At 42.5% G+C, this 72,089-nt stretch overlaps 3 protein-coding genes and 1 long non-coding RNA gene across 10 annotated transcripts in view; all 4 read right to left on the bottom strand.

Moving 5' to 3' along the window:
* LOC110508420 (methyl-CpG-binding domain protein 3) overlaps window positions 1–273 on the bottom strand; it is a 5,566-nt gene extending 5,293 nt beyond the window's left edge. Inside the window, exon 1 of the mRNA XM_021588936.2 lies at window positions 83–273. Within this exon, the coding sequence (XP_021444611.1) occupies window positions 83–96 (14 nt within the window). The 5' untranslated portion in view covers window positions 97–273. The remainder of the gene's footprint in view (window positions 1–82) is intronic.
* A 1,428-nt stretch (window positions 274–1,701) lies between these two features.
* Window positions 1,702–4,195, bottom strand: LOC110508419. The gene is made up of 2 exons (XR_002471310.2): window positions 2,280–4,195; window positions 1,702–1,854 (listed from the first exon to the last, which is right to left on the bottom strand). It is a non-coding gene; the product is annotated as an uncharacterized LOC110508419 (long non-coding RNA).
* Window positions 4,196–17,705: 13,510 nt separating this feature from the next.
* LOC110508414 (transcription factor E2-alpha) lies at window positions 17,706–59,480 on the bottom strand. Of its 6 annotated transcripts, none has more exons than XM_021588930.2 (21): window positions 58,934–59,480; window positions 54,986–55,078; window positions 53,971–54,043; window positions 48,323–48,396; window positions 39,923–39,998; window positions 39,299–39,339; window positions 38,903–39,032; window positions 36,869–36,918; window positions 32,791–32,893; window positions 32,187–32,326; window positions 31,910–32,048; window positions 31,679–31,731; window positions 28,953–29,031; window positions 28,313–28,389; window positions 27,948–28,127; window positions 27,688–27,775; window positions 27,415–27,547; window positions 27,032–27,085; window positions 23,498–23,748; window positions 22,507–22,653; window positions 17,706–22,401 (listed from the first exon to the last, which is right to left on the bottom strand). In XM_021588930.2, exons 2-20 carry the CDS (start codon window positions 55,037–55,039, stop codon window positions 22,514–22,516), a joined length of 1,935 nt encoding a protein of 644 aa, XP_021444605.2. In that variant the 5' UTR covers window positions 55,040–55,078; window positions 58,934–59,480; the 3' UTR covers window positions 17,706–22,401; window positions 22,507–22,513. The 6 variants fall into 6 exon arrangements, with proteins under 6 accessions (XP_021444605.2, XP_036822843.1, XP_021444606.2 ...); XM_036966948.1 differs by having other exon boundaries at window positions 23,498–23,745; XM_021588931.2 differs by lacking the exon at window positions 23,498–23,748 and adding an exon at window positions 26,104–26,345 and having other exon boundaries at window positions 58,934–59,477.
* A 5,409-nt stretch (window positions 59,481–64,889) lies between these two features.
* LOC110508416 (dual specificity mitogen-activated protein kinase kinase 2) overlaps window positions 64,890–72,089 on the bottom strand; it is an 18,330-nt gene continuing 11,130 nt past the window's right edge. Inside the window, exons 3-13 of one of the 2 annotated variants that reach the window (XM_036966846.1) lie at window positions 71,416–71,587; window positions 70,491–70,547; window positions 70,241–70,330; window positions 69,966–70,043; window positions 69,794–69,845; window positions 69,561–69,685; window positions 69,260–69,473; window positions 69,127–69,179; window positions 68,915–68,976; window positions 67,697–67,742; window positions 64,890–67,583 (exon numbers count right to left, since the gene is read on the bottom strand). In XM_036966846.1, the coding sequence (XP_036822741.1) occupies window positions 67,473–67,583; window positions 67,697–67,742; window positions 68,915–68,976; window positions 69,127–69,179; window positions 69,260–69,473; window positions 69,561–69,685; window positions 69,794–69,845; window positions 69,966–70,043; window positions 70,241–70,330; window positions 70,491–70,547; window positions 71,416–71,587 (1,060 nt within the window). In that variant the 3' untranslated portion in view covers window positions 64,890–67,472. Of the gene's footprint in view, window positions 67,584–67,696; window positions 67,743–68,914; window positions 68,977–69,126; window positions 69,180–69,259; window positions 69,474–69,560; window positions 69,686–69,793; window positions 69,846–69,965; window positions 70,044–70,240; window positions 70,331–70,490; window positions 70,548–71,376; window positions 71,588–72,089 lie in introns of both variants that reach the window. The other variant, XM_036966845.1, reaches the window with a different exon arrangement.

The following is a 72,089-nucleotide window of genomic DNA, read 5'->3' as shown; positions in this document are numbered from 1 at the left end:
CAGCTAACATTAGCTAGCTACCGTCTTTTACTTAGCTACTTGTCCTTCTTACAACTCATTCGAGCAAGTCGTACAACCCCACCTTTTCCTCTCCATGCTTCTTGCAGGTTATGATTGCTCGATTTATGTTGATTCGGGAATCTGCATGGGGTTTTAAATATTTGACTATATTTTTTTTGATGTGGATCTGCTTTCCTTTTCGATGTCAGCTGTCCTCCCTGCTTTCTCTTGTCAAGACACTCAGAAGATCACTCCGCAACGCTAGACCACTGTTACATAAAGTGGACAGCAAGTCATCCGCTGGTCCACAAACTAGTCCCAACTGAAGTCCTGTCTTTGTTGGGATCAGTTGAGTGTTTTAATGTTGTTTAATCTAGCTACATTTGCTAGTCTTTTTCTCATCAGTTTAGCTGTATGTTTGTACAAAATTATTTAGATTTCACACTAAACACTTTAAAACTTGCATTTATTCAGGATAGCCCAATTGAGACCAGGGTCGCATTCCCAATGGTGCCCTTAGTACAAACATTGTCTCACAACAGGAAGAACACTTTACGTTACAATTAAAACAATAATAAAATACAAAAATCAACCAAGCTGGATGAAATAACCCAATACCAACTTTTTCCAGAAAACAACTATCCATCATGTCAGGTTTGCCAGAAGATACCGACCCTACCTTTGCGATTGTTGACACTTTCGTCTGAACGCAATCATGGTTACAATATGACACTGTGGAGCCGGTGCGACACATGGGTCGGAAAACATACCTCAATGCAGGGATGCTATATGCCACTGTCCTCCAAATTGTACCTTTATCTACACTGCTCCGTCAAGAAGATTGAAATATTGCTTGTTTCTAGGGATGCATATCGAAACAGACGATATTAGCTATAAAAAAAAAAACACCTGCATCGGCCCAACAGTGACAGTGCGCACCGAGGAAGCGACCACAGACAGACAGAGCTGAAACTTCACTGCTTGACATGTATGATGAAATCCTGGTTGAGAATGAAACAACTGAACAACGAAACAGCACAGCAAGTGAAATAAATATGTTTTGATTATGTTTTACTGGTAATGGGGACATACGTAAATGCCAACAAAATAACTTTTTGGTCAGTGTGGTGTGTGGCCTTTCTTTAAACTAGGCAAGTCAGTTAAGAACAAATTCTTATTTACAATGACGCCCTATGGGACTCCCAATCACAGCAGGATGTGATACAGCCTGGATTCGAACCAGGGACTGTAGTGACACCTCATGCATTGAGATGCAGTGCCTTAGAATGCTGCGTCCATGTGTGTGTGTTAACTATACTAGAAAGCTTAAAAGATAGCTAAAATGTCAAATTTCGGTATCGGATTCCTTCTGGAAAGGAAAATATCAGATATCGGCCAAAAATGTCATATCGGTGCATCCCTACTAACTTCCCCAGAAAACTGACGTTTTCGTCCTCATGTTAACTAGCAGTAGTCACAGCAGCCATTATTGAAAACGGACCATGAAAAGCCGACATTTTTTACTTTAAAAATAACATAAATCAGACTTCAAACTAACAAAGGAATAACAATGGTATATAAGAGAAATGTTAACTTCTCATGCCTGCATCTCCCATTCCTCCACCTGATTCCTTGGCTGAGCAATTCCCTCCCAAAATACATAAAATGCACAACAGTTATTCAAAAAAAATATGTCAAAGATCAGGATGAAAAGTCCAGTTAAGTTTATTGAAAAAGGTGAAAGCATGTTGTTTCTCTTGTCATTGCCCTGGTGTGGAGTTGTCTGATGACATCTGCAGCTCTGGTCACACTGTCCCCATTTCTCTTGGCCTGTCTCTGACAGCACAGACTGACCTACAGGCAAACATAATTGATTTCAGGGGGTGAAGGGGAGTCCAAGGTGAGAATTTATATTTGAGAAGCTCAGTTCTGCTGACATTTTAAAAATGATATTCTACTCCAAAATGAATGGAAATACAATTCTAAAATGTCATTTCCACCAACTGAAATGAGCCCAATAACATACATATTTTAACATTTTGGACAATGCATATAGCCTATGCATGGTCCATATTATCAGGTATGCTATTAGCAAGATGCATTATCACCTGTAGCCCAACTGATGATGCAGCAGAATAGTGCATGGGGTTGCTCATCTGCATTTACCCTATTGGGCCAATCATTAGCTAAAAGTGATATTTTAACTTGTTAGCATCCTATTGATATATTTTATGTCCCAAAAAACTTTCATAAACACAGTGAATATAAATTTGGCCTACCTGTTAGGGTAACTTGGTAGTATGCCGCCAGCCAGGGTAACATGTAAACGGACCATGGTTTCTCACAGAAACCACAATTCTTCCAAACACTTTCCCTGGTTGCCACTACTCTTGCTCAACTAAAATGTAATCAGTCTCACCATTTTTTAAGTCCCCCAGAAATATTTTGTAGGTAGGGTGGCGTTTTACCCCAAGGTACTGTGTTTACATTTAGCCCCACTCTCCTTAACCATGACACTGTTAAACACTTTAAAATGGTGCAGATCCCCATCTTTTTAACAAAGGCTATTAAAAAACTGCTGTTTTCTCGAGATTGCATTAAGAATTGTTGTGCATTGACTGCTTGGATGTTTCTGCAACATGAATATTTCTCATAACCAACACACAAGCCGGATAGGTAAATAGATAAACTACTCTACTATGGGGTTGTCGGATTATTCTATTCATTAGTAAATGTGAACTGTTATAGCATCTTCAAAGTGCGTTTCGGCAGAAATATTATTCCAGGGTCCATGTTTTTAGGGCCTGGCGGCAATAATTGTTGCAAGGCTAAATGACTGCAGCGGAAACACTGGTCCCCAAATCGACCCCTAAACCCAATATATTGTGAAGATCTGAGAACTTACTGTGGCGATTTCACATTGTATAAAGTATACCGAGATAATACCGCATATCCGGGTATGAAATCAGGAAGGTATAAAAGTGAAAGATTTGGGATACCACCTAGTCGCGATGCACAGATGCTATCCCTCTTGGACATTATCAGCGCACAGACATCCTTTGCCGAAAACCTTCCAGCTAGCTTCACGTGCACTGTGTTTCACGAATGTTGAATACAAGTACATTTGAATTTCAGCATGAAACACACTGATAATCTCACTAACGATAGACTGCTGCTTGATACTTATCACAGTGTGAGGCCGTTTTGTCATTGCTAGAACAAATGCTGTACCTGCTACGTGTAGACACCATAGCGACGATCCTGTCTTATCTACTTGTCAGAATCTCAATGCTCGTCAGTGGACAATGACTTGACTTTGAGCCAACCAGAGAGCATGAACCCCCACGTGGGGAGCCAACAGGAGTGACAACAAAATTGAAAAAATGACATTCTCCATACATACATGGTTAAATGTCATGAGCCAGTCACACTTCATATGCAATATGGGATAGTAAGTAGCTAAGTGCACAGACGCAATGCACACTAAATACTTCCAAGGAAGCTAACCACTGTAGCTAGTAATGACATAATTAAATCACAATGGATTGCTTTCCATGAAACAGCTGCCGAGTTGGTGCATCTTTTAAATTGTACCTTTATTTAATTAGGCAAGTCAGTTAACAACAAATTCTTATTTACAATGACGCCCTACACCGGCCAAAACCGGGCGACGCTAGGCCAATTGTGCGCCGCCCTTTTGGAACTTCCAATCACGGCTAGTTGTGATACAGCCTGGATTCGAACGTAGTGACGCCTCTAGCACTGAGACGAGTGCCTGCGCCACTCGGGAGCATTGTCCTTAGCCAACTAGCTATGTTGTGCTAGCTAGCGAATATGCTAATGTTAGCTAGCTAGCGATGGGCTGGTAGTGAAATTATGGAGATCGAATTAAAGTGCTTCTTCGTCATCTTGCTATGTAGTTATCTAGCTGTGGCCATCTGGATAGTATCAACAACGGCTTTCTACAAAATAACAACAACAGCGGAGCTAGCTAACATTGGAATCTAGACCATGAACTAAACAACACACAGACATGCATTGCCGTACAACGCTACTGACACCTTCTGGTTTGGAGTATTTTAACATGGCTACGTGTCTGACGACCTCAAGGTCTGTTCAAATCAAATTGTATTGGTCACATACACATATTTTGCAGATGTTTTTACGGGTGTAGCGAAATGTTTGTGTTCCTAGCTCCAAGGGTGCAGTACCATCTAACAATTCACAACAATACACAAATCTAAAAGTAAAATAATGGAATTAATGTATAAACATTAGGACGAGCAATGTCGGAGTGGCATTGACTAAGTACAGTGGAATAGAATACAGTATATACATATGAGATTATTAAAGCAGTATGTAAACATTTTTAAAGTGACTAATGTTCCATTATTAAACTGTTGTGTGAAAACAAAAGAGACTGACTGCCGACACTATTCAGTGTCGGAGATATTACTCTGCCGATTGTTAGGGAGTTTGTTTCTTATACCGCTCGGGAATTTGTAACAAAATATCAAAAGGAACATATTATTAAACAGACTTTCCAAATTCGTCAAAATAAAAGTTATCACTTGCTTCTGTACATATGCCACATGTGCAGGACTTATTTTGACATAAGGTAAAGCAGAGAACAAGTGATACCTGCAGCAGACCCACGTTTTTAAAGTCCGTTTTAATAACACATTCCTTTGGATATTTTGTCTCTAATTCCCAGAGGTATACGGAACACGCCATTTGAGACAGGCAGGGAACGTATGTGGTTTCGTCAATACAAATGAACACAACAATGTTTTCCAAGGGACGTCAGAACTTAGCACCCAACCCTGCTGTGGTGCTGCGTCAGCGATGTTTTCTCTCGGTAGCTGTCCATGGTCCTGAAATCAAATCATCTGAGTTTGCTAAAACACCAGACAGATCTCCAGCTCCTTCCACCTCTGGAAACTATCTAGGTGGTCATGTGACTTCTCATGCGAGCTGAGGAGGTGACACTGATTCTTCCAGTCCCTGGTTCCATCCCTGACCAGCGCAGATTTACACTGTGAAAAAAGTTTGCAGCAGAAACAGAAGGCTGCATCGTTTTTGCTTGGAATAGACAAGCCTTGGTCTCTCCACTCTCTCCCCGTTCGCCATCCTCCTATTGTAGTGGGCCACCGAAAACTTTCGTTGCCCCTCATCTCTTGTGAAATTCCCCTCCTTATCCTGATGTGGCCCAGCCTGCACTAACATATCCCGTGAAGATCCATTCATATATTTTGGCCACTCACCGGGATCTTTTATGTTTTTTGTCTGGGAGTCGGATTTAGCAGCAGCACCACGACTGTCATCCGGGACGGGCAACGACGAATCTGAGTCTGGGTTCAAGATAGTAGGGTCTTCGCTGGCATTGTTTGGAGGTGTTGCTAGGCCTGGTGTGACCACCTGTTCTTGTCAGGCCAGAGAGCTGTCATCATCGGTGGAAGTGCATGGCTCTGACTCCTCCGGTTTGCCCTCTTCGCTGCTAGAATCAGCGAACAGGGGCTCGTCGTTCTCGGCGAATGAATGGCCTGCCAACGTAGGCTTGTCATTCTCCACACCGGCTGATGGACATTGCTGCACACTTATACATTTCACCCCGAATTTCTTTGGTTTAAAGATTGTGACTACTTTCTCATTGTTTTTTTGTTTTTTTAAATATTCGCTTCCTGATAGTTCCTGATAGTTTTAGTCTCTTAGACATGGTAGCAAATTGTTTCAAATCTCTATAGATGACTTTTAGCTAAAATTATATCCACTAGTAGTAGCTAACTAACGTTAACAGGCTAGGTTAAACTCGTACATCGCCATGGTCCGTACAATTGCCCTCATTTTAGTGCCCCAAAAACGGAACACAAAATGAACACATTTATGAAGATTTTACACTATTGTGGAGAGATGTACTGTTTGGATTCTTTACATACAATAGAAATAAGCAGAAACATTTTTATGTAATTAATTTCATTATTCTTTTGGCCAAATTTCATATACACAAATGTACATTTACAAACAGAAAACCACATTTTCGTACCCTACAAAAAGAAATTGAACTGTATTTTAAGACGGTTAAATGCTCTACTAACAAAAAAGCTGTTAGAATTGTAAGTATATGCATGTCCCTTAAGGTCCTTGTGTAATTGTAATGTGATATTGTACCCCCTAGCTCGATTGTCTATTGTTTGTAGTCTATGTATGCTTGTGTTCCCTCATGTGCTTTATGTATTGATTTGTTGTTAATAAAAAATAAAAAAAATAACGTTTTATTTGTAGCCTCGTTTGAATGTTGCTGTTTTACGTTACTGCCTTAATCACTAATCATCGTCGTAACTCACAAACGTAAAAATAAAAAAAAAGACAATAATTTATTTGGCAGATTCATTTTGATTAATGTTTCACAATTGGATAACCCCATATAAACACACACATCACCATAGCTACCAAGGACAGTGGGAGTGAACTTCGGGAGAAGCGGGAATGGGGTGGGGGCGGGAACTGTAGCAAAGCTATGGCTGGGGTGCCACCAGTAGCGGATCAGGAGCGCTAGAGGGCGGCAGCCAATTGTCAAAATGCAGCCTCAAATTCATGTGCCGCCATAGGTGACCTATTCTTGCCGAAAGGGAGGGCCGGACCTGTGCACATGGCTAGTCGAACTCTGCATTGTGACAATGCTGAAACATTAATCCATTTGTAAATCTGTGCCACATATTAATTTTTACCGAAATCAAAACTTGAAAAAAAGTTTACGGCGCGAAATATGCTTTACAAGTGCCACCTTTATTTTATTACTTATCGTTAATGCCGTCTTTGGTGTGCTTATCAATGCATGCGCACATTTCCCCCCCCACTTCTATCGATACAATTATTATTCTGATAATCATGTTATTTGTCATACAAACATTCTACTGTGTGTGAAGTTTGAACTGCATTCTGTCATTACATGATGTGATAGGTACTATAAATTGAACTTTTTTTTTTACACAAAAAAAACATTGATTAATAAAATATTTATCAGTCTTCCTCAAATGAATGGAATTAATCTGATGTTATTGGTCCTCAACTGGCAGCTCAGACACTAATAAGTGATAGGCATTCCGGCTCTTTTCTTTCTTTTTTTTGAATTGTACCCCTTTTTCTCCCCAATTTCGTGGTATCCAATTGTTGTAGTAGCTACTATCTTGTCTCATCGCTACAACTCCCGTACGGGCTCGGGAGAGACGAAGGTTGAAAGTCATGCGTCCTCCGATACACAACCCAAGCAAGCCGCACTGCTTCTTAACACAGCGCACATCCAACCCGGAAGCCAGCCACACCAATGCGCCGGAGGAAACACCGTGCACCTGGCCACCTTGGTTAGCGTACACTGCGCCCAGCCCGCCACAGGAGTCGCTGGTGCGCGATGAGACAAGGACACCCCTACCGACCAAGCCCTCCCTAACCCGGGCGACGCTAGGCCAATTGTGCGTCGCCCCACGGACCTCCCGGTCGCGCTCTTTTCATTGAGTTCGGTTCAGCTCACCAAAAAGAGCCGTCTCTTTTGGCTCCCAAACGGCAAAAATATGTTTTGTAATTTTTCAAGTCAAACAGTTAGCGATAGTTTGACTATGATTGATGTTACAACAATTCAAAACAAACTATTAAATGAAATCATACTCCACCTTAACCACAATGTATTTAAAAATGCATTGGTTTGTAATGAAAAATGCTATTAAACATGTGGATTTAAAGTATAACTTTTTATTGTATATAAAACAAAGTGCATATAAATCTAACCATACAAAACGAATACAATCTGAACAGCATAATAGAATATTGCACCATATCAAAGAAAAATAAATAATTTGCAAAACTGCAGCATCCTACAAATGGAAATAAATGTAAAAAAATGAGGATGCTATTACACATGTGCATTTAAAGTATAACTTTAATGTATATAAACAAAATGCATATAAATGTAACAAATCAAAATGAATACAATCTGAACAGCATAATAGAATATTGCACCATTTTCAAAGAAAAATAAATAACAATGTGCAAAACTGCAGCATCCCACTTAAAACATTTACATTTGCTTCTCTCTGGCGGCTGGCTGTGATTCGCTGCAGACCCTTACACAGGAGTAGCATTTTTGAGGCTGTCACAGAGCTGAAAAGAAAGAAACGCAACTTATTAGTTCAGGTTCATGTTGTCTACTGATACTACATTCTCATCTACATATATAATACTAGATTAAATAATGATGTAGTAATAACTGCTTACTGTACCTCTCTCCGCTGACCTGCTCAAAGGGTTCCAGGACTCTGCACACCTCCTCCACCACCTCCCATTTCTCTTGGGTCAGAACATCAGCATGTGCATTGACAATGGCCAGGGTAGAGATGATGGCATCCTTTGACTCAAGAAACCGCTTCAACATATAAAATGTTTAATTCCACCTTATAGTGCAGTCTTGTTTTAGGCCTCAGCTCAGGCATCCCCTTCTGGTGTTGTGTAGACTTGAGTTTTTTAGCACCTACTGTGCTCCTGTGGAAGTATTCCACAGCTGCTTTCACTTTGTCCACAGTGGGCTTCATCACTTTCAGAGCAGGTTGATTGTGTGGGCAAGACATGGATGATGGGTCCATTTGAAGTTTTTGGGGGCTTTTGTTATGTTAGCTGCATTATCGCTAACACAACATACCACTTTTCCATCTACTTGCCATTCTCTGACCACTCTCAACAGTTCCTCTGCCAAGTTCTCGGAGGTGTGTCTGTCGCTGAACTCACAGTTCACATATGCCGGTGTAGGTTGTGTATAGAACCGGCTTTATGAGATTTTTGGCAAATTCTACAATGTTCACTAACAGTCTACATTATTAAAATGCATTCAAATGCTACTGTGCTTCTGACTCATTTTCCAGCTGTTGTTTTCACAGCTGTCCTTCCTCTCTCTCCTCGGCTGCTAAGTGTGTGACTGTGAGTGAGTTGGCTCGGCCCTCCCTCACGCATCTTTGGTTCATTGGTTGACACTGGGTGTCTGATTGATAGGAACAGGTGAGGCTGTTAGTCTGAGCAGACAGTCAGAACGAAAGTGTGTGCTTGAGCATTTAGGCCTATATTATTTTATTTCTTTTTTTTACGTTCTTTGAATTAGTTAATTCTATTCATTTCAATCTTTTGATTATTCATATCTTAATTTTTTTTTAAATTATAAATAGATTTGGCTCTTCTGATATGCGAGCCGGCTCCCAACGTTCACCTACAAGCCGACTCGTTCGCGAACGACCCATCACTATTAGACACGTCATTCAGGATAAATGGAGTTAGCCTTCCCCGGAGCAGGTTAGCTCTGAAGGATTCGTTGCCATAAAAATTGACCTGACTTAAAAAGGTGAGCCACATTCACATGACTGAACTCAGAGTTGACCAAAGTTACCTCACCAACTCCTCAAAGTTGATTCCTAGGATACCAGGCTGTCCTCTAACGAGTGATGGAAACAATATTTATGGTTTCCATGTGTTTTTTGAGTTGTTAGCTTCAACAGCACATACAGTCGTGGGCAAAAGTTTTGAGAATGACACAAATATTAATTTCCAAAGTTTGCTGCTTCAGTGTCTTTAGATATTTTTGTCAGATGTTACTATGGAATACTGGAGTATAATTACAAGCATTTCATAAGTGTCAAAGGCTTTTATTGACAATTACATGAAGTTGATGCAAAGAGTCAATATTTGCAGTGTTGACCCTTCTTTTTCAAGACCTCTGCAATCCGCTCTGGCATGCTGTCAATTAACTTCTGGGCCACATCCTGACTGATGGCAGCTCATTCTTGCTTGGAGTTTGTCAGAATTTGTGTTTTTTTTTTTTGTCCACCCGCCTCTTGAGGATTGACCACAAGTTCTCAATGGGATTAAGGTCTTGGAGGTTTCCTGGCCATGGACCCAAAATATCGATGTTTTGTTCCCCGAGCCACTTAGTTATCACTTTTGCCTTATGGCAAGGTGCTTCATCATGCTGGAAAAGGCATTGTTAGTCATCAAACTGTTCCTGAATGGTTGGGAGAAGTTGCTCCCGGAGGATGTGTTGGTACCATTTTTTATTCATGGCTGGTGTTCATAGGCAAAATTGTGAGTGAGCCCACTCCCTTGGCTGAGAAGCAACCCCACACATGAATGGTCTCAGGATGCTTTACTGTTGGCATGACAGGACTGATGGTAGCGCTCACCTTGTCTTCTCCGGACAAGCTTTTTTCCGGAGGCCCCAAATAATCAGAAAAGGGATTCATCAGAGAAAATGACTTTACCCCAGTCCTCAGCAGTCTAATCCCTTACCTTTTGCAGAATATCAGTCTGTCCCTGATGTTTTTCCTGGAGAGACATGGATTCTTTGCTGCCCTTCTTGACACCAGGCCATCCTCCAAAAGTCTTTGCCTCACTGTGCATGCAGATGCCATTCATGAGCAAGCTCTGTCTGTACTGGTGGTGCCCCGATCCCGCAGATGAATCAACTTTAGGAGACGGTTCTGGCACTTGCTGGACTTTCTTGGGCGCCCTGAAGCCTTCTTCACAACGATTAAACCACTCTCCTTGAAGTTCTTGACGATCCGATAAATGATTGATTTAGGTGCAATCTTACTGGCAGCAATATCCTTGCCTGTGAAGCCCTTTTTGTGCAAAGCAATGATGATAGCACGTGTTTCCTTGCAGGTAACCATGATTGACAGAGGAAGAACAATGATTCCAAGCACCACCCTCCTTTTGAAGCTTCCAGTCTGTTATTCGAACTCAATCAGCATGACAGTGTGATCTCCAGCCTTGTCCTCATCAATACTCACACCTGTGTTAACGAGAAAATCACTGACATGATGTTAGCTTGTCCTTTTGTGGCAGGACTGAAATGCAGTGGAAATGATTTTGGGGGATTTAGTTCCTTTGCATGGCAAGGAGGGACTTTGCAATTAATTGCAATTCATCTGATCACTCTTCATAACATTCTGGAGTATATGCAAATTACCATCATACAAACTGAGGCAGCAGACGTTGTGAAAATGAATATTTGTCACTCTCAAAACTTTTGGCCACGACTGTACAACCTGATTTCAAACGATCACTTAAATAGCAGCCAACCGTTGTCGCTGTTGATATCCTATGGTGTCATGATTCGTTGATTTCCATGATGGCAGCCTCCTGAAATCAACATCTGCCATTCCAAAATATAGAGATAGAAGCCTTCTACTAATTCTCATCTAACCAACTATGTATAGCAGGGTTCCCCAACAGGTGACCCTGCGGGCCAAATTCTGTGATTTTATTTGGGCCCCCCCAACAGTGTAGCGTTTTTCTTTTGACGACCCCCGTATCAAAATCCAACACTGAAATGTAGTTGACTGTCTTCTGCAAGTTGTCCTCTAACCAGGTGAGGTAAAAAATATCTCCCTTTTCCCATGTTTTTTTTGTTATGTTAAATTCGACAGCATGTACAACCAGATTCAATTTATGTTTTGGGAATATAAATAACTTTCAACATTTATTTCCAATGTTATTGTACTTAATCGGGTTAAAAAAAAGACTGCTGAATGAGTCCAAAAACGTGCTGCCATTGATTTTGATGATATACCAGAAATCCTAAAATCGGGTTTGCCCTGCCTACACAGACATCCTGCAAAACAGGGCAAGCAGGCCTCTTGGCAGAGAGCATATTCACTTACTGATTGGCAGCATGCACAATAATACTCACCTTCAACTACACAAAAAATACCTCTAGTATAATACCTCTAATACCTCTAGTCCTTGAATTTGCTGCTGACATATGGTACATAATCCAAGATCAGTGTACCAATGCCACCCCTCCAACTGAACCTCACACCGCCAACGTTGGAACCCTGCATTTGGGCGGAAGATTGAAGTCAATTTACAATCTTTACAATCTTAACCAGAATCTGGGTTTAAAAGAGACCTGCAAAATATATTTCCAGACAGGCCTTTTTTTTCAGTTGCATGTACCATACAAGGCAGTGATGCAACCAGTCAGTGTACCAATGCTCTCGATGGTGCAGCTGTAGAACCTTTTGAGGATCTGAGGACCCATGCCAAATTTTCAGTCTCCTGAGGGGGAATAGGCTTCGTCATGCCCTCTTCATGACCGTCTTGGTGTGCTTCGACCATGTTAGTTTGTTGGTGATGTGGACACCAAGGAACTTGAATCTCTCAACCTGCTCCACTACAGCCCTGTCAATGAGAATGAGGGCGTGCTCGGCTCTCCTTTTCCTGTAGTCCACAATCATCTCCTTTGTCTTGATCACGTTGAGGGAGAGGTTGTTGTCCTGGCACCACACAGCCAGGTCTCTGACATCCTCCTTATAGGCAGTCTCGTCATTGATTGGCAAATTTAATGGTGTTGGAGACGTGCCTGGCCATACAGTGAACAGGGAGTACAGGAGGGGACTGAGCACGCACCCCTGAGGGGCCCTCCTGTTGAGGATCAGCGTGGCGGATGTGTCGCTACCTACCCTTACCACCTGGGGGTGGGCCGTATGGAAGCCCAGGATCCAGTTGAAGAGGGAGGTGTTTAGTCCCAGGGTCCTTAGCTTAGTGATGAGCTTTGGGGGCAGTATGGTGTTGAATGCTGAGCTGTAGTCAATGAATAGCATTCTCACATCAGTGTTCCTTTTGTCCAGGTGGGAAAGGGCAGTGTGGAGTGCAATAGAGATTGCATCATCTGTGGATCTGTTGGTGCGGTATGCAAATTGGAGTAGGTCTAGGGTTTCTGGGATAATGGTATCGATGTGAGCCATGACCAGCCTTTCAAAGCATTTCATGGCTACAGACTTGAGTGCTACGGGTCGGTAATAATTTAGGCAGGTTACCTTAGTGTTCTTGGACACAGGGACTATGGTGGTCTGCTTGAAACATGTTGGTATTACATACTCAGTCAGGGAGAGGTTGAAAATGTCAGTGACGACTCTTGCCAGTTGGTCAGCACGTGCTCGGAGTACACGTCCTGGTAATCCGTCTGGCCCAGCAGCCTTGTGAATGTTGACCTGTTTAAAGGTCTTACTCACATTGGCTGCAGTCGTCTGGAACAGCTGATGCTCTCATGCACGTTTCAGTGTTACTTGCTTTGAAGCGAGCATAGAAGTTATTTAGCTCGTCTGTTAGGCTCGTGTCACTGGGCAGCTCTCGGCTGTGCTTCCCATAGTGGTCTGTAATAGTTTGCAAGCCCTGCCACATCCGACGAGCTTCGGAGCCGGTGTAGTACGATTCGATCTTAGTCCTGTATTGATGCTTTGCCTGTTTGATGGTTCATCGGAGGGCATAGCGAGATTTCTTATAAGCTTCTGGGTTAGAGTCCCGCTCCTTGTAAGCGGCAGCTCTACCCTTTAGCTCAATGCCAATGTTGCCTGTAATCCATGGCTTCTGGTTGGGGTATGTACAGTTGAAGTCAGAAGTTTACATACACTTAGGTTGAAGTCATTAAAACTTGTTTTTCAACCACTCCACACATTTCTTGTTGACAAACTATAGTTTTGGCAAGTCAGTTAGTTCATCTACTTTGTTCATTTTTTCCAACAATTGTTGACAGATTATTTCACTTATAATTCACTGTATCACAATTCCAGTGGGCCAGAAGTTTACATGCACTAAGTTGACTGTGCCTTTAAACAGCTTGGAAAATTATGTCACTGCTTTAGAAGCTTCTGATAGGGTAATTGACATAATTTGAGTCAATTGGAGGTTTACCTGTGGGTGTATTTCAAGGCCTACATTCAAAGGCAGTGCCTCTTTGCTTGACATCATGGGAAAATCAAAAGAAATCAGCCAAGACCTCAGAAAAAAAAATGTAGACCTCAATAAGTCTGGTTCACCCTTGGGAGCAATTTCCAAACGCCTGAAGGTACCATTTTCATCTGTACAAACAATAGCACGCAAGTATAAACACCATGGGACCACACAGCCGTCATACCGCTCAGGAAGGAGACGCGTTCTGTCTCCTAGAGATGAACGTACTTTGGTGCGAAAAGTGCATATGAATCCCAGAACAACAGCAAAAGACCTTGTGAAGATGCTGGAGGAAACAGGTACAAAAGTATCTATATCCACAGTAAAACGAGTCCTATATCGACATAACCTAAAAGGCCGCTCAGGAAGGAAGAAGCCTCTGCTCCAAAACGGCCATAAAAAGCCAGACTACGGTTTGCAACTGCACATGGGGACAAAGATCATACTTTTTGGAGAAATGTACTCTGGTCTGATGAAATAAAAATAACACTGTTTGGCCATAATGACCATTGTTATGTTTGGAGGGAAAGGGTTGGAGACTTGCAAGCCAAAGAACACTATCCCAACCATGAAGCACGGGGGTGACAGCATCATGTTGTGGGGGTGCTTTGCTGCAGGAGGGACTGGTACACCTCACAAAATAGATGGCTTCATGAGGGAGGAAAATTTGGTGGATATATTGAAGCAACATCTCAAGACATCAGTTAAAGCTTGGTCGCAAATGGGTCTTCCAAATGGACCATGACCCCAAACATACTTCCAAAGTTGTGGCAAATTGGCTTAAGGACAACAAAGTCAAGGTATTGGAGTGGCCATCACAAAGCCCTGACATCAATCCCATAGAAAATTTGTGGGAGGATCTGAAAAAGTGTGTGCGAGCAAGGAGGCCAACAAACCCGACTCAGTTACACCAGCTCTGTCAGGAGGAATGGGCCAAAATTCACCCAACTTATTGTGGGAAGCTTGTGGAAGGCTACCCGAAACGTTTGACCCAAGTTTAAATTGTTTAAGGCAACGCTAGAAAATACTAATTGAGTGTATGTAAGCTGAAATAAGTCACTCTACTTTTATTCCTACATTTTACATTATTAAAATAACGTGGTGATCCTAACTGAACTAAGACAGGTAATGTTTACTACGATTAAATGTCAGAAATTGTGAAAATCTGAGGTTAAATGTATTTGGCTAAGGTGTATGTAAACTTACGACTTCAACTGTATGTGCAGTCACTGTGGGGACGACGTCCTCGATGCACTTATTGATAATGCCAGTATCTGATGGGGTGTACTCCTCAATGCCATCGGAAGAATCCCGGAACATATTCCAGTCTGTGATAGCAAAACAGTCCTGTAAGTTTAGCATCTGCTTCATCTGGTCACTTTTTAATAGACCGTGCTTCCTGCTTTAATTTTCGCTTGTAAGCAGGAATCAGGAGGATAGAGTTATGGTCAGATTTGCTATATGGAGGGCAAGGGAGAGCTTTGCGCACGTCTCTGGGTGTGAAGTAAAGGTGGTCTAGAATTTTTCCCCCTCTTGTTGCACATTTAACATGCTGATAGAAATTAGGTAAATCTGATTTAGAGCTCTACAGGGAAACTTGAGACAGAATTTTGTCGAAGCATAGATCTGGGGAAGGGTACTAAAAAATGTCTGAAACATTGAAGGTCCCCAAGAACACAGTGGCCTCCATCATTCTAAAATGTAAGCGGTTTGGAATCCCCAAGGCTCTTCCTAGAGCTGGCAGCCCGGCCAAACTGAGCAATCGGGGGAGAAGGGCCTTGGTCAGGGAGGTGACCATGAACCCGATGGTCCCTCTGACAGAACTCGAGTTGCTCTGTGGAGATGAAAAAAACTTCCAGAAGGACAACCATCTCTGCACCACTCCACCAATCAGGCATTTATGGCAGAGTGACCAGACGGAAGCCACTCCTCACTAGAAGTTACATGACAGCCCGCTTGAAGTTTGCCAAAAGGCACCTAAAGACTCTCAGGTCTGATGAAACCAAGATTGAACTCGTTGGCCTGAATGCCAAGTGTCACGTCTGGAGGAAACCAGGCACCATGCCTACGGTGAAGCATGGTGGTGACAGCATTATGCAGTCAGGATGAGATGTTCGACAAGCAGGTGTCCACATACTTACATTTTGGAAGCTAATAGATTGCATTTAGTTAAATTAGACAATTGTAATAAGATACTATTTACATGTAAATATTGGTATCCAAAAAAATATCAGAATAACCGCAGATTCAATAATGTTATTGAAACGCTATGAAGCTATTTTAGCCTACAGATCACATATTGCAAACAAATAATCTGAACCACACATTTTGGATTTCTGTGCATCTTTCACAATAGCAAATCAATATCCCAAAACAGTACACACGTTTTTTTCCCCCCGAACCTGCACATCGTCTCTCTTTTGCGGCACCAATGTGAGTACTTATGTTACTGGCAGGGGAAACAGTGTTGCAGTAGTCTTATGTGTAGTGAGTGAATAATAACAAGCAAACCAAACTCCGACCACCTCTCCAGATGGTCTCAGTTCGCTTCAGGGCCTCTTTTGAATAGTCTGATTTCCTTTGGAGCGAATCTCACGGAGTTCAAAGATTGGCTGAAAGGGAAAACTCCCTAAACCAGCGTATTGGCTGTGGATTGACTGCATTGTTTGAATGGAATGATAATGGAATGATGATACATTCAAATGTATTATTGTACATAACATCTTATCATAGCACTTGCACACCATGGTCGACCAACTCCCTGACCTTTATCCCATCATAAGAAGGTTCATGTCCATTCTATTATTCTAATTCCTAACAGTATGGTCGTCACTATCTGGTCAAGTTAGGAAGTTATAAACCCCACCTATTTCTATAATTTGTTCTTAATATGCCTGATGACTTAATAATTAAGCAATAAGGCCCAAGGGGGTGTGGTATATGGCCAATATACCACCGCTAAGAGCTGTTCTTTAGGCACAATGCAACCCGGAGTGCTATATACCCAGCCCTTAGCCGTGGTATATTGGCCATATATTACAAAATCCAGAGGTGCATTATTGCTATTATAAACGGGTTACCAACGTAATTAGAACAGTAAAAACAAATGTCATACCCTGGCATACGGTCTGATATACCGCGGCTGTCAGCCAATCAGCATTCAGGGCTCGAACCACCCAGTTTATAATTATTAATAACACCTAATAGGTGTGTTTAACACGGAAATAGTTTGCGAATGTTGGCTAACATTCCATTTGCTTTGTTTGTGTTAGCCTCAACCATTTGCTAAAACGTTAGCAAACAGTCTGAAGGCAGTGTGCAGCGAGCATGTGTCCGTTTCCAGTCTAAACTGCCGCTGTTGACTGTAAGTAAGTATTTAGCCACATTTTTCCTTCATTGAGTCTCTCCCTCTCATAGCTCTAGAATCATTGGAAATTGAATAATCAAACTGACATTGTATGGGGTCATTACTCAAAAAAATGCAAAGGACTGGAGAATATCATAATTAGCCTGTAAATGGGAGTATACTTCCAGTAGCCTTCTTTCAGATCTGTCTTTAGTTGCAATGGAGTACATACAGGTATACACTTATAGCCATATAGAATAGCCATATTCCCATCCAGCACTTTGTAATTATTCAAAAACATAAAACGCTTGGGGCATTCTCAGCCGCTTCTTTCAGGCTACCTGCAGCACACACCTTCACAAAATATTACGAGGCCTGAGGACTGAAAGGAAAAAATGGTTGTATTGATGCTAGGCCAGGCGGCAATTCAACTATATTTCTTAATTCTACCTATTCCTTCTAAACCCATGAAGAGGGCGTGAGCATGCGCATCAGGGAGAAGGGTGGAATCGCACTGTAGTAGACCTTCGCAGAGAGATAATCATGTTTTCAATACACAGTAGCCTACAAACATAAAAGCAAATAATCTAAGTATGTTTTCAACCCTTTATTACAATGTTTTTTTTTCTCATTTAGGTATACAAGCTCAAAAAGACAGACATTGAAAAAATGTATATTTCTCTTATTAAAAATGGCACATTTATTGCTACATTACTGTTATATACACGACAGTTCTCAATATCTACTTTATATATAAAAAATAGGAAACTGGAGGCACTTTGAGGACAAATGGATTCTGTCCCCAATGTAAGAGAGACAGTGAGTTTTGTAGCAGTGTGTCCATCTGTTGAACAGGGCAGAGATTGGCAGACCATGAGAGGCCCCTTGGCAAAATACGAGTTGTGCATTTTGACAAGGGAAGTTCTAAGGATACTGTACTCAACATTCAGTTAATATTAACGAAAAAGGAACACACGTCAGCAATGTTGAGTTTTCAAATCTCATTCGAGTAATAAATCAAAAGACAATACATGTCCTCTGTGAAACAGACAAACCAATGGCAGTTGAGGTGGAAACAATACATTACTGATACTAATGCTTAGGGTTTCATCTGGAGGATGGTTATTATGAAAGAAACTGACAGAATCAAGAAAAATACTGTTACAATTCAGTATCACTCCGCACGGGAAAATACTGTTTAGTTGATAAAACAAAAAACTGGTCAAGTCCTGTATCGGTACATACAGGACATGTCAATTTCAGATGTTTGATATGGTAACAAAAAATGAATCTCTGCCCTAATTCAGTAGAAAATAAAGTTCAGACGATTGTTGCAAATAAAAAATATGGACACCATACTCTATTCCACATGAGTATTGTTTCCAAATCGCCAATGGTTTGTACAGAAGATAAAAGGTCTGGGGACACTTCTATTATAGAAACTTATAATAGGGCTCAGTAAATCAAAGCGGACTCAGTTGTTTGCCAAAATCTGAGATGCCATCACTAACTGACAGAGAAAAGATGTATAAAAAAAAAAGTTTACTTTATAGTTTATTTTACTTTGGGCGCTAATAAGAACAATATTCATAGAGATTTACTGAAGCATTGCCCCACTCTTCCCTCCCATGTCAACATGTCCCTCCCATGTTTATCTGTAAAAGGTTCTCTTGGAAAGCCATTCATGCAGAGACAATCAAAATTCAACAGTGTTCAGGCACTGGTGAGTAACCACTAACAATGATCCCAAAGTCAGGAGAATGACTAAGGTTGCCCTATTCATTCATTCCTCATACATCTTTTTCTGTTTGTTTTGAAATGTTTAACTAGGACCAACAGACATTGACAATACAGCAACTGTAGACCTAGCAAGCCGAAAGGTATTGATATAAAATCTAACTTGTATGAAACACACATACAACTTTGTTCCTTTTTCAATCATTTGTACTAAATGTTTGCGTGACAAAGCTTGCCAATAGAGCCCCACAGTAGGAGTCATAATACGCATAAAACCTAGCAATCAAACAGGGAAATGGTTCCAATTGTTTTTCCACCATTAATTTTTCACACTGGGGATTTCTGGAAACACTTAAAAGGGCTGCTGTGTTTCATGTAGACTTACCCTGGCCTGACGTTTTGACAACCATGTAAATCTCTCTCAGACAAGGGGACTTTTATCAAAATATTCAGCTCCATTTACTCGGATTCAAAAATGCAAATTACCATCAAATCAGACCATGCAAAACTACAAATCCCTGCAAGCTCCTGCACACCATCTCAAGCGAACACCTTGAGAAAATGTGTCAATTTACAACTTGCACAAGACAGGTCCCGGAATTGTAAATTGAAAGAAATTTAGCCAATTTATTAATTACAACAATTAGCTAACAGATTGTTAATCCAAAGATTACTGCCTTGATTCGGCAGTCTTGTCGAGATCCTCATGGCATTTGTTTATGATCCCACCCCCCAATAAAAAAAATGTAATTCAAGCGAATATATTGTTTAAAAAAAATCACCTTGTCCTAAAAAGATACTCGGTTATCAAAACATCACACCAGGGTAAACCTACATCACAGCCCTTATTTTAAGTGTGTCTATGATCCCTGACGGGAAAAATGAATGGTGGAAAAACAATTGGAAACATCTCTCTTTGACCGCTCGGTTTTATGACTCATACTATGGTACTCTATACTCAGACATTTCCATTTTCCTTTGATAGTGAGTAAGTAGTAATAACTGGTTTAAATTACATATACAGACTTTTTGCAGTTTTTTTTTTTAAACAGACCTCCAAATTACAGGTACTTCCAAAAGTTTGGGGATGTGCTAGCCAGATTAGGAGTTGGCATGAACTACTTTTACACCAAAGCAAATGGCACGTCATGCTTTTCCCAAAGAGAAAAAAAAAGAATTAGAAAAAAAAAGAAAAAAAAAAAGAAGAGATCAATCACTTCGTTTGGGAGGGAAGAGAGACACTTAAAGTTTGTTCCTGGTATCTTTAAAAATGAGTCGTCCTTACATTTCAACAATGTAAATGAAAAGAAAGTAAGCAATCCAAAAGAAAACCCATACAGCTATCTTACAAAGTAAAAAACAAACGAAAAACATCACTTCTACAAAAAGGAGGATCCTTACAAACAGGCTTCGTAAATTGTTCAAAACACCCAATGCTTCCTGTAATTTAAGGAACACAAATTGTCCATCGATGGCAGTTGAATGCATTCAAGGGAAGATATCCATGACATTTCAGAATGCACACCACAAAATAAACCCTCTTGAAGTCCAACAGCCATTCCTTCTGTATGGGAGAGGCTATATGGATACGCATGGTGCCAAAATGAATGATGCAGCCGAGGGTCGAGTGGAGACGAATGGCTTCGGCGCAGTCTGTCGTCCAGATGAGCCCTTCACAGCTAGCTAGTTTATGCTGGCTAAAACAGCAGCATGGCGCTAGTTAAAAAAATAAAAACTTGTAAAAGAAAGTAATGTTTATTTCTATGGGCGAGCAACGACAAAATGGCGTGGTGCTTGTCGGCGTGACTTGCTTCCCACTGGGCAGCAGTAGAACATATCCCAGGAGGTAGTTAAAAGGGGCCAATTCGTTCCATCCCACTTGATTGTATTTTGAGTAGGATAGCAGCCTACATGAGAAATAACTTGTACTACTAGTAGTAACCATCTGGATGAACAATTACTCTGATTAAAACTGAATGATTCTGAACACTCTTCCAAGTCCCAACTTCGGCAGACAAGTTTTAAATTCTTGCTGAATTTTCTAGCCATGAGCATAAACTAGCTAGCTGGGAAGGTCTCTTCAGCGTGACTGACTGAGCGGAATCTGTTCAGCTCCACTTGACTCTGCGCGACATACGCCATCAATTTGGGCACCAAGTGTGTCCCTTAAGCCTCTCCTCTTCAAACTAACTGTAGTCTACTGAAAACTTACATAGTCTTTTAAGTACGCATGACCTGGACATCTAGGTTTGCCTTGCCAACTGACGACACTTGCGCCACAAACGTGAAGAGAAGGCAATGAAGGCAGGTGGTTGACTGAGTTTGGGGCAGAGTATACTGACCACGTGTCCACATGGCCTGGCTGAAATGGAAACAGAACCAGAGGGGCAAAGATGGGTACGGTGGAGGGGGAGAGGCTTGCTCTGGTTCAGAGCACACACACTTCCTGCATGTTTCAGTCCAATCTCCCCAAGACAGAGTGAGGAAGTCTTGAGATGACCATGCCAGTGTGATCCTGTGGAATAGTAGGTGAACGGGGAGTGGTTTTCAGCTAGTAGCGAGTCATGACCTGTCCTGGGTCTCGGTATGTATTGATGAGCTCACCTTCCTCACTGGCAGTCCTTCAACTCCACTCATGGCAGTGACGACAAACAGATGAAGACAAAATGGAAGGATTGTAGGATCCCTGGATCAAAAAAAATACACACCATAATAAATCTTCAGACGGGCCTGTGTCTGGGCAGCCCTTACGAGAAGGCATAAACAAAGAAATATGGCCAAAGTTGGCTAGGGTTTCTTTTTTATCATTGTGCTATATAACAGCACTCTGCCTGCCAATTCAATAAGTGTCCATTCGTCACTATGACAGTCCAGTCTTATCAATTCTGGTGGCTGGATACCTCAAACTCTACTTCGGTGTTTGACATTGAGGAAAAAAAGTAAAAATGATGGTGGGGATGACAACGACGATTGTAACTTGCCCAAGCCTTGGCGTTATGCATGTACATCAGGCACATAGTTACTCATACAGGTTAGATTCTGATGTCACCTTTTCTTGTGATGAAAGTAAGACCTACTTTTCAGGTGGGAATGGCAAATGACTATCAAAAGGACACACAATCCTAGGTTGCTCACATGAGCAATTGATCCAAAAATACTATTTGATCCAAACAATTTTTGCTCCCAACACGTAAAGCAACTTCTTCAAAATGTCTTACAAAAACATGACCATTACGCAAAGAAAATCATTGTGTTTAAATTCTCTGCCTGTGATCCAGTCTCTCCTTGGAGTTCAGGGTGTTTACTGTAAGTATTCTTCAAAACTCTGTGTATTGGTGTATGTATTGTGTGTTCATGGTCAGGAATGTGGCCACTGGCGTTTGTCAGTTTTGTGTGTGTGTGTGTGTGTGTGTGTGTGTGAGAATGTGCTTCTCCACTATATGTGCGAGCATATATAGAGAGCACCTTTGTGGATTGACGCACACTGAGATGCATGATAAGAGAATAAGGCCACGTCTTCTAAGAGCTGTACAAATCAACAGGATCAGGAGCTGGAAGAGAGAAACAGGGATTGTTATATTATGGTAACACACACACGTGCCACAATACATGCGATATGGACAGTCACAGTATGACAGCAGAGAATGACAACTTACCCGGGTGTTACATATGGCTGACAGAGTTGTGTCCATCGCCCCCTAACCCGGGGTGCCCACCTCCCATCTGCATCTGGGGGTCCACACCCGAAACCTTCTCTTCCTCCCTCCGCTTCAGACACGCTGCCTTGGGGTTCAGGTTACGCTCTTTAGGAAGAGGCCATACAGGTTAGAATCAGAGGGGTGGAGTGGATCTACAGGTTTTGGCTGAAAATTCAGGTAAACCGATGGGGAGCGCAATCAAGAAGATCGTCAAAGAGATGGAAGCAAGAGGCAAAACCATCAGGTTTCACAGTATATTCTAGTAAACGGAGAAGGTTAGGCGTATAGAAGAACGAGAGTTGTTAAAAACAAAAAGGTTAGGATTAGACGGACAAAGAAGGTATGATTAAGGTATAAATGCTGAGAGATTCTAGTTATGAAAGAAATATTAAAAAGTATATAATCGTCAAACATGGAGGACAGTAGACCAAAAATGGTGAACGGAAGACACAGCTGGACAGGACAGAGGAGCGACCAGACGGCAGCAGTGGTGAGATCATTAAGTATTTGACAGAGGTGCAGCCCCCATTTTCCCCGCCTCCATCGGCATCTCTTTTTGCTCGCACCTTTTCCATTATCCAAGAGGATAGAAGGACAGTCAGAGGCAGGTGAGTGCATATAGAGGTGAGACTGCTGGTTGGGTGGTTGGGGTGGTTGAGTGGAGGTAGAGGGCCTATAGGTGAATCATACTGGATCTGGAATTTTTGGTAAGGAAGCCTTCCACAGCTAAAAGGAAGCCCTATTCGCACCTGCATCTCCAGGCACAGTATGATCTCTTTAGCCGTCATACTAGTCAAGCCTCAGTTGACTGGTTGGAAGCAGACATTACTGGGTTGGTTGGTACAGGAATCCCTACTTTGTACCTGATTCTCCACGTCCAGTATTAAGAACTAATTGGCTGAGTGAAGGTGGTTGGCGGTACTGGATCTATTCGTAAAGAGAGGCCTACCTCGGACCTGCTTCTCCAGACCCATTATGACCTGCGCGGCCTGCTGCAGGATGATGAGTTTGGTTTGGGCCTTGTCGCTGCGCAGGTGCACCTGCACCATCTTGCCCAGCTCCCTGAACGCCTCGTTAATGTCACGCACGCGCACCCTCTCCCGGACGTTGTTGGCCGAGCGCCGCTCCCGATCGCGCTTCTCCTTCTCCTCGGCCGTCAGGTTCTCATCGTTCAGCGAGGCCGTGCTGCAGCTGCTGCTGCTGAGGAGGGAGGAGGGTCGTTATGGTACACCCCAACACCTGCTGCTTTTACCCTCCAAGTTGCCCTTACAGGTTTAAGTTGCCCCTAACTATAGCCCTAAGGACAATTTCTGCAGAAGGTTTCCTTGGATAGCAAATTGCTGTTCCAGGGTCAGTCATCGTTAGATCTGATCCTAGACGAGCATTTAGGGGCAGCCTCTCCCTGGAGGGTGACCTCAGACAGGCTACAGCATTCCCTGCACACTACTCAATTCACATCCTAGAGCAGACGGCCTGGTTGACTGAAGGTGACAGCAGTCATTATTTAAGTGCCATATTTGGCCAGCAGCAGAAAGCTGTGGAAGTCCGGATGGACAATGTATTCCAGTGAGGAGGATGGGGGTCACGGATGGATGATCCCAGTGGAGTGGCGCCAAGGTGCAGGAGAGCGAGAGATCGAGCGGAGGGATGGACCGCCAAGGACATGGTACTAGAATCCTTTTCTTTAATGTTTTATTTTATTTTTTTTTTACATGGAGGAATCTTAAGGCCAGAGCACTACTGTGACTGTCAACGAAGGCATCGCGTAGGACCTTGCAAATGACACTCACTTCCGAAAGAAAGAAAATTGGCATGTAGCAAAACCGTATTCGCAAAGCAACTTGATTACTTCTCGGCAGACTTTCACTTGGCCAAAATAGATCATTTTAGGGTTATTTTGTCAAATTGGGCGTTTTGAATGTTGAGCCATTATGGGCTGACAACTATCAGACCAAATGTTCCAAATGGAATCTGACAAAGCCAAGACAAGTCTGTCTTCTGCTGATCAGGGTCCAGGGTGGGAGTCAGAGGATAATACGAGGCCTTTTGGGGGGGGGGGGGGGGCTGTCAGTTAGGAGGTAAGAAGAACAAGGAAGAGAGGGAGAAAGAGAGCGACACACCCTCTGGCAGGTCTAGATCATACACAAGGCCAGAGAGGAAGCCAGGGGGGAGAGATTGGGAAACAGGACAACAGTAAGCTGAATGCCACTGGTGCCTCATGTTAAATACATCAGCTGCCATAGATGTATTTATCTGAATGAAAGGAAGCTGAAGTCACTGCTGCCATCTGCAAAAGTAAACGACGAAAAGAGAAAGAGGGGGTTGAAGAGAGGGAGAGGCGTGGAGATGACCAATGAAATCAGTACATTAAAAAGGTTAACATTTGACAAATAAGGGCATGCAACAAAGACATTGCAATAAGGAAGTGAAGGGTTAAGTTAATACATTGAGGAATGGGATAGGAGCAGAACAGTGAGCCCCTCCATCCAATCACAACCTGTGTCTGCATTTGTATAGCCAATCAGCAAGCAGAATACAGAGTATGCATAGAGCCAGACACAGTAACACATTTGTAGAAACAGAAGTGGTAAGGTCTTGTTTTTAAAACAACGTGAGGGGTAAATGTCAAATGATAGCTGCCTGAATTACTTTCCTTTCTTGTGGATAATAGAGGAGACAAGCCCATATAAGTTAACCCAAGAGAAATAAAACAAGACTAGAACGTAACTTGGGACTTGTATTTTTTTTTATCTGAGGAGGTTTTACATTTTTTCCAAATGTAAAACACTCATAAGCAATAGATCACATCTTCACACTTCAAAATTGGGCCATTCGCCAAAGCTGATGAAACAAATACAGAAGCCATCATCTGGTCCTGAAATAATTTTAACGTGAAGTGTAAGATAATGTTGTTAAAAAGAAAATGTGTGTTGCTAAGGCCTCAGACAAGCAGCACAGTGATTGGACACAGACAGCGATAGAAGCAAATAAAGGAAATCAGTAATGTTAATATAGTGGAGGGTGAGGCAGAGTCACATGAAGCATATTTTACAGTGGAGACAGCCCAGACAGACAGCCCCATGCCATTTAGATCAGGCAACACATACTTCACCAGACATGAGTCCAGTGCTGGCCTGTATGTGTCCACAGCAGCAAAGCCTTGTAGGACTGGAGAAGGGCTAGTCCCAAAACAGTCTAAATAGCCTGCTTCCTCATCCCCTGTCCTCCCATCATCACTGATCAACAAACACAACTTGATAGTTGGAAACTAGCCTAAAGGCAGCATCTCAATACTTTAAAGTGGCCTCCCCTCCTTCATCTGCAATGATCTAAAAACACAGAACAGGTGAAAGCAATATGGACTGACACCTTTCCAATTACATCACAACAATGAAGGAAGAGAGCCACAGAGACCAAACCATTCAAGACAATCGAGACACATCCCAGGGCCTTCAACCTGAAGAATAGGAGACTAGAAACTCAGAATTGGGACGCGGCCCTACCCTGGTCTTTTCTCCTGTCTAAACCTGGATCCCCCAGTGACAGCACACTGACCTCGGACTTGCTGCTCCAGGTTGAGTATAACATTAACGGCCTGGTGCAGAATGAGAAGTTTGGTCTGGGGTTTCTCATTAGTCAGGTGGAGCTGACACATGCGGCCCAGCTCCTTAAAGCCCTCGTTGATGTCCCGTACGCGCAGCCGCTCGCGGGCATTATTCGCCACCCGCCGCTCTTTCTCCCGCTCCACCTTCACCTCCGGCGGCAGATCCTCTTCGTCCTCGTCCTCCTCATCACGACTGATGAAAAGTCAATGTGGACCAAGGGGGGGAAGGATTGGTTGGAAGGGGGGGATAGAAGACATTACATGGGTATGACTGACATATTTACTAACATGGACAAGACTGTCCAAACAAGTATTATTTTGTCCACGCTAGATAATTACTCAATTTTATCATTCGGGAGAGTGCTGTACTAGTTTGTGGACTATGATTACAAAAAGTACTTTGGGGCAAACTTGTTGCTAGAAATTTTACAACAAAACAGGACTTTATATAAATCAGTTACATATTTCTGCAAACTGACAGAACATAAACAGCTTTTTTTTTATAAATGTATAACATTTTCTTAAAGCCAGGTTTATATTCATGAAATAGCTCTGACATGATACCATCTTATTTAACTGAAATGCAAGGCATCAAATTGAACATTCATAATACTTAACCTGAGTTTAATAACTGATGGCGTATCTGCTTCAGAGATTGTATGCTATAAGAATGTGTTATAATTTCAAGATTGTACAAACCATTCTCAAGGCACAAACAGCACGGCTTTTTTTTTAATGCTGAAATTCTGCCCACAGTCTAAAATGGTTCTGATATAATCCGTTTTTTTATCATTTATTCTCAAAATAATTAAATAGCTATCTATATTTATGGCCACACCCCCTTAAGTGTGAGGCTCACGTGATTGGATGCAGACTTACTCTGCTCCCGTGTCTGATAGGGAGGAGGAGAAGGTCTGGAAGGAGAACATCTCTCTGAAAACAACGGTAGACACGAGGGCAAAAATGACAACAGTGCTACGGAGAATCACCTCTTTTTGGGTGCTGGGGCCGTGTTAAGTTGAAATAATGATGGCAAACCTGCACTCCCTGAATACATTTAATCATTTTCAAGCAGCAGAATTTAAATCATTAAATAAATCATGATAATGTTCAGTGAGTGAGAGTTCACCCCCTTTATAACAATGGCACAGACCCCACATACGCGCGTCTCAAGTTAGGATTTGGCCGAGAGAGACGGACTTCAAATCATATGGACGTGTGTGTTTCTGATATGTTTTATCGCTATCAGAAGGGTTAGTCACCTTGTTCGAGTGCGGGCCTTCGAGTCTTTCTTCTCATCCTCTGACTTGTCAGCCACAGAGGAATTCTCGTCATCCTCCTTGTCCTCCCTTTTGATGTCAGAGCCACTGGATGAGTGTGTGGAGCGAGAGAGGCCTGACGGAGGGGGAGATAAGTCAATGAAAAGCACAGCAGATAATTTGAGAAAGAGAGATCGACAAACATTGCGTGTCCTTTCCTGAAATGATGAAAAGAGCGAGAGGGAAAAAAAAAAAGAAAAAAAAAAAAAAACTCACTGGTGAAGCCTTCGGGCTGGCTGCCAGAGGGAGGGCCATGATGACCATGCACACCCCCACTAGTCGAGTCCTCGTGGTGGTTCGACATCTATAGAACAGATGAGAAACATGGTATTAGGCAAGTAGACAGTACTACGGACAAGTAGGTGTTACATTGGTATCACATGAAGGAGGAGGATGTACATAATAGTGTGAATCAATGGACATACCACCCATGTGGCTAGATATGGCCACTACGTATTTATCCCTCCTGTTCTTACCAGGCTGGGCAGTCTGTTGGCCAGTCCCAGGCCAGCGTTGTTGAAGGCCTGGGCGAGCCCTCCTATCCCGGCGCTGAGGAGGCTGTGCATGTCAGCCAGCCCCCCTGGACCCCCTTGTCCCCCGGCGTGACGCTGGAGCACGTGGATGGCCTCCTCCAAACGGTCCTCCATCTTGTTTTGCTTTAGGGGGGAGGGGGAAAGGGCGGGGTTAAGTAAAACCAATGAGTAAACACTTAATTTATCAACTTCAATTCATCCAACTTGCTTAGGATCAAGGTGGTATTTTTGATCCGATGTTTTTGATCATTGTAACCAGTGCCACTGCACACATACATGGAGTTGAACATGATAAGTTAGTTACTCACCAGAGCCTGCAGTCCACCCTCGAAGTTTGGAGAGGGTGTGGCCTGTCCCGAGCCCCGGGGCCACTGAGAGGCAGAACCTACAGAGGTAGAGACATTGAGCATCTGGACAACAGGGTCTGTGAAAATAGTCAGCGCTAACGGCAAGAGTGGGTCTGTCCAGCTACCAGGTAAACGGTCCATTCTTGACGGCAAAAAAAGCAGTCAACCCTAAACCCCATTTCAGACGTCACACTCAAAGCACTGTTGTCAAGCAAGAACCTAATCCTATTACTCAGTTCCACTCTAAACCAATAGATGGAGCCACATTATCATTGTAATTGTGTCATTTAAGCTTCCTCTGCAAAATAGATTTTCTTGTCATTTTCCATGTGGCTGTAACCTTACACCCCAGGATAGTGCCCCCTAAGGCCTAAAACAGGTGTGATCTCATAGGTCAGTGATTCACTAATGTTTTTGCCCTTTCACTCACCCAAAGACTTAGCAAAATAACACCTTAATCAGTCGTGAATGAAGACTGGGCTAGGAACTAGCAGTAGGCTCCAACCCCCCATTTGGGAAACACTATGCTAAATTAGACTACAGGCTAACTAACCCAGGTGCGTTCCTCCTAGCTACAGGTGTATTCTCCCTGCCCACTCACCTGCTATGGCCTGGGGAGAGCCCACTGGAGTAGACGGAGATGATGGGAAGGTGTTGCTGTTGTGGTCTGAGGGATAAATCTACACAGAAACAAAAGACAACATGAAATGGTGGGTGTTTCTCAATATGCATACTACCGTGCTCCACACTCATGTTCCAAGCGCCTTCTTAGAGGACGTTCTTGTGAGGATGAGAACGCATAAACATGGAGAATGCATAAAACATTACATTGAGAAGCACTCGCACTCCCCCTACTGTATTACCTCACGCTGCACCTCCCAATCACTGAACCTTCTTCCAGCCAGGACAATGGCAACAATAAAGACGAAACAAGATGTACACAAAGCAAACATTTTATTTGATAGTTATCAGCTAGATATGTAAATTGTTGTTATCCAGCCAGCTAGGTAAACATGCAAAAATGACCTAAAATGAATGTTATGCAAGGTACAGTAGATTTTAACTCTTCTTCGTGGCTTGCCAGTTAGCACTACAAGCAAAAATGACCTAAAATCAATGTCATCCAAGGTAGATGTAAATTCTTCATGGATATCTGGCCAACTAACAGTAGTAGCTAGCCAGTTAGCACTACAGACTTACTATGGGCTTTACAACCAACAGTGGGTATTGTAGGCAAGTAACCATGCCAAAATGTATACAGCATGTATTTATTAACGTATCAAGATAAAATATTGTAGTCTGGCAACATATGAGATGTGAATAGGCAACACTTCATTCCAAAGTCGGAGTGTATTTACTCACGTCAGCTCAAATAATTGATTTCAAGAAAATGTGCGTAATTTTTTATGTGGTCAATTCATATTTCTTTGCATACTAACCATTGAATCCGTCAAAGTACGCATTCAAGAAGTGCCCTCAGTACTCCGTTTCGAATACTTTGATTTGGACTCATGCTCCAATTTGCATGCTAAGAGCACGGTAGTATGCAATTTGAGAAACATTATTCAATAGTAAGATCTGTGACAGAGAACTACATAAGACTCAGCATCCTCTTATTTGCAGATCGTTTTTTTTTCTAGGGCTGTCCCAAACAAGAAAAAATAATGGTCAACCGAAAGTCGGCTGTTCTTTTGACCAAATCGATTGGTCGACATTTTTAAACGTGTATTTTTCCCATATATAGACACACCCAATGTGTTTTAATAAAATCAACTATATGCATTGATCTTGTCTGATGCTTTAAGCTTACGGTTTGATGAAGACAAGTGCCTCAAGAGGGCGCCAGAGATCTAGATAACCAGAAGAAAAAAAACTTAATCTGACCCAACTATTCTCTTCCAGCTCCAGCTGGTTTTCACAGATTCTTCCATTACTCTCCTGAAGGTGCCAGTAAAACGCTACACGAGGAGTCGGCAACCTTTTTCATGTGGATTGCTAATTTATCAAACTATTTCTACCGATCTGCGTGCCCGTTACGATTTTCGTTAAACTGTTTCAAGAAAATGTGCTAAGTTAAATGTATAAATTACATCTTCATATCTCAAAATCATTGTCATGGGATTAAATCAAAATTCTATCCAACTCTAAATGAAAAGGATACAAACCTAAAAAGTAACTTCTATTGCCATCTATGTAAAAATAGCCTACACAAAGCCAAATAAAAACATTGCAGCCTGCAGGTAATAAATATCCTGGTAAAAATAAATATCAGATGAATCACATTGTTGCAGACAGACCATGTGTAGCCAAACTTGAAACATTGTATCAACTACTAACTTGGGTTCTGCCCGAAGCATGCGCTAGGGAACGTGCAACATTGTATAAAATATTCTGGGCCCTCAAGAGTTTCCTGCACCAGTGAGCTCCGGACAGACACAGTTGTAGCCATTTGCGCAAGGGATAAAAAGCAGTGCTTGACTTGGGCAGGAGCTCACTGTAGCAGAGTACCCGACACCTCAAATTTGTCTTGATTTGTTTAACACTTCTTTGATTACTACATTATTTCATGTGTTATTTCATAGTTCTAATGTCTTCACTTTTACTCTACAATAGAGTAGGTGTCGTCCAAACTTTTGACTGGTACTGTATGTAATGGGGAATTTATGTACACTAACAATCAAAATGCAAACAATTCACACAATGAAGTTATGAAACAATGAATGTGCACAAATTGGCAGGAGAGACATATTCTGGAGAGAGAAGTGCATTGTGCATTTGGGCGCATGGTCAATCTGACATCTGCATTGGCCATGCAGCATTTAAGGTGATACGGCCTCAGAAGAAGTTAGGGCATTCATACTTCTAGCGCTTCATGGAGCAGAGCAGAGCTGTTTTCAAGGAAGTAAGTTTGTGTTTATACAGGATGTACCACCCCCACCTACCGTCAACCAGTCATGTCAATGAGGAGCTATACAGAGCCCTCTGCATTGTTGCAAAATGTGGGAGGCGATGCGGTACAGAGCTGGATTTGGCCTCTGCAATTGTCGCACACTTGTGTCCACATGGAGCCTCCGACCACATTTTCGTATCAAGCATAAATTGGCTCTTAGTCTAGGCCTCAGCAATGGATTAGTTCACGGAGACGGGCGCATCTATATATCACACACACGTTACTGCTCGACTAAAACAAATTTAGGTCGACCAACAGCCTAACAAAAACAATTCAATAAAAAATAAACAAATTGACCAGTCGACTAATTGACCAGTCGTTTTTTCAGCAAAATGACTGAAGACTATGGTTGATGTGGTCTGTGCGATTCTACTCACCGATGCTAGGGCTTTGCCGATCTCATCTCCTGAGCTTCCTGTCCCCCGGTTGGCTGTGATGAAACAATAAAGTAGACAGCAAACTATTAGAACTGATATTTCCATTTTATAGAAGTAAAAGGAGAAACAAACAAACAAAGGAAGGGCCAGAAAGTAAGAGAAAAATAGACAGAAACAGGAAGCTATATAGAAAAAGACAGTCTACATAGAGTCAGTGGTAGACAGTCATACCCATGATGGTGTCTGTTCCGTTGATGGGGGACGTGTGGTTGGAGACTCCGTAGCCAGTGGATCCTGAGTGGAAGCTCCCGTTCACCTCGCTGCCGTGCAGGGGGTAGTTCTGGGGCGAGAGAGGCAGCGGCTGGCGTTTCTGCACAAAAACAGGCTTAAAAGTCATTCTCTGTGTTTTGGGAGAGAGCGAGATGACAGTGGTGTATACTACCATCTTATGTAACCTTTATTTAAACAGAGAACCTTTTGGTGTATGTGTTTGTGACAGAAGTCTCACCAGTCTGTCCTGGGGGTTGATGGCTGTGAAGGGTGTAGGCTGGCCCAGGTGGGGGGAGTTACCCAGCATGGCTGTAGAGTAACCCGGCTGCCCCATCGACCCGCCAGAACTCCACGGGTCAGGGGAGGGGTGTAGGCCTTCTGTCAGGGGGAAACCAGGGGAGGGTAGGGATGGGTGTTTGTGTGTGGAGGGTAGGGGTGTGGACAAAAGAGAGAGAGGGTGAGCACCAGAGGGACGAGCAGCATCCAGAGATAAGACAATAAGGGGCCACAACATATGAAGCATGTCACATACGCCTGATGACTTCATCCTAGTGTACAGATAGACACACAGGGCAGGCGGAGTATCACATTAGCTCGGGGCTTTGACTCACTATCAGTAGGCGTTTCCACAGGCAGAAATTGAGAAAATAAAAGACAGGAATGGGTCATCGCCATAGACGTCACTGGTCAGCTAATGCATTATTCAATTGATTGACCTCACCTAAAACAATGTTTTGTTCCACATTCTCCATATAGCAGAGTTATCACTATGGGCTAACCCACTCTGATAGGTACACTGTGTAGTTTTGGCCCCCAGACACGATCCGGTATAAAGTAATGACCTTGCATGTAGAAGGAGCCAGGGTAGCCAACATTTCCAGGCTTGGAGGCAGGATACCCTGCACCGTCTCTGTTATATTCCTCTCCTGAGGCCGATGCATACACCTAGAGAACACACACACACAGTAGGGGAGATGAGCACGTCAAACGGACTATTTTCTAGTAATAATTCCCAATTGATTGGAGATAGTAGAGAAGGTGTAGTCAAAAAAACATGTATCGATATCTTGATTAGGATACCCATCCCTCCCTTCATACCCTTGTACAATATAGCGTTTATCAATTATTATTTTTTTCTTCTATTGAGGAGTATGTATTTTTATTTATTAATTCAAATCAACAGCCTCTGACATTTGAGGACACTGGGTCATTGACATATCTCTAGAACTAAGCAGTGTGGAAGGTTTTTTAAGACTGAAAATAACAAGTCCACAGACACACTCCCAGTCTTAATACGGCAACCTTTGGGCCACATTAAAAGACTACTACAAGAAAACTCTGGCTGCCTCTGAACTAAATTGTCTCCTTTTGTTTTATGTAATTATTTGGCCTATACACAGTACAGCCTAAACTCTGTACACCTGTATAATCTGCTGGAAAGTATTCACACCCCTCGACTTTTCCCACATTTTGTTAGGTTACATCCTTTTTCAAAAAATGTTAAAGTTATTTCTCCACAATCCACACACACAATACCCAATAATGACAAAAAAAAAAAAAAAAAAAAAAACAGGTTTAGAAATGTTAGTACATTTACAATACATTAAAATAAATACACTAAAATATCACATTCACAAAAGTATTCAGACACTTTACTCTGTTGAAGCACATTTGGAAGCGATTACACAGACAAGTTCTTGGGTTTGACGCTACAAGCTTGGCACGCCTGTATTTGGGGAGTGTCTCCCATTCTTCTCTGCAGATCCTCTCAAGCTCTGTCAAGTTGGATGGGGAGCGTTGCTGCACAGCTATTTTCAGGACTCCAGAGATATTCGGTAGGGTTCAAGTCCGGGCTCTGTCTGGGCCACTCAAGGACATTCAGAGACGTGTCCCGAAGCTACCCCTGCATTGTCTTGGCTGTGTGCCTAGGGTCATTGTCCTATTGGAAGGTGAACCTTCACCCCAGTCTGAGGTCCTGAGCACTCTGGAGCAGGTTTTCAACAAGGATCTCTATACATTACTCCGTTCATCTTTCCCTCAATCCTGACTGACTAGTCTCCCAGTCCCTGAAAAACATCCCCACAGCATGATGCTGCCACCACGTTTCACGGTAGGCATAGTGCCAGGTTTCCTCCAGACGTGACGCTTGGCATTCAGGCCAACGAGTTCAATCTTGAATCTACATTCTCATGGTCTGAGAATCTTTAAGTGCCTTTTGGCAACTCCAAGTGGCCCGTCACGTACCTTTTACTGAGGAGTGGCTTCCGTCTGGCCACTCTACCATAAAGGCCTAATTGGTGGAGTGCTGTAGAGATGGGAGAACCTTTCAGAAGGACAACCAACTCCACAGAGGAACTCTGGAGCTCTGTCAGTGACCATCGGGTTCTTGGTCACCTCCCTGACCAAATCCCTTCTCCCCCGATTGCTCAGTTTGGCCGGGCAGCCAGCTCTAGGAAGAGTCTTGGTGGTTTCAAACTTCTTCCATTTAAGAATGATGGAGGCCACTGTGTTCTTTGGGACCTTCAATGCTGCAAAAGTGTTTGGTACCCTTTCCCAGATCTGTGCCTTGACACAATCCTGTCTTGGAGTTCTACGGACAATTGCTTCGACCTCATGGCTTGGTTTTTGCTCTGACATGCACTGTGGGACCTTATATAGCCTTTCCAAATCATGTCCAATCAATTGAATTTAACACAGGTAGACCAATTAAGTTGTAGAAACATCAAGGATGATCGATGGAAACAGGATGCGTTGAGCTCAATTCAGAGTCTCGTGGCAAAGAGCCTAAATATTTATTTAAATAAAAGGTATCCGTTTTTATTTGTAGTAAATGTGCAAAAACTTCTAAACCTGTTTCGCTTTGTCATTATGGGGTAGTGTGTGTAGATTGTTAAAGATTTATTTAATCCATTTTAGTTTAAAGCAATGGAAACAGGATGCGTAACAACATAACAAAATATGGAAAAAGTCAAGGGGTCTGAATACTTTCCGAAGGCGCTGCCTTGAACTAATGACATGGAGGTTTCCATTAACTCAGTACAATGTCTGAACTCCTTATGATCTTAATGCTCTGTTACCAAGACAACAAATGGTTTCTTTAATGGTTGAAAAGGGGGGGGATTTTGCCCTCAACTTACTGCTTCTTCTCTGTGATCGCAGGGCCTTACGGCTAGGTTTGCGATATGTGGTGTGTGTGTTACACACATGATCAAGTTAGGTCTGGTTAACACACATGATCCAGTCTCCTCTGTGGCTTACAGAGCATCACCCATAGGATTTCTAGTAGTCTCTGGCATGTCACTAAAGAGGTGAAGGTCCTGAGGTTGTGAACTAGCAGAGCTCTCAGAATCAGCTCTACTCTGGCAGGGGTTAGAGAATCAAACTATGCGCCCGACAACTCAGATCTTACACAGTGAAGTTTTTTCTGTTATTTGATTGAACAGAGAGAGGAAGAGAGGAGAGGAAGAGAGGAGGAGAGGTACAAAAGGGAATGGAGAGATGCACTACTAATTACTGTGCCATCTGCCCATTCCTGGACTGCAGCCAACTCTACGGGCAGCTGGGATAGAGGGATGGGGGAGGGAGAGAACGAGGGGGATGGAGGGGGGGCGAGAGAGAAACAGAAAGGAGGGTGGGAGAGGAAGTAGAGCACAAGAGAGGGGGAGAAAAAAAGATAGGGAGTTGAAGGGAGAGCGACAGAGGGAGAATCGGAAGGAGAACAGGGGAAGAGCAGAAACGGTATAGTGAAGTCAAGTAACGCCAGGTCTGCATGTCATCAAGCATAATTTTTCCCCTTAAGTAATCTGTGGACGAGGGTGCTGGGCTGGAAGGAATGCAAGCACATCTAGAAAAAAAATGGCCTATAAATATGACCCTCTATAAAAACATTTCTAAATAAATGAATGGGTGAATGAGTAGGGCTCTGTTTATTTTTTTCACCTCGTCGGCAGTGTAAAGGCACACAGCTGTGGGTCTGGAGGCTCTCTCTCTGCACGTTAGGCTGCTGCTCTGAACACCAGGGAGAAGCCCGCCATGCACTGGGACTGTGTGTGTGTGTGTGTGTGTGTGTGTGTGTGTGTGTGTGGGGGGGGGGGGCTTAGTCTGGCTATTGGAGTGCACACTCAGTGACGATGAGTGCTGGGAGGCATTTTAAGGATGGGGGATGCCAAAAAAAAAAAAATGGGAGCATTCCTGATAATGGGTGGGGAAAAGGTGTGGATATGGATGGGTAGGTGGGCACATTTTGGGTTTGGAGAGGGCAAACGGTCTGAGTGTTCTTGGGTGTGGGTGTGTGTTCTTAAGGGGCAAATAGGCAGACTAGGGTGTGGCAGTCTAGTAAGAGGGGGGTAACGGTGGGGCTGGAGAGGGGGACAGTTTTACAAGCTTTGGTGTTCCATTTATATTTCAAGTTTGGACATTAGCACAATGGGGGCACCAATTGGTGTCACCTGGTTAGTCAGTATGTTACACCTGCGCTGGCTTGTCATCTTGTTAGTCAGAAGATGTTTCAACTGTGCTGGCACAGGTGATATTTAAGAGCGGCTGGCCCAGTGCTCCAGTTGTCTTGATAGACGCGAAAGGTTACCACCTTTAGCTGGCTCTCTCTATTTGATTTCCAGAAAAACATTCCGTTGTCCAATTTCCCTGATTTAGTTTTGCTCCACCGTTTTTTGGTTTGCTTCCTGTCTAAGTTGTTTTTTTTCTTCTTTCGTTTGCCTCGTAGTGGTTAAATTTAGTGGGTGCTCATGGTTAGTGTCTTGCTATGCAACTTTCAGTGGACACCCCCGTGACTGTCATTTAGAGCCCCTCCTAAAAAACCCGCCTGTTTTGTTTTAATGGTCGTTGTCAGTAACTCTGTTAGTTCTCCCTTCTGTTTGAGCGACTTTTGGATTTCATGCTGGGGAATGTAACAGTACTTACCGAAGAGGGCAGGCCAGGGGGAACTTTCCTGATCTTTTTTGGCTGGGCATCTGACACACACACCCACACACACACACACGAGATGAAACAAAGTTATGAAAGCAGTTAAGGGCATTCCAAATAATTGTCCATTTGTGCTGGTAGGAATATTTGCCTTTATGGCCCATAACTTCATCAAATGTAATCTAATCTTATACAACCAATATGTTTATGCAGTGGCCTCACACCACCTCTCCTTCCATTGAATCCCCTGCAGGTTTAGCAGAAGTGCGATTTCTCAGGTTCTTATTTTAAACCTCAGTAGGAGAAGTGAAGGTAATCAGTCGGAAATATGAACCAGAATAAAGAGCAACTCCTCTCCTTTGACATAGTAAAAGTGGAGCGGATACGGTCATGAATTCCATGTGATTTTGTACAAAGAGGTAGCAATTATTCAACAGTATACATGTAGAACTAGGGCTGGGCGATTTGGCCTAAAACACATCTAACTTTCCCCCAATATACATCTAGATTTATAAAAATGTTCTCTCTAAATAAGCTTTGTGGTACAAGGTAAAAATGTACTGCATTTAAAACAGCAAAAAATAAAATCAATTCAGAAGTTGGTCAATTATACCTAGGCTGAACATATGCCTTCAACAACCATAAGACTAACACATCATTTAATTATTTTATCAAAATAGTAGTACCTGCTTTTTTTGTTGCAATTCTCACTGATCTAGCTTTCAGGTCGGTCTATAAAAATGATCTGTTTGTAACACATTTAACCAGAACCATGCATAATGCAACCCCACTAACAATGCAGAAAATGACCACCAGTCTCAATCTCTCAAGCCAAGCCCACATGCTAGCAATAAGCCAGTTAATATTCATAATCTAAAAGTTTAGTCAACTTGGATCTAGGTATAATTTCACAAGCTCTGAATTCAGCTACAGTTGTTATGAACACAACCTTATGCCCGTATCCAACTGTTTAAAAACGGCATTCTAGCCTTTCCACTTTGTTCAGATGTTGAAATCAAATGGCCTACCTTATTTCTCAGAATGAGAATGAGTTGCCAATTCCTTATATAATTGTGTTATGATTATTGCACATGTATAATACACAGACTAAACAGCTAGTATAACAATCTTTATTTGACTAAAATGCTGCTAGCGATACGTGGTACAAAAACTGAGCATTGATTTTCCAGAATGTGTTCATTGGTACATCCGTTTTAGTAGTGTTTGATTTGCTCGAAATTTGAGGAGTTGAAACAAAACGGGATGGTTGGAGAGGTTAATGTCTCCCCTATAACAGTAAAATATTGTCTCCATGTGTTGTGGTGTCCATATGACCAATTCTGTTGGACCAAACCTTAAATGAAACCATTTGTCAGAGAGGAAGAAGTGATCCCTCATCTTTGTTGTTGTGAGTGGTAGGGGGAAGGGCTTGGGAGAACGAGACGAAGCGAGAGGTTTCACTCTGGCCAGAATCTGTCCAAAATAAGTCTAGTGGGTTTCTACGCGCTTATTTTGAACTTAAGCTTGTCGCATGCCTTCCCCGCCTTTGGGACAACGACTCCCATTGTTAAGGCATGAGCATCTCATAATTACATACAGATCTCTGGTGTAAATGGGAAGGTGCACAGGACAGACGGAGCAAACAAGACCAAAGAGACAACATGAGAACAAGAGGACAAACGCTCACAAAAACAAGGGAAAAAAATTCTGCAATACTGGCATTTGGAATCACACAAAAACAAATTAGAATTCATTTGATATATCGCCCAGCCCTATGTAGAACGTCCGAGATTTACAACAAATGCATTGCAGTAAGCATTTAAATAGAAATGCCATTCCATGGAAGTAAGCTTAAATTCAACAACATTTTTTAAAAATGTGGCCACCAGGAAAATTGGCACTGCTTTACATTAGTATGTCTATTCTACCCGTTCTAATTCTGTGCATCATCTTCCTTGCATGTATCCATGCTAGGAAATGGGGATAGCATGAGTGTATTATGGGGTAATTTTCAGTGGTTTCTGTCCTTACCCATGCTCTCCTGGGTGGGTCTCCTGCGAGGGTTGAATTGGGAAGGGTAGAACTGGGAGCCAGACTTCAGGCCCGAGGGTGACAGGGCATCAGGACTGGGCATGGGCATCTCACTGGGCATAAAGCCCGGCTACGCAGGAGAGGAATGAGAGAAGACAAGGTCAGACATACAAATACTGCATGGGAGATTATCCCAATGTGGAGAGAGGAAAGAGGATGAGAAGGTCGACAGGAGGAGAAGGGAGAAAACTCAGGGATGAAGGAGAAGATGGGACAAGGTGGGCAGATTCACAAGAACATCAGTCAGAGGAAGAGATGGTAGCTTCAGAGGGGACACAGAAAAAACATTTGACACGTTGGAAGAGAAGCGAGGTCAAGAGAGGAGTCTGATTTTACCTGCGCTCCAAAAGAAGAGTAGGGTCCACGCTCAGCTTTCCCTATTAAAACAAGAGGGACAATCAGGGCAGGCCATTGTAAAGACCTTTTAAGCCACCTTTTACGCATCTCCAGCACATTAACACTCAATCCGGGGTGTTCCCCTTTCTCCAGTTGTTTGTGCTTGGGTGCACCTAAACCCCTAACCCCCTTCCAGCACACAGCCTAAACACCCTGTCCCCGTGTATGCGCCTAGTCACCTCCACACACACATGGAATGCCCCTGAAGGAGGTCTCTCATATACAGTGACAGTGAGGTTCTCTCGCACACAGTCTCTGTATCCTCTGAGACACACATACAACTGCATCTCCATTCACTTGTATGCATTTCAATTTGCTCCCCTAAAGACGCATCATTATGCAGTCACTTCTCCTGGTCATTTATTGTAAATACAGGGTGGCTTACTGCAGCTCCGAAAGCCACACAAGACCACAGGGACCTGTTAGTGGGTTTACTTGGTCTTGATGGGGCCGTCAAATCAGCTGAGCTTAATTAAAGGGCTGAGGGTTGAGGAGAGAACCCGCTCCTGTTCCAAGGTCTAAACCACAGACCAGGTTGGAGGAAATATATTCAGATTTCCTTACCAACGATCCCCGAGCCGAACAAGGGGGTGGAAGCGAGGCCTTCGTGCTCGTTGTAATGACCCCCTTCGCCATAACCCTGGAGGGAGGGAGAGAGATGAGAGATAATATGAAGACTTAAAATCAATTGCTGTCTTTAAAAATTTTTTTTTTTTTTTAAACTGATTCAGTATGCCAATCTTCAACCAAACGCACTGCGCATGTAGGCTCTTTGGGCTAATCTATGCTTAGGGTTGGGCGATGTCAACCTTTGTACTATCGCGATTATGTACCCGTAAAACATTGTGACATACGATGCTAATCACCCCTATTGGCCAGCCCCATATATATTTTTCTTAATGACAAGAATACAACACAATGCAACTGAACGAATCATAATGAAAGATAATATTGTTGAAAGCCTGGACAGATGCTAAGTGGAGGCAATGGCAAATGTTTTCTGATATTCCTTTCTGTTGGAGGGGCAGAGCAGGTTTGTGTGTGTCTGTCTGGCGTGCACATGATGGAAGTGTCTGATGAGGAACGGGTTGTTTTACCGTAGTGAGCTAGGTTATAGGCCTACATCATGGGACGGATAAAAAGCACTACCGTCCTTATAACTGGATAATAATTGCTTTATTTGCCGCAAAATAAATTGTGTTGTCCGCTGTGATTGAGAAGAGCCTATGCTATAGAGTTTCATTTGTTATTTTTGAAAGCCACAACAACTTTGGGACGACGCCTTCGTATGATAAAATATTTGGGAAATAAGCTACTGTTCATAACTAACTTGTCGTAAAGTTTTTAGGATAGGCCTAGTAGGAAGATAGGTTATTTGGTTTTTCAACCGCGCATTAAGAGATTTCCTGGTCCGCATGGATAGGTTATTTAAGATAGAGGACTGTCTAATAATGAGAGAACAAAATCTCAACAGCCTATAGAACATTTTAATGACAAGTTTAAGCTTGTGTTTTTAGGCTATTCAAATAACTTTAACCTCTTGAAACTAGGGGGCACTATTTTTATTTTGGGAAAAATAACATTCCCAAAGTAAACCGCCTATTTCTCAGGACCAGATGCTAGAATATGCATATAATTGACAGCTTAGGATAGAAAACACTCTAAAGTTTCCAAAACTGTCAAAATATGGTCTGGGTATAACAGAACTGATATTGCAGGCGAAAGCCTAAGAAAAATCCAATCAGGAAGTGATTCATGTTTTGAAACCGTTGTGTTCCTATGCATCCCTATTGGCCATTGAAAGGGATAGCAACCAGATTCCTTTTTCTACATATTCCCTAAGGTGTCTACATCATTGTGAAGTAGTTTCACGCCTTTATGTTGAAGAATGAGCGTAAACGACTACATTGCGTAAGTGGCCAGCTGAGGGCTCCGAGTGATTCTTGCGTAAAAGACAGAGGTAGTCATTTTTCCTCTCGCTCCTACTGAAAAGCTAATTGTCCCGGTTGATATATTATCGAACAGCTATTTGAAAAACACCTTGAGGATTGATTATAAAAAACGTTTTCCATGTTTCTATCGATATTATGGATATAATTAGATTTTTTTTCCCCCCGTGTTGTCGTGACCGCTATTTCCGGTGGATTTCTGAACATAACGTGACAAACAAACGGAGGAATTTTGGGTATAAAAATAATCTTTATGGAACAAAAGGAACATTTGCTGTCTAACTGGGAGTCTCGTCAGTGAAAACATCCGAAGATCAAAGGTAAACGGTTAATTTGATTGCTTTTCTGATATTCGTGACCAAGCTTCCTGCTGCTAGCTGGACATAATGCTATACACAACGCTTGTCTTGCTTTGGCTGTAAAGCATAATTTCAAAATCTGAGATGACAGGGTGATTAACAAAAGGCTAAACTGTGTTTCATTAGATTTCACTTGTGATTTCATGAATATTTTTTGACCGTTGCGCTATGCTAATTAGTGTAGTTGATGACAATTCTCCCGGATCCGGGATGGGTAGTGCCAAGAGGTTTTAAGATGGAACTCCATTATATTCATTGTTTGGTGGGGAGAAAGTCACGCATAAAACAAAAATAGTCACCTTCAGTCATATTTATAGCCTATGAAATGGAGCAAAAGGAATATAGAGGGGGAAAAATTAAGTATCGGTTATAAAAAATTAAAATACAAAAATGGTTTAGGCTATAGCCTAACGCCAATGCATCCGACAGAGAAACAATATTGTCTGACTGGAGACTGTGCTGCTTTGATGAAATTCTCCACTCTGTCTGGCCTATTCCTTCTCGCCTACAGAACATTAATTGAAATAGGCTATAACAAATAGGAATAGACAAATTACCCAGAATGTCACTTGTGTGCTGCGCTGTGAGACTGTTTTTTCCTGAGCGGTGCCAGACAAGTTCAAATAGGCTAAACCATTGTCTGTCACATCACGATGTCGTCATCATTGACGATTGCTGTTAATCAATCATCGACTATAGAACCGCAATATCGGCCAACCCTAGTCCAGATAAGTCATCAGGGCTCTAAAGCGACCACGATTAAATATTTGGCTGTGCGACCCTAAGTTTTATTTAGAGCACCAGTGTGATTAAAATCCAATAAATGTAAAAAAAAAAAAATACACGAGTAACATTATTTTGCCGCAACACTGCTCTAACAGATTTTTCCGAAACATGAACATTGCTGCTTTCCACATTCCTTCTAAATATGAAAACATGTTCTCTAATTATACTATTCCTTTTTGTATATGGCTCTCTGATTTAGTAGAGCTGGGCGAGTCAGATTTATCACAATCACAAAATTTATCGCTGGATTAGAAATACATAAAATAAAAAAAATTGCTATTTGTTTACATTAGCGGCAGTGACCTAGGCAATTTTTACCCACTGCCATGTAAGACAACTGAAACGGTAGCCCATAATTCAAAAAGTAAGCTATTTAAGATTACATATCCAGAGAACACATGATTCATATTTGGATGTGCAACCTGTCAAAATAGGATCCAGAATGATCAGATTTATTTTTGGCTCTTCGGAGAATTTGCCCACTTCTTTGTGCATATTGGCCTATAAAGACACCTGATGGTACTCGAAACAAAAATGTCCAGCTCTTGGCATCGGCTACTTGATGTAGGCCTATTCACCGCAAAATGGGGCGCTCGACTACGCGGCGCATCAAAACCATAGAAATAGATACTAACAGAAAGTTGCGATTTTCCCCTCTAAGTGGAACTGTAGTCTCGCTGAAAACTGTGTTTTTCCTGCAATTGCATTTTGTGCAAAGGTCATATGCTTGTGCTTCTCGGAATGCATCTCTCCCTCGTCCATGCACACATTGGGGAGAGGGAGAGAGTGGCTCGCTCACACAACAGCCGACAGTGAAACAGGCAGACACTTTCATAGCAGGAATCAACATACTGCAGTGGCTATTACTGTTGACAAAATAATGGTTTTAGAACAATCTACAGAAACGTAGTGTTCAAAGCTGTCATCAAGGCAAAGGGTGGCTACCTTGAGGAATCTCAAATATATTTTGATTTGTTTAACACTTTTGATTATACACATGATTCCATTTGTGTTATTTCATAGTTTTGATGTCTTCACTATTATTCCACAATGTAGGAAAAAGTAAAAAATAAAGAAAAACCCTTGAATAAGTAGGTGCATTCAAACGTTTGACTGGTACTGTATGTACAGTGCCTTGCGAAAGTATTCACCCTATTGGCATTTTTCTTATTTTGTTGCCTTACAACCTGGAATTAAATTAGATTTTTTTTTGGGGGGGGGGGGTTAGTATCATTTTGTTTACACAACATGCCTTCCACTTTGAAGATGCAAAATGTTTTTGTGAAACAAAGAAAAAAAACTGAAAACTTATGTGCATAACTATTCACCCCCCCCCCAAAGGCAATACTTTGTAGAGCCACCTTTTGCAGAAATTGCAACTACAAGTAGTTTGGGATATGTCTCTATAAGCTTGGCACATCTAGCCACTGGGATTTTTGTCCATTCTTCAAGGCAAAACTGCTCCAGCTCCTTCAAGTTGGATGGGTTGGATGGGTCATACCACAAATTCTCAATTGGATTGAGATCTGGGCTTTGTCTAGGCCATTCCAAGACATTTAAATGTTTCCCCTTAAACCACTCGAGTGTTGCTTTAGCATTATGCTTATGGTCATTGTCCTGCTGGAAGGTGAACCTCATCTCAGTATCAAATCTCTGGAAGACAAACAGGTGTTCCTCAAGAACTTCCCTGTATTTAGCGCCATCCATCATTCCTTCAATTCTGACCAGTTTCCCAGTCCTTGCCGATGAAAAACATCCCCACAGCATGATGCTGCCACCACCAGGCTTCACTGTGGGGATGGTGTTCTTGGGGTGATGAGAGGTGTTGGGGTTAGCGCCAGACAGAGCTTTCCTTGATGGCAAAAAGGCTACATTTTAGTCTCATCTGACCACGTGGCTTTTTAAAAATCTTTAAGCAATGACTTTTTTATGGCCACTCTTCTGTAAAGCCCAGCTCTGTGGAGTGTACGGCTTAATGTGGTCCTATGGAGTCTGTCCAATCTCCGCTGTGGACCTTTGCAGCTCCTTCAGGATTATCTTTTGTCTCTTTGCTGCCTCTGATTAATGCCGTCCTTGCCTGGTCCACGAGTTTGTGTTCTTTTCCACAACCTTGTCCCTGACCTGTTTGGAGAGCTCCTTGGTCTTCATGGTGCCACTTGCTTGTTGGTGCCCCTTGCTTAGTGGTGTTGCATATATATACACACACACATACACACTGTGATCATGTGACAGCTCGTGACACTTAAAGTCCACCTGTGTGCAATCTATTTGATTAATTATGTAACTTCTGAAGGTAATTGGTTGCACCTGATCTTATTTAGGGGCTTCATAGCAAAGAGGGTGAACTCATATGCACGCACCACTTTCTGTTTTTTATTTTTAAGATTTTTTTTAAAGAAGTTCTTTTTTTAATTTCACTTCAAATATTTTGTTTATGTCCATTACATAATATCCAAATAAAAATTGATTTAAATTACAGGTTGTAATGCAACAAAATAGGAAAAACACCAAGGGGGTAAATAATTTCGCAAAGCACTGTATGCAAGCATTAAAAAAATAAAAAATATCATAAAAAAAACATATTCCAATGTGATTACGCGTCCCTTGGGAAACACTGACCAACACTTTGATATGAGTTATGACCGGGTATTAACCAGTCTTTAATTTGTTTTCATGACCACCACCAACCGTTGAATAATCATTCTCTCTTTGATTCCAATGTTTCACCCGTGTTTTGATCTATAGAGCAAGTAAAATCACAATACTTTTTGCTCCTATCGTGCAGTCCTAACAATGTGGTAACTTTACCAGTATACGCAAACATTTGGTGCCACAGAAAAAAAGGAACAGTGATATCTTCTTAGGAGCTGTTCTTCAAAAGTAAGTAAGATTCATATAGACCCAATGTAAGCTATATTCACAGTTGAAGTCGGAAGTTGACACACACTTAGGTTGGGGTCATTCAAATTAGTTTTTCAACCACTCCACATATTTCTTGTTAACAAACTAAAGTTTTGGCAAGTCGGTTAGGACATCTACTTTGTGCAGGACACAAGTCATTTTTCCAACAACTGTTGACAAATTATTTCACTGTATCACAATTCCACTGGGTCAGAAGTTTACATACACTAAGTTGACTGGGCCTTTAAACAGCTTGGAAAAATCCAGAAAATGATGTCACGGCTTTAGAAGCTTCTAATAGGCCAACTGACATAAGAGTGAATAGGTGTACCCGTGGATGTACTTCAAGACCTACCTTCAAACTCAGTGCCCCTTTGCTTGATATCATGACAAAATCTAAAGAAATCAGCCAAGACCTCAGAAAAAAAATGTCAGACTTCCACAAGTCTGGTTCATCCTTGGGAGAAATTTCCAAATGCCTGAAGGTACCATAGTACGCAAGTATAAACACCACGGGACCACGCAGCCGTCATACCGCTCAGGAAGGATATGCGTTCAGTCTCCTAGAGATGAACGTACTTTGGTGTGAAAAGAGCAAATCAATCCCAGAACAGCAGCAAAGGATCTTGTGAAGATGCTGGAGAAAACAGGTACAAAAGTATCTATATCCACAGTAAAACGAGTCATATATTGACATAAGCTGAAAGGCCGCTCAACAAGAACGAAGACACTGCTCCAAAACCACCATAAAAAGGCCAAACTACAATTTGCAACTGCACATGGGGACAAAGATCATACTTTTTCTGGTCTGATGAAACAAAAAATAGAACTGTTTGTCCATAATGACCATCTTTATGTTTGGAGGAAAAAGGGGGAGGCTTGCAAGCCGAAGAACACAATCCAAACTGTGAAGCATGAGGGTGGCAGCATCAAGTTGAGGGTGCTTTGCTGCAGGAGGGACTGGTGCACTATACAAAATAGATGGCACCATGAGGGAGGAAAAGTTGGTGAATATATTGAAGCAACATCTCAAGACATCAGTCAGGAAGTGAATGCTTGGTTGCAAATGGGTCTTCCAAATGGACAATGACCCCAAGCATACTTCCAAAATTGTGGCAAAATGGCTTAAGGACAACAAAGTCAAGGTATTGGAGTGGCCATCACAAAGCCCTGACCTCAATCCTATAGAAAATGTGTAGGCAGAACTGAAAAAGAGTGTGAGCAAGGAGGCCTACAAACCTGACTCCGTTACACCAGCTCTGTCAGGAGGAATGGGACAAAATTCACCCAACTTATTGTGGGAAGCTTGTTGAAGGCTACCAGAAACGTTTGACCCAATTTAAAGGTAATGCTACCAAATACTAATTGAGTGTATGTAAACTTCTGACCAACCGGGAATGTGATGAAAGAAATGAAAGCTGAAATAAATAATTATCTACTATTATTCCGCCATTTCACATTCTTAAAATAAAGTGGTGATCCTAACTGACCTGAGACAGGGGATTTTTTACTAGGATTAAAATGCCAGGAATTGTGAAAAACTGGGTATAAATGTATTTGGCTAAAGGTGCATGTAAACTTCTGACTTATACTTTTGTCTATATAAAGGGTTTGGACACCCCTTCAAATTAGTGGATTCGGCTATTTAAGCTACACCCGTTAATGACAGGTGTAGAAAATTGAGCACACAGCAATACAATGTCCATAGACAAACATTGTCAGTAGAATGGCCTTACTGAAGAGCTTCGTGAATTTCAATGGTGGCACAGTCATAGGATGCCACCTTTCCAACAAGTCAGTTTGTCAAATTTCTTGCCTGCTAGAGCTGCCCCGATCAACTTAAAGTACTGTTATTATGAAGTTGAAACATCTAGGAGCAACAACGGCTCAGCCGGGAAGGGGTAGGCCACACAAGCTCATGGAACAGGACCGCAGATTGCTAAAATGAATTAAAATTGTCTGTCCTCGATTGCAACACTCACTACGAAGTTCCAAACGGCCTCTGGAAGAAACATCAGCACAAGAACTGTGATGGAAGCTTCATGAAATAGATTTTCATGGCCGAGCAGCCACACAAGATCACCATGCGCAATGACAAGCCTCGGCTGGAGTAGTGTAAAGCTCGCCGCCATTGGACTCTGGAGCAGCGGAAACATGTTCCCTGGAGTGATATATCACGCTTCACCATCTGGCAGTCCGAAGAACGAATCAGGGTTTGGAGGATGCAAGAAAAACACAACCTGGAGTAATGGATAGTGCCAAATGTAAAGTTTGGTGGAGGAGGAACAATGGTCTGGGGCTGTTTTTCAAATGTTTTGGGCTAGGTCCCTTAGTTCCAGTGAAGGGAAATCTTAACATTACAGCATACAATGATATTCTAGACAATTGTGCTTCCAACTTTGTGGCAACAGTTTTGGGATGGCCCTTTCCTGCTTCAGCATGACAATACCCCCATGCACAAAGCGAGGTCCATACAGAAATGGTTTGTCGAGATTGTTTTGGATGGGCTTGACTGTTCTGCACAGAGCCCAGACCTCAACCCCACCTTTGGGATGAATTGGAACGCTAACTGACCGACCAACCATCGGGGCCTGACCTTACTAATGCTCCTGTGGCTGAATGGAAGCAAGTTCCCGCCGCAATGTTCCTACATCTAGTGGAAAACCTTCCCAGAAAAGTGTCTGTTATAGCAGCAAAGGGGGGACAAACTCCATATTAATGCTCATGATTTTGGAATGAGATGTTCGACAAGCTGGTGTCCACATACTTTGTCATGTACATTATTTTCTGTGCTCTTCAAATTTTATGTGGTGCTCCTAACTTTGTTAAAAGTGCCAGTGATATCAATTATTTTTTAAATTGATAGTCATATACTATTAGTAATATCCTGTGTGTAAGAAAAACATGTCCATGCTGATCAGTGTGTAGTCACTCTAGTGTACAGTATGAAGTGTGCAGTGTTCCTTTACCCGTCCCTGGTTGAAGGAAGAGCTGTTCTGTTCTCCTGATACCCAGGGGCCAGGGCCGCTCCGCTCATCTATACCTAGAAGATGGAACGCACAGGGTTAGACCTGCTCACTCAGAACCATGTAGGACTGGAAAGGGAAAGGAGATAAGAGAGGGGGAAAGGGACCAAAACTAGCAGTAGACTGGTAGTCTTTCACCCAACTCCAAATAAACCCCTAGTTGCTAGTACCCTCCCAGAGCATTTGTAGGTTTGAGAAGTTGGAGATGTGACCAAAATGGAAATAATTCCACCTAGCCAATCAGAGGGCAAGCGGGATCCATTAAGATAATGCCAATACCCATCTTGTCCTTTAAGATCTACACCAGTACCTAGGGAGATAGGCGATATAGGCTAGAAGCCAATATGCAATGGAAGGTGACCCAGTTAGGAAGCACTGCTGCTTCCTCACTGGCTAGAAGTGTTCTAAATAACCTTTGGCTGAGCGCTGCTACTTCAGCTCCCCGTGACAGCTCTGCCACCACACTGTCACTTAGTGTAGCTATGAGCTGTAGGAAGTTTGAATAATTAACACCCAGTATGAGCCTCCTACAATCACCCTCAACATTTGTCATTCTCCCACTCTCCCCACTTCTGTCCATGGCAACGCAGTAGTTGTTCGTATCCCCATCCCTTCACACCTCCCTTTGCATGACAGCGGACTAAGGAGTACACAAATGACAGAAGGGACACACGTCATGCATGTTGTCCCTGGTCAAAGGATTTGCATTGAAGAAGGGGAAGTAGGGAGAGCGATTTTAAAGATTGCTGAAGCAAAAATTCCTGCCCCCCTCCCCTTCTTTCCTCCCCCTCTGTTTCCTCTCTTACCGCTACCCAGCGTCTCTGGGGAGAAGCTGAGGCTTAATTGTGCGCTGATTTGCATAATTGTGCATATTAATGAGGCTTCGCTCTATGAATATTCATATTTTTGTTTTGTTGTCTAATAAAGAAAAAATGGAAAGGGGCGGAGGGGAGCAGGCTGGAAGCACGACTGGATCAGCCATCAAGGAGAATGATGGGTCCAGAGAGGAAAGAGCTGCTATATCACCGTGACAACTGATCTATAGGAGAGATGGCAGCAGAATCGCAGATGAAGGAGACGAGGGGTTTGTTGCCTCAACCTGACTGTCACTCTCCATGTCAAGCAGTAGAACAGACTCAGAGAGGACATGTACACAGAGGGATATAGACCAGTCCTTTCCTCTGCTGAAAGGACACCAGTGTTTCCCCTAGACATTTCTTAGGTGGATCGCAAAGGCAACGATTAATGAGACAGCGCCCACAAATGATGAAATGTGCCGAATATTGTGGACCGATAAATGAGGTTGGAATGATACTGTGAAAATGAGAATGCCCTTTTAGTTTAAGAGATGTTTGAAAAGAATGGCTGAAATGTCAGTCTTTTGGTGGGATGTAGTTTTGGCCTTACCATGCAGTGACTTGGTTAATAGACCAATAAAAAAATATCTTTAAAAAATACATTTAAAAAAGATTTCCAAACCTCTCTGCCAATAACAGCTAATTCTCAGTCTTCCCCTCCTCACTCAGGACTGTCTGGGAGTGGTCTATCAAAATTCTTGCTTGAGAAATTACCCTTTTCTAAGAAGCCCAGTTTGTTTTGAATTAAAATGGTCAAAAAGTAACAATCACATTAAGGTACTTATAATTATTAACCAGAAATGATTTGATAGCAATAAAAACGTCTGCAATGGACCATTAAATATCTCCATAACTCTGTCGAGGGCTGCCAACAAACGTTATCAGGACATCTTAATCTGGCATCCTGCTACTGAATCAGGCCGGACCTTTATAAGCCACTCGCTCCCCCTCACGTCAACACCGTGAATAGGCGGCTAAAAATTGGTCATCTGAAGAATGTGGAAGACTTAGCATAGCCGCTGGGGTAGGAAATGAACATGGTGGGTATCTCTTACTGCTCTTTAGGAAGACTGACAGATGGACAGCAGAGGGATATAGACCTGAACTGACACCCATGGAGATTCACAAAGGCACGGGGATAATAGGGAGCTCTGCAGGTAGCTAGGGCCTCACACCTCGGGCTATTCATGTGTTCTCCTGAGGAGAGCAAGGGTCTACAGGAAGTACGGAGAGAATGGAGAAGAGTGTCTGGAATGCATGGAAGGAAGCACTCTCCTAGACCTTCTGGGGTAAGTAGTAAGTAGCATCACAACTCTTATTGCAAGGTATTTTAAAATGGCAGGTCCAGGGATTTGGACTGCATTGAAATGTATGGACGGGGAGCTGCGTTTCAACCGGGGAGAAAAAAAAAGAGAGAAAAAGACGAAGAAAGTTTCGCACCACACAAATTACTCACATTGAGTGAGGGAGAGGGCAAGTGAGCAACTCTGAAGTAAAACATCATTAAAATTACTTTCATGCATATTCATTAGGACCACATTTTCCTACTAATTAACAGATCTGCTGATTAGTATAAAGGAGAGAATAAGTGAGACTCGTCTAAGTAGACTCGTTTGTTTTCCTCAAAACTTCAAATGGCTTCCTCCTGCAAGTCGTTACCATGACAGCCTGATATATGACAAATAGAACATCAGAGAAAACCACAGAGCTCTTGTCCACAGAACCCTGGTAGAAGAGAGGACCCAGTACTAAACTCCACATTCTAATTATACGGATTAATTTAACCAAGAATCTTGAAAATAGTTGGTCTACTATGTTACCAAGCCATTGCTGATGACAACAACCCTAAAAACATGAGGCAGGAACTCCACACCTTAACCTCTTTTATAGGGTTTGCCCCCCCCCAGGGATACTTCTGTGACTGAGTGAGTTAAGAGTGAGTGAGAGAACGTCTCAGCATGTTCGCTCAGAGAGCGAGAGGGTTGAGTCAGACCAGACACATTCACTAGCGAGTCCCCTTTAAACCCGGGTCTCACCACCCCTTCAAGCGAGGTTGGCCTATAATTACATCAGGAAGAGATACTGGAAATGGCCAGTCAGCCTGAGTCACACAAGCTATGAGGCTACAGGACCAATACACAGGGAACATGCAGGCACAAACACTTTGCTTTTATAGGATAATGCCCCGGGCACTGATTGGTGTACTGTCTGGTGTCTACACTTCCTTCCTTCCTTCCTTTCATCCCAGCCCTGTATGACAGAAATGTGAGTCAACCAGACATAATACATGATGCCTAATAAGTATTAAGGAGTGTGATTATGATTTAGGGAATGTCTACAATGGATACGCAACAGTATCTTGTGTGTTATAGGATGTGTCTGAAATTATTTATAAGAGCCAGTGTCACGATGCTGGGAGGACAATATTCAACACCAACTTGAAATTACAAATTTGAACATGATTAGGCATGTTACTTTCCATATTGAAGTTATTTTATAATCATTCAAGTTCGACGCTACAAGCATATTCTGGACAATGTATCTTATGTTTAAAGCTCTGTTTGATCAAGTCTGAGAGTATGCTTCTATACTGCACAAGGAATCCAATTCATGAGCAAATCTGATCAAGTTACTGAATTACCAAATCCAAATTTCCATTCACATGAAGGAAAGTTCCTAAAGAACGAAAAGTTCATGCAAAATGCATACGTTCCTCTTTTGCATTTCAACCCAAGCCAGAGTTTAAAAATACCAGTTCAGAATCTCAGTTTCTGGTTGCCAGTAAATGAAACTTGGTTGGAAGTTAGTTTACACCTCAAGGGTTTTGCACATAGACACCCAAAGTCAGAGAGAACTAGGGATGCACGACAATGACCGTTCCTACGGGTAAAGATCTCCCAAAGACGCAGATCTGTGATCAGCTTACCCTTCCCCCAAAAATTGACCATTGATCAATATCTTGGGCCAGGCTAAACTCATCCTAATCCATGACAGCACATGTCAAACCTTTTCCACTCTACAGGGATGAGCACCAAAAAAAATACAAATAAACCACAGCTCATCTAAATCAAATCTAGAAAAAAAGGCAAGGCAGAGCAGATACTAACCAATGCTACCAAGGAGATGGTAGTGCAGAGAGACTAGGAACCTTCCCTTATAGAGCCTCTTCCTCCCCATTGTGAGAGGATGGGTGGGGGCTTCCTGGGTGAAATCATACACTAGGCCACATATGCTGCCAGCCTATCCACTTCTCTCTGCGGCCTAGGCCCTTTGTTTTGGCCTCTGATGAGCATTGTGGAGACCTGTGCTGAGGGCTGCCACACAATACCAGGAGCAGCCGTTGGATTGAGAACAGTAACGGCCCTTTTCTGTAAGTGTGCACCTTTTGTCGCTACAAAAGAAAATGTAAGTGGCCCTCAAGCTTAGAGAAACACCGTAGTTCGGTTTCCACGCTTCACCTACTCCATCCCTTTCATCTGATTTATGCTACTTCAATATCCTGTTTCTTTTCAGTTACAACCTGAAAATACCTACATCAACGGTTCAGGGATTCGAGGAGGGTGAAAGAAGGTGATTGGAGAAGGGCGGTGAAGGAAAATGATTGGCGGAGAGGAGAGGGTTGAAGAAAAGTGGCTTGAGGCCGAGTGAGAGAGAGGATGCAAGTTGGATGTGGAGCATTTTTTATTTTACCTTTATTTAACTAGGCAAGTCAGTTAAGAACTAATTCTTATTTTCAATGACGGACTAGGAACAGTGGGTTAACTGCCTGTTCAGGGGCAGAACGACAGCTCGGGGATTTGAACTTGCAACCTTTTGGTTACTACTCCAACGCTCTAACCACTAGACTACCCTGCCGCCCCATGGTTCTTGTGTTGATCTTGGATGGTTATCAACAAGAGGAGATGGGATCTATTGAGGGATGGTAGTTGGTTGGTTGTTTTGGGGTGAGGAGCGAAGAATAACGGAAATAGTTCCCCCATCCCCACAGGGTGAGAGATGGGGAATGTGGGGGTGAATAGGGTAATTTCTCTCTCCCCCCCCCCCCCCCCCCCCCTCTCCTGTTTTAACACCCTCCGTAGAGTGTGATGGAGAGGCAGCAGCTGAGAAGGTGAGGGTGGGGACACCTGGAGGGGGGGGGGGGGGGGACTGAGGCTGCTTCCTTTTCATTATGAACTTTATTAACAAACATCTGCAAGGAGATGACCGGTGGAATCATATCCAATCAGTGGTAATGAAGGACAGTATGCCATTTCAGCCTATTTGGAGTATTGATACAGCTACTGTGATTTGACCTCACTGACAACACTCCCTTCAGGGCAGTGAGAGGATGGACAGTGGGGAGGGGTGGGGTCAGAGGTGGGACAGTGGGGAGGGTTCTCAGAAGACAAATAAGAAAGTGTTGTTGAAAGGGCTGTAACAGCCCATCGATGTCATGCTGTTCCTTAAAGACATATATAGGGGACCATTACAAAGCAGTAACACCCTTAATGAAACAGCTTCAGATGAGATGTAGGGAAAAGGTGGATGTTGACCATTTTAGATCATATGGTCACATATGAAGACCATGTTGGTCAAAATGTTGTTGTACTATCACCAAGGTGACCTGAAGAAGACCATGTTAACTGAAATTCTTAAATGATTGCACCATAATTAGGCTTTATTAAAAATCTATTTGGGAGCTGTAAGCATTCAGTTGGCATTTATTTTTGTATAAAAACCAAGGGCGGGTCTTACCGGAGCCTCCAAACTGGCTGCTGGCGAGAGTGGTGGGCCTGTTCTTCCCATTTGACACCGGTGGTGCAAACATCTGAAACAGAGACAAACACTGAGTCGAAAACATTCAACAAGAAATGGGGTGTACATTTTTTTTAAGTCCTGGGGCCATATCCACAAAGCATCTCAGAGTTGGAACGCTAATCTCGGATCAGTTCATACAATCTTATTAATTATGATGTAAAAGTCCAACCTGATGCTAGAGAAGCACTGTGGATATGGGCCCTAAAGTTCTAAAAAAAAATTTTTTTAAAAACACAAAAAACAAGCAGAGGTCTCCTTCTGATATCTATGTCTTGAGAAAAATGGCGAGCCTGTGGCAACCACTTCACTAAACTAGTCATCTTCATTCGACTACAGGAAACCAAAGCCGCTCTTAATAGACACCAAAGTACAATTACAACGGTTACATTACACCTCTGATGTTACATGGTTTGGTGCTAGGCGCTAATTTAATCTATCTGATAGAAGGATTTAGTCGTTCTCAGTTACAACAGACTCCCGCAGCTGTCAACAGTGTGAAGCAATCTAAAAAAACATGCCAATGAGTTAGTCATTGACGCGAGTGACTCACAAAAACAGTCCAATAACAACACTGGCTGATTGATACCGTGCTATTCACTTTATGTACCAACCTTCTATACCAAACAATAAAACAGCAAAAAACACTTACTTTTATTATAGTTAAGAGACATTTTAGCAAATGGTCTTTGGCATGTCTATCTTGATGGGTTTGGATTCATACACTCTTGTCTTGACAACAAAAGGTGTGTTGAAGTGTTTGTGTACATAAACTATTATCTAAAATAATACATTTTACCAGTCTACGTTTTTCCCGTGAACCCTCCCATTATAAGAGACTATGTGTATTTGACTACAAACAACCTATTATATACCCGAAGGAGCTGTTCTGGACAAATATATTCTAGTATTGGGAACAAAAATATTGCAGGGCTGTTGACAGCAAATGTCTTACCGCGCTGAAATCCAGCAGGTCGCTGAGCTCCTTGTCTGTTCCCACTGTAGCCATTCTCTGCTGCTGTTCCTTTGGCCCTCGCAGTCTCAGCAACTGAGGGGAAGAGAGAGAGTGAGAAGTGATCTTTAGTGGGATAACAGACCAACTGGCAAGGTCTAGAGCTGGGTTGTCAAACTCATTCCATGGATGGCCATGTGTCTGCTGGTTTTTCCCTTTCAATTTGTATCCAATTAAGATCTACACAACCGGGTGAGGGGAGTTCCTAACTAATCAATGACCTTAATTCATCAAGCAAACGCAAGGGGGAAGTGAAAAACCAAGCATTTCGCTACACTCACATTAACATCTGCTAACCATGTGTATGTGACAAATAAAATTTGATTTGAAAACCCGCAGACACTGCCTCAGTGGAATGAGTGACACATGGTCTAGAGCAGGGGTCTCCAGCAGGTCGATCGCCAGCCACCAGCAGCCCACCTATGAGTAGCTCGCCAAACAATTCTGAAAGTACATGCAATTTTCACGTGTTGCAGGGTAAAAAAACTGTCATAAACAAAACCTCCCAAGTATCAGACACCGTTAGCTTCCAGCCAATATCTAATCAACAGGACATTGTCATTATTCCACCTGGGGGGGGCAATCCTAACAGAATATCTGCCCGTCTGTCTGTGTGGCGTGTGCATTTGTCTGTGTGTAGACCATTGATGCGATAACCGTCTTGTGGGTTGACAGAAATACCTTCCCCAAAACCTTCTCAATTAAATGTTAACTGCAAAGTAGGCTTACCTGGCAGAAGTATATCATGAGTAAGTACATAAACCTGAATATATTATTTGTTAATTTGCATACTTTGCCATGAAATGAGTAGCAGCAGTAAAGCACCATTGCTAGACCGGCACATTCCTCACTCACTAGATGTAATTAAAGGGGAAGTACACTCAAATCTTCCCAAACTAAAAATAAATGGTCTTCTGATGTGATTTAAGAATTGGCATGGACACAAGACATCCATTTCCATTGTTTCTCTAAGAACAATAGACATTGAGTGGAAAACTAAAAAAATCTAATATCAGGAAAAAAATTAAATGGAGAATTTTTTTTTGTGGGGGGGGGTATAAAACTGAATGTGTGTGGGCCGGGGCTCCCAAAGTAACTCTCATGCTAGAAAAGGTTGGAGACTCCTGGTCGAGAGGTACAAATAGTTGAAATACAGAAGACAAGAGAATCAGAGTGACAAAAGTGTGAAGTCAAATCTTAATCAATTGATTCCTGTGTCAAGGGTACATTTTCAGCATCAGGATTCAAATCCACCAACAAATTGCTTATTCAGACACCAAGATTTCTCTACACAAACCATTAACTTGGTTGCAACCACTTTTTACTGTGTGGTTAGACATATCTTTGTAATGGATACTCCACATCACAATTCCCCTTGTAGAACATAAGTTCACATTTGGCAGAGCATGTAGGTGGTCAACGTGATAAGCAACCTTGTCCGAGACCAGAAGACTGAAGTTTGCTCCCTGAGCAAACAAGGGGCTCCCACGCATAGGCTTTAGTTCAGTGGGCTAACAGTCTAGGGAATATAAAAGTAAATCAGGTTTGATACCCGGTCGGCCATCATGGTAAAAATGTCATGAGCATCGAGTCAGCATGATATCACTTGCCTTCTGTATAGAATGACCAACATTAGGGTTGGCAAAACACAAAGCACCCTTTACACACACTTCAAAAGGCCAATAAGGGAGAGGGATGGCACAAATATAGCCTACTAGTTATTTCACTGCTACAAGTTTCCTGCTCTGTTATTGAGTTAGATGACGCAACTCTTTCCCATTCATTTGGAATTATGGCCTGCAGATTTGTGCTACATAGCTCAATCTACAAAACAGGTGGTGTGGAATCCCTTAAGGTATGGAAACTACTAGCAAACGTACACTCTGGGATGAACTACTGGTGATGCTTTAATCATTGGGTATTAGAGGTTTTCAGTGCCTTAATCAAAGATCTAGTGTCACAAACTCTGGGCTTTCCCCCATTCTAGCCCACATCAGTCAGCTATCTGGAGTATGGCCTCTGGTCTACCACAAAGCCAATACTCGCCTCTCTCCTCCTTCCTCAGCCCTGGCTGCCTCTGCAACCTAAGAAACCAACCTGCTTCAAGAGTCGTTGTCAACAACAATACCAGCCTACACATCAAAGGCAATATCTGAACTTTACCAGCACAGCAACCCCATGAGTGTATCAAATAAAGGACCTAGTTGTTCTGTTTCACAACATTTCCCTGTTTGTACCAGATGAACATAACTCAGGTCTCAAGTGTTTTCCTCAAACTTCAGCCAAAGTAAGGTTTAGGCTACAAAATCTGTGTTCCAAAATCAAACACAATCATCTAAGTAGGCTAATGAACAGCTCAGGGCATCGACAAGCACTGGGTTCTGGTTGTGTGAAAGGATTTCAGACACATCAAGAACAAGAGTAGCCTATGTGTGCTGAGCATCAGTTTTGTTGGTGATGGTGAGTGTGTCTTCCCTCGAGGGCAGCATCTGAAACACTACCAGGCAGGCAGCACCCCATGGCCAAGAGCCAACACACAAGAAAGTGCAAAGATAAGAGGGGGCCTCATGCAAAACTCAGTTTGGTAAACTTGTCACTGTGGGGAATGTAATCATGAATAGGCTGTATGATAGTTATGTAAGCCTTGTAAAAAAAGTATACTATAACCTACTTAGAATCACATAGTCACATATACTCCTAGTATAAGGAGTACACTAACACATGCATTACTACTGAAAAGTAGTATGATCTTGTTGGTACAGAAAATCATGCTGCAGCAGACGATCAACAGTTGCCTGACAGTTCTCTGCAAGTTCTCTGCGGAAATCTGCCAACTCCCTAAAATCGAAGATCCATAATGGGCCCCACTGACGACCCCCCCCCCCCCCCCCCCCCCCCCCCAATACTTAGGCCTTCCCGGACGGCGAATCTAAATCGTTTTTGTGGATTTCGACGGAATCCCCCAAGTTCAGGTTTTACCATTGTCAGCCCATAAATTATTGTTCAGTCCGTGCGTTTGGGATGGATGAGAAACCGGTTGTGAATTAGCTGTCGAATACACACGACTTCTCCACTAGTCTGTTAGTGTAGAACACAAAGAGAGTCAGGCCCTGATAAAGTTTGTGATAACGGCTAGAACAATGGAGTAAAATTTGCTCTCCTTGCCAATTAAATTAAATGTGCATGATGGAAAAACGTTAATAAAATGTGTCGAACCGTGTAAAGAATGTACATTGCTTATGTTCATGTTCACGGGGTTCAACGCGACAGAAGAGGATGGGGGGGGGGGGGGAATTTACTGCCAAATGCGAAATAAACAGAGTGGAAAATGTTGAGGAGCACATAACTGGGAATTGAGATAAATTAGATCGTACGTGCATTATAAAATAAATGTAAAATATAAAAACTGCCTATTTGACCCAGAAAATAGAGGCATGCATGCGTGCCTTTCTGGGCGCAACTTTCCTCTACACCAAAGTTTTCCTCTAAATATTTAACCACATTTCGAACCGTCTAAAAAAAAAACATTTCGTTTGTTATTACAGAAAATATTGATACAGAAATGCCAGTAGCATCACTACAATGATTTGGCCGTTCGAACTGGCATGTTAGTTTACTTTTAAAACTTGACAATGTTGTCCAAAGTGAACAAAGAAGTAACGTTATTTTCCGACAAGCCTGCAAGTAGCTGGTGTTACTGCCCAACTGCTGCATGCTCGCTCCCATGGCCCAGGCCGGACAAAAATTCAAGACCCCGTTTTCTCCGGGAGTGCTACTCACACAACTCATTATTATTATTCGCTAAAGTTACACAATGCCCCCGCCAAACATATGCCGGTCAATATCATAATATCGTTCACAAATATACAGTGTGTGATGTGGTGTATTTACCTTTCAGTAACCTCTTTAATTATGTAGCATCCAACAGGGGGGGAAAGAACGCTTGTAGAGAGAAAAACAAAGTTGGGGATAGATTCCCTCTGTGCTCCGGACTGTAAATGAAGAGCGAACGACGATATCGTGTTCTCCCAAACCCTTATTGGTTCGTTATAGAGTCCACGTCAGGAAAATGAGACAACGTTTCCAAATAGCTTCATCACTCTTGTGATATCTCAATCGATTATTTTAGTTGCGACAATTGTAACCATTTTATCCTCCGAGTAGACATGTTAACAGCCTCCACAATTGTCGGTTCCCAAAGAGTATCCCTCCGCGGCTTACGAGGATCGTAAAAACACCAGTGGTGTCCGATTTCAAACGCCCTACAACTAAAAACTGCCGTTTTCAATAAACATCCAGTAACACATCGATATGGAGATAAACTAAAATGCTGTACAGCATCAGTGTTATTGTCGATGCATTAAAATTACATGTTTTTAAATCGCAAACCATGAGAACTACGTCAATTTGCGGAGGGAGACTGCGGAAAACCGAATAGTGGCAGACCAGAAAGAAACAGTGTGAGATGGAACGATAATACAGCAGACGCACAACCAATGGTATGCCACGAGAATCTGATTGACAGTAAGAAAGTCCAAATATATATCGACATTGTTCGTTGGGCCTGCCTCCAAGGTTACCCCATCATGGACCCGCTATGGTCCGTGTTATGGACAGCATTTCATTTTAATAATGTGTTTAACTGCAATAACAGTGCATGATGCAGTTATTAGTAAAGGCTGAACTTGAAAACCATTGCAAAATATGTATCCTCATATTAGGTACATCAACAAACCGTACATATATCCTATTTGCACAGGGCCTATACAATTCAGTCACAAATTCTGTAAAAACAACAACAACAAAACGTGAATATAGGCTACTAAGATAATGCGTGAAGGTTACTAGTATCCTAATCCATTTAGACCTAATGTGATCTACCAGCCCACCCTATCCTCCAACAAAAGAGTATTGCAGATTTAAACACATAGACAGTATCTGTTAATAATAATCTAGCCTACCAGTATTAACATTTATTTTACACAAAATAATTAGAGGGGGCAGATCAGGGGTCAGGATTTCTGCGTGTGTGTGTGTGTGTGTGTGTACGTGTTTGTGTGTGTGTCACTCCAAAGGCAGCATTGGACAAATGGCTCCACCTCAGTGGTGTGAAAGTGTGGTTAAAGAGGGGGTTTAAAAGTACAGGATACAGCAGCATTTGCCTTTTATATTGATCCTTTGTGGGAACAGCTTGTGAGCTAAGAAGTTTTCATCTAAGTATGTAAAAAAAATCTGTCTTATATAAGGTTCACCCGGAGAGAATAGTGCACAGTGTTTTCTTCTGCAACCGTTCTGGACCTGAAACAGAGGACTAACCATCCCTGGTGGCCCTAGCTTATGACTCAATATACATAGGGAGGTGAGGAATTAGTGGACAAGACCACAACAAGAATGTATAGCGTGTGGGCAGGGAAACTGTATGGGCAGCAACATATGCCATGTGTTATAGAGAAAGGGAAAGGAGTGCATATAACAGGAAAATGTGTTATTACTGTTCTATTACACTGTGATTAGTTAGTATAGACAGACACCTTTTCTCCATTTGGGAGGAGGATGATACATTTGTTTGACTGACAAGATTCAGATTATTTTATTTGAAGTGCGTCTCATTTCCTATTTCTTAGGTACTTGGACCCCGTTTGTATCGTTGAGACTTGTGTCACTATAAGCCCACTATGGTAAGCCCACTAATGGTGTTAGCCGTTGGCTTAAATCCAAAATCCCTGTCAACATTATTTGTGTCCATCAGTAGTATAATGAAATGGAAGTTTGGATGATTGTAGCGTTCCCTCCACAGGGGCAAGTAGTCTGTTATGAATTGTCTGAATGAACCAAGGCTTCATCAGTTGAGGGGGGTCGGGCACTGAGTAACAGCTGGGTCTGACATGAAGTGTGTATTGTATAAAGTAGTGTGTGTGTGTGTGTGTGTGTGTGTGTGTGTGTGTGAGAGAGAGAGAGAGAAAAGGGCAAAAGAGCGCCTGGTTTTCCCCTATGGTTTTGTAGAGGGAATGGCAAGTAATACAGACTCTGGACCTGGTTCTCGTGAGACAGGTATTTCAGTGGTAAAATAAACAAGCACAGCATGTGTCTGTGGCTCATGTTAGTTTTTGTGTGTATGTGTGTGTGTTTATGTGTTTCAAAAGAAAGAAAAAAAATTCAGTGGTATTGAGTTGAGCTACATCTGCCCCAGCCTTCACAAGAGTACAGAGCGCACCACATGTGTGGCTTCACAAACCAAGGGTGAGATGTTCACTTCGTTTCCTGACCTGCTCTTTCCTCCCTCACCTCGTTTCTACTATTCTGCTGTTGTAATGATTTTTTTATGCCGATTCGAAGTTGATGTCATTGCTGTCATACATTTGTATCTACGTTGTGTTTTTTCCTCCCCTCTCAGCTATGAGCAGTTTATGACAAAAGGTTACTATGTCCTAGATTTACTAGGCTTTTGCACCTGTGGAAAGGTCTTACCACTTCTTCTGTAAAAGCGTGAAATTCTGTTTTATATAAGTATTGCCATCTTTGCACTGTAGCATTGTACGGTGGTGTGGTTTACCTATAGGCCTACGCAAAGTATGAAAAGCTATTTTAAGCGTGGAACCCCATCCTCCTAACCCTAAAGCACCCTCTCCTCCACCCACGCTTTCCTGGGCTCCCTCTCTCTACAGTTGTACAGCTCCCCTTTCTTATCAGGTAGGCCCCGTGCAGCCACCCACGCATCAGGTACAGTGTGCAAAACCTGGGGCTTCCTGTTATGACTATGGTTTCCTGTTTCCTGTAACAAATGCAACAAACTCCCAATAGTGCAGATCTGGGACCAGCTTGCCATAATTACTGCCCAAATAAATTAGTACAAGAAAAAAACACAAAACTGATCTTAGATCAGTGCAGAAGGGCAACTTAATTCTAAAGCAACAAAATTACTTCTGTGGCGATGTTTGGAAAGAGGTGTTGTTGCCATAATATGCAAGCGAACGATAGAGAGATAGAAAGAGATGAAGATGGGTGGGGGTTGAAGGCTATGTAAGGAGAGAGAGTGAGGGGGGGGGGGATTAGGGGTGCCAAGGGAGCACTGAAGCAACAATAACAGCAGTGTGTCTGCCCGTGAGTGAAGTTACTGCTTGCCAAAAATATAAAATAACATCCTTCGTGCTCAATGACACATATGCTGCCATTGCAACCCCCCCGCCAGGCTACCTCTTGCTCTTTTTCTCTCCATACTGCTCTCTTTTTCTCTCCCTCTCTAGCTCAACGGGGGTCATAAGAATCACCGTTAACCAGCATGCATCTCTCTTGCTCCCCGTAGCGGGTCTGGCTTGCACCATGCTGTGTGTTTGGTGATGATGTACGTTAATCACTGTTTAACAACAACCACACCCTTCATTCTCTGACAGAGTCAACATTCTGTCATGACAATAGACAAAAGCATTCATCTATTTTTCATTTATCCATCTAAGCATTCATGCATAGGCCTATTCACCCTCTAATGATGGACCCCCATTACCCTTTCCTGTTTTCACAGAATGTGATTAGAGGTGCAATATACCTCTCTCTACTCTTCTCTGTCTCTCTTTTCCACTTGCTTTTTCCTCATCTTCCCCTCCCCCTTTCTTGCAGATTGGAATTCATTAGCAATCAAAGAGCTACTGACGAACGCAGGATCTTAATTACCCTCTAATTTGCATATTTGCATATTAATGACTGCAGACTTTGCTGTTTTACTGCCGCAGTGGCTTAGAGCAACCCATCTCCCTCATAGCCCCCCTCCTCTCTAAGTTCTAGAATTACCCCCACCACACAAACATGTGCACACACACACAGACTTATATACAAAAACCTGCACACACTCTGCTAGAATCTGAGCTCTTTAAGCTTTAGACTTATCCCCAACACACTCATACACACACACGCTCAAGCGTGAGTGTACACACAAAACCTACACAGTCAACATCCTTAGCACATAGGTAAGGTCGGCTGTGGGGATTTTGTTTACTCTACTGAAGTGGCCTTTGAAGGGATATGATACAATTGTTTTTAGACACTAATCTGAGGTCAGGTTTGCTGTTTTCCCTCTTGGTCCTAGATCTGTGCTTGAGGGCAACTTCTACCCTGAGCGCCTCTGAATTGCTATACTTCCCCCTAGTGGTATCATAGTGTTTTACCACAATGTAGCAAACAGTTGCAAAAATATTGCTACCGAAACAAGAGTTTATTATACAAATTCAGGTAGGTCCCTCCCCGTTTCATTCCTAGTGAATACACCCCAGGATACCGGTAGTTCATGTCATGCCATGAAAGAAAATCCCTTTAGAATTTGCTTTCAATAGTTTTATAGAAAATAAGGAGACTGTGTTCCGTTGTGACATTACATATAATTTATTGACAATTATGCCGTGAAAATAACATTTTTGATGTTTTTGACATGGTACAAAACATCCATAGTTTTAAACCATTGTTGAGAAGAAATACACAAAGAGAAGCAAAGAAATCAGTGAAATGCCATCGACCACCCCAGGACACAGAAACACACTTATTTTATGGCAGCTCCATGCCCTGCTGTATACATGCTTTTATATACACTAAGTGTACAAAACATGAAGAACTCATGCTCTTTCCATGACAGACTGACCAGGTGAATCCATTTGAAAGCTATGATCCCTTACTGATGTCACTTGTTAAATCCACTTTAATCCGTGTAGATGACGTTTCAAGTACCTTCGTTTATTGGTGATGTGAACACCATCATAGTCCAAACTCACCAAGAAAGTAATGAAGAGAGCACGACAACGCCTTTTCCCCCTCAGGAGACTTGGAAAAGATTTGGCATAGGTCCCGCGATCCTAAAAAAGTTCTACAGCTGCACCATCGAGAGCATCCTGACCGCTTGCAACACCGCCTGGTATGGCAACTGCTTGGCAACTGACTGTAAGGTGCTATAGAGGGTAGTGCATACAGCCCAGTACATCACTGGGTTCCTGCCTCCAGGACCTATATACACTAATCGATGTCAGAGGAAGGCCCAAAAAATTGTCAAAGACTCCAGTCATCCAAGTCATAGCCTGTGCTCTCTGCTACCACACGGCAAGCAGTACCGGAGCACCAAGTCTAGGTCCAAAAGTCTCCTTAACAGCTTCAACTCCCAAGCCATGAGACTGCTGAACAATTAATCAAATGGCCACCCGGATTATTTGCATTGATACCCCCCACCTTTGTTTTTACAACTGCTGCCACTCACTGTTTATTATCTATGCATAGTCACTTTACCCCTACCTACATGTACAAAATACTTCGACTAAGCTGTACCCCCACACATTGACTCGGTACCGATACCCCCTGTATATAGCCTCGTTATTGTTATTTTGTATAACTTTTATTTTTTATTAACTTTATTTAGTAAACATTTTCTTAAAACTAAATTGTTGGTTAAGGGCTTGTAAAGTAAGCATTTCACGGTAAGGTTGTATTGTTGTATTCAGCGCATGTGACAAATACAATTTGATTGATTTGAAGGGGAGGTGACAGGTTAAAGAAGGATTTTTAAATCTTGAGACAATTGAGACATGGATAGTGTCTGTGTGGCATTCAGAGTGTGAATGGTAATGACAAAAGGTTTGAGAGCCTTTGAACGGGGTATGGTAATAAGTGTCAGATGCACCGGTTTGTGTTAAGAACTGCAACGCTGCTGGGTTTTTCACACTCAACAGTTTGTGTATCAAGAATGGTCCACCACTCAAACATGGGCCAGCATCCTTGTAGAGACCATGCCACAATGAATTGAGGCTGTTCTGAAGGCAAAAGGGGGTGCAACTCAATATTAGGAAGGTGTTCTTAATGTTTTGTACACTCAAGTGTATATTACGACAGTGTTTCCCAACTCCAGTCATCGAGTACCCACAACCCTCAATGAGTTGAATCAGGTGAGTTTGTCCGGGGCTACAACAAACATGTGTACTGTTGGGGGTACTTGAGGACAGGACTTGGGAAACACTGTATTAGGAGATATAAATTACTCTGGTTAAGGTGTGTTCATCTCCCAACACTGGTCAGGCATGCATCTCTCCTACAGCCAAAGGGATGGAGGGAGCCTGGCCAGGATGCAGACACTAGGGCTGCGTCTCAATAGTCTAAATGGCATCCTCTTCTAGTATAATTTCCTTTAACTTCACTGATGTAAAATAATTAGACAGGATGCCATCCCACATCTCATTAACACAAACACTACACTCAATCTGCCGAAAGAGAAAAATAAAAACTGATGTACAGTATGCAAATAAACTTAACATATCTGCATATCAGAGGAGGCTGGTTGGAGGAGCTTTAGCAGGACAGGCTCATTGTATTGGCTGGAATTAAATAAATGGAACGGAGTCAAACATGTGGTTCCATATGTTTACCGTTCCATTTATTCCATTCATTACAATGAGTCGATACTCCTATAGCTCCCCCCACCAGCCTCCTCTGCTCAATATGCAGACACAGAGATGTGAAGACAATGTACATGTCAATACATATGAGTAACTCCTAATCATAACACCTATGGCCTGGCAAAAAAATACCAATGTCACACTGCAGCGGTGGCCCATGTTTGAGTTATTGCTTGTACAGAGTGATTGATACGTGTAATTGAGAAGCAAAAGATGATCTTGGGAAAATAGATGAAGTGCAGTTGTGTTTATAGGTCTCGCGTAGTTTGTGATGTCAAGTATCCCGAGTTCTTTTTGTAAAACAAGGCGTATATTTCTGCGTATCCTCTGTTCAAAGGGTTCTGGTGTTACAGGAATGCAAAAATAGTGCCTTCAGAAAGTACCCACACCCCTTGACTTTCCACATTGTTACACAGTGGGATTAAAATAGATTTGTCATTGACCTACACAAAACACTGATGTCAAAGTGGAAGAAATGCATTTTGTTTTGTTGTTGAGTATTCAAACCCGAGTCAATACATGTTAGTCACCTTTGGCAGCATTTACAGCTGTGAGTCTTTCTGGGTAAGTCTAAGTGCTTTGCCACCTGGATTGTACAATACTTTCCCATTATTAAATAAAAGTGGGTTAATCACCACGAGACAGCCATTTAAGTCTTGCCATAGAGTTAAGCTGAGTCAAGTCAAAACTAGGACACCCAGGAACATTCAATGTCATCTTGGTATGCAGCGCCAGTGTAGATTTGGCCGTGTTTTAGGTTACTGTCCTGCTGAAAGGTGAATTTGTCTCCCAATGTCTGTTTGAAAGCAGACCAGGGTTTCCTTTAGGATTTGTACGTGCTTAGCTATATTTTGTTTATTTTTAGCCTAAATATATATTTTAAAAAAAATAAGGCCTTGCTGACAACAAGCATCCTATAGATACAGCCACCACCATGCTTGAAATATGAAGTTGCACTCCGTGATGTGGTTTCCCCCAAACATAACACTTTGTACATTCTTTGCCACTTTAGTGCCTCACTGATAATAGGATGCATGTTTGGAATATTTAATTCTGTAGAGGCTTTGCTCTCATTTATGTTAATCTCAGTTCTTTGATCGTCATTTTTAAAAAATCACCATTGGCCTCATGGTGAAATTCCTCTCCAGCAACTGATTTAGGAAGGGTGCCTGTATCTTTGAAGTGACTGGATGTATTGATATCCCATCCAAAGCGTAAAATTAACTGCACCATGCTCACAGGGTTATTTAATGTCAGCTTTTATTTTTACCCATCTACCAATAGGTGTCCTTTAAACCATAGGAAAACCTCCCTGGTCTTTGTGGTTGAAATTCACTGCTCAACTGAGGGACCTTGCAGATCATTTTTACTATTATGTTAAAGAGTATAGTAGTGAGTCCATGCAACTTATTAAGCACATTCACTCCTGGACTTTAGGCTTGCCATTAAAAATAAATAAAAGGGTGTAATACTTGAGTCAAGACATTGCAGCTTTTCATTTTTAATACATTGAGAAACAATTCCACTGATATTATGGGGTATTGTGTGACAAAATCTCAATTTAAATCAGTGATGTGAATATTTTCTGAAGGCACTGTAGATAAATGTTAACTCACAATCTACACAGTTGGCACCAAGTTAAGAGTTCACAGCATGGGTTTATCTAAAGCCTCTACCTCTGACCAGGCCCATTGTACACCTTAGGTCTGCTCGTCCAGGGTAATGAAGCTCCCTGATGCCACACTGTTGATACTGCAGACTACGACAGCCAGACCGCTTTGACGGTCTGATAGGGGAATCTGACAGTGTGAGGGGTTGCCCTAACCACACCATTGAAGCAATGTTGATTACGGTTGAAAAATTGTGGGCTTGTTTCTGACAGGAGAGTGACTGACTAGGGCCAGTTCATACCAGGATCACCTGAAAGGAAAGGTGGCTGACAAGGAAAGTGTGTTTGTATACATGTGGTTGTGGAGGCTGCTTGCGTCCACAGGCCACTGCATGCGTGTCTAGTCTGCAGTGCATGTGGGAGTGCTGGGTTGGTTCAGCCCCATGGTTTTACAAAGCCAGCAAGCAAAGTCCACCTCCTCTACCTCAGAGCGCTTGATAAACGCGTGGTTCTGAAACAGAGATACATGGCTCAGTATAAAACTACATCCGTGGCATCAGCATGTCAATAAAATCTGTCCAATTTCCTAGGTTAAGTCAGGCAGTTGATAAGCACAAAACTCACCATCAGCATCTTCAGGTCAGCCCGGTCTTTTGGGTTCTTCATGAGACTGAAGCACAAGAAGATCATAGTCAGAGCTAACAAAGCAGTTAGATCTAATGACTAATGCTGAGGACCACTTTGGAAACAAGTGTTTGACATTACTCGTACCCATATACACTGGTTGAAAATTGCAGATTTGGGCCCTGATGTGCACATAAAATTGGAACAGTGGCTGTACAGGAACATGCTATAAATGACAGAGCTCAGGCTCTGCACTTCAATGCGGTAGGGGTTTGGCTGACAGCCTTTATGAACTTGAGCACCGCACGCGACAAGGAGTCGCCCCCATCCCTCCCACTAATTGGGCAACTTTTCAACAATGCTTTGTTGTCCGAGTGAGGGAAATGCTGTAAATTAAGACTATTTTGAAAGATGAGACATTGAGGACTACCATCTTTGATGTCATGCAAGCAGGCCAAACACCCCTAAGTCCAAATGTGCACTTCCCATTTATTCCTGTATCAAACTCATGTCATATACCGTATCAACGTTTAGTGACCATCTTTGATATACAGTGGTAAGATGAGTGTCATTACCCAGGGTGGTTCTGAACAGAATGAGCCTGTTAGTTGTAGAGAACTCGTTGCGGAACACGCACGCATGACTGTTAAGCGCACCAAAAATTACCATTGGTGCCTCTGAATTGCCTTGCGAAAGCCTAAAACTGTATTTTATAACTTAGCTGCGCACACTTGAGGTTTGTGGCCACTTGAACACCAGTTAGTGCTCTTTCAAACCCTTGCAAAATATATCTAGTTCATACATGTTGCATCTACCCCACATATTCTTATATTACTGAATGTATCCAGAGTATTTTCAGACTTATCAGCAAATCTGCCAAAAAGTACAATAAAAAGGTCAAATGCAAAAGCAAAGTGTATTGTTTGGACTCAGTCTTGTCAGGTGAACCTTTGTGTCCTCAACTTATCTAATAACGGGCCGATAAGCTCCACTGTTCCCTTTTAATTGCTACCATGCTTATGCATTTCATGTTTCTGTAACAAACATTTCAATTTAGCCCCATCCATATTAAAGGCCAATTCCCTCAAGTGTAATGGGTTAAGTGTCATCCTCTGGGAATTTATTGCATCTCGTTGTATACGTTTTTACCCAAATAAATGCAATTCAATAAATCAAGACATTGTATTCTGTAAATCATTCAGACTGAGGGAGACTCACCATCTAGTCACAAAGTCATGGAAATCAGAAGTGAAAACTCCATGGGGCAGTTCGGGGGGAGGCTGGAACAAGATTAACAGAATAAAAAACAGCCCATCTATACACTATGCCTTGGATATAGAGTCGGTCATATCTTAGTACCAGACGGTCTATTACAATAATTCGTATTCCATGGCCATGGGGGGGGGGGTGGTCTCCTCAGCAATGCTCACCTCGTTGACAATGTAGTCCAGCAGCTCAAAGATGGCCATCACAGGCCCATCGCCTGCAAGACAGTGAAACGTTAGAGATCAAATGTACAAATAAGTTCATTCTAACCATCTGGAGGAGAAACTCTGTTCTCACTGCTGGCAGGTCTGCCCCCGGGGGTTCTGGGTGAGGTGCTGCTGTGCATGTCTCCCTCAGACCCATCCATGATGGGCCGTCCGAAGATGGTCTCCAACTCCTTGGCGTCAGGAGGGGGTATGGGGTACCGGCCGATAGACAGCTCCACCAGAGACAGGCCCATACTCCACACGTCAGACTGAACAGAGTAGTGGGTGCCCTGCAATCGCTCCGGCTGTTGGTTAGAGACAGATAAATGGATTACACAGAGGCTTACATGCACACAGAGAGAGGTGTACACAGAGAGGAGGTGTACACACACCGATATGTAGGAGCGTGTTCCCACGAAGGAGTTGGCCATGGAGTCTATGAGCTGTCCACTCACACCAAAGTCACACAGCTTGATCTCCCCACGAGAGTTCACCAGGATATTAGAGGGCTTCACATCTGGGGGACGGATGGGATGTCAGTGAGTGTGCAACTACATACAAGACAGATCTAACGACAACTATACAGTAGTATGTAAATCAAACTACAAAATAAATCAACATGTACCTCTGTGCATGATCTGGTGTTTCTCTCGTAGATAGGCTAACCCTCTGAGAACCTGTAACAAAACGTTTTGCAGTAAGTCTCAAAAAGATAAATAAAATATAAAAGGAAATGGAAAGCTAGCCATCTGACTGGCACCATCTTTAGGCTATGTAGCTGGTTTGCTGGTACTCACAGCAATGCTGACTTTCCCTAGGATCTCCTCAGGGATCCTCTTGGCCTCCTTCAGCACCTGGTCCAGGGAGCCCCCATCCTGTAGGGAGAGAGGAGAGCCACTCACAACCACCGCACTGCCATACGGCAGCAGTAGGGCAAGGTCCGAGTACCTGCATTACATTTGCAACTTCACCATCTCCCCCTACTCCCGCAAAATTTTTCCCTTGCTCTTGAAACGCACTCACACAGCCCCCCCCCCCCCCCCCCCCCCCAATTCTCTCCCCCCTACCTCACCATGTGTTCCATGCAGATGCTGATTTCTCCGTCGCTGTAGAAGGCCCCGTAGAAACTAACTATGTAGGGCGAGTTACACTCATGTAGCAACTGAGGGAGACAGATCAGGTGGGTTTACAAACAGGGGAATAGCCTTATTTAGCTCAGATTTGACTAAATTATTGATATATCCCTAACAGTGAATTAAACCTTTAACATTGTTGAGTACTACTTTTGTATATTTGAAGTTAAATCACAACAAAAGCAGCACCTGTAGCTCTCTGATGATCTGGTTTCTGATGGCTGGCTTGATCTCCAGATGGATCAGCTAAGGAGAGGGAGGAGGGATGAATACAATACAACATCTAAACAGCTGTGTCTCATAACTAGTAGCCCATGCTGGTTTTGAATCAAAATGGCCGTCTAATTGTTTTATTGTAACAGTGTTGCTTCAGTCCATGATAAGCTACAGGCAATTTCCATGGAGACTCAATCACTTTATTCCAAACAAATCATTGATTTCAGTTGAACAAAACTGTAGAACATTATGCACAAGGACAACTATAACAAAAACATGTACTGGGCAAGCTGTACACATGCAGTTTGGTAACAGAATTACTGCCAAAGGTTAAAATTGAGGTAGCTTTTACAGTAATTCCATTACCAAACTTTGCATCTGTACAGTTCAGTAAATTTGTTACAGTAGTCCTTGTGCATAGAGTTGTATGGTTTGTTATTAAACTTTGAAATCAATTGTTTGGTATACATTTTAAACTGAAAAATCAGCCTCAGGTGCAACTCCATGGTAACAGAGTTATGCCATCTAAACCACTGGTTGTCCAAGTGGACTTCCCCTCAATCTGATAACATTCTTAGATCTGGAAGGATGTCACACTTGGTTCCATTCAGACAATTGTGAACTCAGTGGGTTGCTTATTTTGTGTGTGCAGTGAGTAGACGCCAAAGGAACTTAGAACACGCAAAAGTGCCCCTGAAGCAAACCAAAACTGACACCATCTCAAGAGGTGGTCTGAGTTCTGGTCACTTGAATTACAAAGTTCAGTTCCATTTTTTTAGGGCAATGTGAACAAAGCTCCCCAGGTTCTTTTGTCATTATTCCCACAGCACATACTGGCAACGGCAGTCACACCACTCACTTTTCTGGCCATGACCAGGCCTGAGGGTTTGTGGCACACCTTGTTGACCACGCCTCCGTTGCCAGCGCCCAGCTCACAGATGCGGTGGAAGTCATCGTCTTTCAGCTCGCCCACTTTGACTTTCTGGGTAAGGAAAGCCTCCAAGCGCTTCTTCTGCTGCTCATCTAGATCCAACTCTTCCAGCTTCTTCTGTAGGGCCTCCAGGTTAGCCCTGGAGGATGAATTAGCTCACGGTTAAGACTTTGAAAGTAGAGGGGGACTTGAAGTGCATCTGTTGAACAGTAGCCAGCTGGCTAAGCAATTACACGTACTGAGGCAGCAGTGATGGTCGTAGAGGTGGACAATCCTCTCTCATACCAGTGGGAGTGATGTTTAGGGGCCTTCTTTTGGGGGCCATGTTTGAGAATAATTTGATCACTAAATAAAGCTTCTCCTAAACAGCATAAATCTTATTGATCCCAAATTGCCATCTGATGATCAAACAATCTAAAAAGCCACCTGACTGCCTAGCTATCAAACTAGCCTGTGCATCTATCAAATCAGGTGACAAGGTGGTTAGCTAGCTAAGCTGTCAGTTATATGGTCTAATTCACCAAGCTAATTTGTTTGCTAATTTATCCAGCCATTTTAAAGTTAATTATTGGCATACAGGCACTCGCTAGCAAGCAACTGGCTAGCAAGCTAACATTATGGTAACAAAGCAATAACTATTA

The sequence above is a fragment of the Oncorhynchus mykiss genome, chromosome 28, assembly GCF_013265735.2.
Source record: "Oncorhynchus mykiss isolate Arlee chromosome 28, USDA_OmykA_1.1, whole genome shotgun sequence".
NCBI classification, from domain to species: Eukaryota; Metazoa; Chordata; class Actinopteri; order Salmoniformes; family Salmonidae; genus Oncorhynchus; species Oncorhynchus mykiss.
The sequence above is the reverse complement of the archived record's forward strand: the minus strand, read 5'-3'. Positions and strand labels throughout refer to the sequence as shown.

Coding starts and splice junctions, on each gene's coding strand:
- LOC110508414 (XM_021588930.2), bottom strand. CDS start 55,039: ATGGCTACAGTGGGAACAGACAAGGAGCTCAGCGACCTGCTGGATTTC. Junction 54,044..54,985: donor ACCTGCTGGATTTCAGCGCG/GTAAGACATTTG, acceptor TCTCTGTTTCAG/ATGTTTGCACCACCGGTGTC. Junction 28,128..28,312: donor AGGGTGGACTGCAGGCTCTG/GTGAGTAACTAA, acceptor TCCCCCCTAAAG/CAAAACAAGATGGAGGACCG.